The 68122-nt window shown below is 39.4% G+C and overlaps 2 protein-coding genes across 4 annotated transcripts; both read right to left on the bottom strand.

Moving 5' to 3' along the window:
• Nucleotides 1-12205: 12205 nt before the first annotated feature.
• Nucleotides 12206-25887, bottom strand: LOC131225125 (ATP-citrate synthase beta chain protein 1-like). 3 transcript variants are annotated; one of them, XM_058220562.1, is made up of 17 exons: nt 25853-25887; nt 22085-22209; nt 21836-21938; nt 20534-20599; nt 20314-20437; nt 19974-20108; nt 16995-17055; nt 16818-16894; nt 15929-16084; nt 15633-15761; nt 15341-15473; nt 15112-15239; nt 14805-14910; nt 14268-14344; nt 14062-14132; nt 13585-13869; nt 12206-12497 (listed from the first exon to the last, which is right to left on the bottom strand). In XM_058220562.1, the coding sequence occupies exons 2-17, from the start codon at nt 22182-22184 to the stop codon at nt 12422-12424; spliced, it is 1827 nt and encodes a 608-aa protein (XP_058076545.1). In that variant the 5' UTR covers nt 22185-22209; nt 25853-25887; the 3' UTR covers nt 12206-12421. The 3 variants fall into 3 exon arrangements, with proteins under 3 accessions (XP_058076545.1, XP_058076546.1, XP_058076547.1); XM_058220563.1 differs by lacking the exon at nt 13585-13869; XM_058220564.1 differs by lacking the exons at nt 12206-12497; nt 14268-14344 and having other exon boundaries at nt 13615-13869.
• A 16306-nt stretch (nt 25888-42193) lies between these two features.
• On the bottom strand, nt 42194-52632 carry LOC131226266 (pentatricopeptide repeat-containing protein GUN1, chloroplastic). The gene is made up of 4 exons (XM_058222052.1): nt 50642-52632; nt 47689-47905; nt 42837-43021; nt 42194-42702 (listed from the first exon to the last, which is right to left on the bottom strand). Exons 1-4 carry the CDS (start codon nt 52543-52545, stop codon nt 42441-42443), a joined length of 2568 nt encoding a protein of 855 aa, XP_058078035.1. The 5' UTR covers nt 52546-52632; the 3' UTR covers nt 42194-42440.
• Nucleotides 52633-68122: the final 15490 nt, after the last annotated feature.

Here is a 68122-nt window from a genome sequence, read left to right on the forward strand (position 1 = left end):
ACTTAGAAGTAAATACTGACAACGGTCTGTGATGGTGAAATGGCCGTGGTCTTGATAGTTTCCTAAACAGTTGTAAGACACTTGTAAAAAATACTAGATGGTTGTTATGAAAAGTTGGTAGAAAGGTCAATAATTTGGGAATTCATTGGCGGGGTTGTGTATATTTCTATTAACTTATCGATGTGTTGCAGCGATGCACTAGACAATAGTGGAAATTAAGCTAAGAAGCTAAATTAAACACTCTAAGCCTGTTGTAGCATAGTGCTGGATAGAGGTGGATGGATCTAGCATTAAACTAATGAGAATAGATGTCCGGAGGACTAAAGAGATAGGGATGGAGAGCTGAAAAGTTTGTTTGTGATTGTATTGGCATGAGGCCTTGAGCTATTCTTCATATGTTGCTTTTATAGTTTTAGAAAGATGCTAATCATGCATAAGATCCTATAATTTGCGTGATAGTCTTCTGATTAGGTAGCGACCACATCTTATTTGATCATGGAGTCCCAGTAGTACCTGATTAGGTAGTGACTGTATCTTATTTGATTATGGAGTCCCATTAGTATTACACCACCCTAAGCAATAATGTTTCTATATTCGGATGGCTTCTTATTATTTGTTTCGGTTTTCCATGGCTTTAAGAAAGTTCTTTAGATATTTCTTTCTAAATTAGAATCTTGAAATAGCCATGCCGTGTAATCATGGTTATGCAAGAGTTTGATAACGACATATTGGCAACACTTCCTTTATACGTTAGGGGTCAAACGTGACTTGCGTCTATTGATCATGTATCATGTGAGACATGACTACTTTTTGGGTTTTTGCTATACGTACATTTCTGAGCGCCTCTCCTTTTAGTAAGATATATGTCATCAATAGATAAGTATCTTTGATCTTTTTTTACTGTATGTTTCTCTCTTACTTTCTTGCAAGTGTGTTGACAGGTGACAACTCCCCGATCATTAATCTAGGTTATGTCAGGTTAGGTGTAAATAAATCCTAATAATAAAAAAAAAGAATTCAAAAGAGAAGACCTATTTTGACTGTCCATCCCTCTCATATTGAATATGCTACTTGAATCTAACCTATGATGTGGACCATGCATCATGTGAAGACCTATTTTGATTGTCCATCCCTCTCAAGTCACTTTGATTAGATAATCCTGATCTTTTAATAGAATTGAGAAATGAATAGTCCATGTTCTAACCGACCACGACATAGTAGAAAACGCGGCCTTCTGATAATTGGCACTCAGCGCTCCTGCACCTACTTGGTCTAAACGTTGGAGCAACCTCCTGGTACCATAAGGGCTTAAGGACTTTCACCCAGGGATATCTATAACACCCTATGTAGAACAAGATTTTGGGTATCCAATCCTATCAACCACGATACGCCTGTGGAGGTTACGGCCCTGATGTCGCTAGGGCGTATAATAATCATGTCACACAATGCGAAATGCATGAATTACACTATCCAGTCATGCAGCCATCCTACGCGTATTGTGCGCTCATGTAGGGCAACACCGCCTAACTGAGAGCCCATAAACAATCTGCCCAAAGACATGCTATGATCAGTAACTTCTCATATCAAGCATACATATAATGCGTATGATTATGAATCATGGAATTACACTAAGCATGTTCTAAGGTGATGAACTATCCTCACAACGAAGATGGACCTAAACGGCCTACACATTACACGTATGGGCCTAATAAATAAGCCCTAGGGAGAGTTACAATGCGGACATTTAACCATCATTGCTCCTATAATGTGAATGTCAAACCATCATTGCTACCAAGGCACAGTCTGCCATAGACATCATTACACAAACCATGGTAGAATCACACATTGCAATGGGTCTTATGTACATCCCACTGGGCCTCAACCCATGGGCTTAAATATATCAAATGGGCCGCATCACATGGGCCTCATATATGTCAAGGTGGGCCTCAACGGACGGGCCACAAATACATCAATATGGGCCTCATCACATGGGCCTTATATATATATCAAGGTGGGCCTCAACAACGGGCCTTATATATCATATCTGGCATTATCAAATGGGCCGAATTAATGGGCCTTAATTACATTGCAATGGGTTATAACCCATGTAGAGATCATTCTTGAGCATTTCACAAGGAATGAATCGTATCGAAAGATCATCTGGACCGCACTCCAGATAATAGTGGTGACAATGGTTTCCACCGTTAAAATCCTCAAGGCCCACCATAACGTTTAATTTTTTTTTTCATCCAACAGTTGATAAGGTCACATAGACCTAATAAGAATAAATAAATAAATTTTATGTTTAATCAAAACCTCTGGGCCAGAGGAGTTTCAATGGTAGACGTTCAACCTACCACTATTATCAACGGCCCACCAGATAAATAGATCTATCTCCTTTTGGCCTCAAGCCATAAGGCAAGTTTGTCAAATGGTGGATGGTTTGGATGCAACACATGCATCATGGTGCGTCCCATATAGATGGACAACATAGATATAACACATACATCAGTGTGGGACATATATCAGTGGGTTCCACGTGGGGCCCACCATAATGTTTATTTTCCATCCAATCAATTGAGAAGGTCACACTGACCCGGATTGAAAAGGAAAAACAAATTTCATAATGATCCAAAACTTCTGTCAACCTAAAAAGGGTTTTAATGGCAGACGTTCAATCACACTGTTCCCTGTGACGTGGGCCACCTGAGTCCACATACGGCTAATTTTTGGGGTGGCCCACTGCCCCAAAGGGGGCCTACCAAATCCATGGTGTTGATGTGCATCACACTTCACGTGGGGCCTATGGTTGGGACCATGTCCTGGCCCTCCAGGGCCTATGCAGCGTCCTGCTGCTGCAGCAGCGTCAGTTGCTTTGTATATATATATTTTTTCTTTGAAAACAGTTTTCTCGCGGTTTTTCGCAAGTGGGGCCCGCATCCGAAGAATTCGACCCATTCATTGGATTCTGTGGCTCAAGACAGCCTGAATGAGCCCAACATTTGATGTGTTTTGGCGAATAGAAGAATCAAGGTGGGTCCTAACTGATTTAAACGGTAGAAATCACAGTTTTCTATAGTATGGCCCACTTGATTATCGAATTGGCTTCATTTTTCGGCTTAACGCCTAAAATGAGCTGGGGAATGGAATGGACGGTGTGGATTAAACCCATACATCAAGGTGGGGCCTGCATGAGTGGCCCACCCAAAAGTTTGGAATCAAGCTAATATTTTTGTTTCCAGTTCATGTCGAGCGTTGGTTTGGGTCACAACACATATATAAGGTGGGCTTTGCTCAGGTGGGCCACCAAATGCACGGATGGTGTGGATAAGACATACATCAAGTGGGATACATCCAGGTGGGCCACATGGCCACATCATCACATAAGAAAAAAATAAAAAAGAGAGGGAGAGAGAGAGAGAGAGAGGCATGCGTGTGATGGAGGGACCCTGCCACTATGGGCCCTCCCTTCCATACATCACAACATAAATCAAGTGGGTCCCATTACATGTGGGCCCACCGATCAAAAATCAACGACGGAGATTACCTCTCCACCAACATGAAAGGTCTAGATGACCTCTTTAAATCTAGAAAGTAAACATCATGATGGAGTCCATGGAGAATGACCCCATCATAGAATAACCATGAGAATCATAATGGGTCATTGGCCACATCTAGGGTCCAAAGTGAGATCCATACTATCAATCGGTAGGCCTCACTTGGCCCATCATCAAAACATGAAAATCTAGGCGTATGAAGCACCCACTGTTCGATCTTCTTGCTTCATTGGCTTCCTTTGCTCCTAAGCTTTGATTCCAACAGAAGATGATGAAGAATGAATGGTTGAGATGAGAGATGAGAGGGTTAGGAGGTGGGCCAAACACAAAATTCTCTCATGGAGATTTGGGAGAGCTTGGACGTGTGGTATTTTGGTGTTTTGGGTTGCTTGGAAAAGAAGGGAGAAATAAGAGAGAGATGACATGGGATGGAGTGATGGATGGGAGAGGGATGGGTGTGTAAGAACTTCGTTGACTTTTGAGGAAATTTGTGTAAGAAGGGAATGAGTTGTATAAGGGTTTGTTAACTTGTGGGGTTGCTTGGGGATGGGTGTAAGGTGATGTGTACTTGACCCTTGATGGGATTGATTGATTGATTGAGATGACATGTTGTGGAGATTCTCTTGGGTTTTGCAACGCTCGGCGTTTTCCTTGAACTGAACGCGGGCCCACATCTCTTGGCTTGGGTATCGCCTCGGCGCGCAAGACGCGGCATCGAAACCATGGCGATGACGCGGTCGCTAGGGTACAAGTCTCGGGTTGACGACGTGTAACTCATGGTCGTGCGCAAACGCCGATTAAAGATCGCGGGTTGCCAAAATTCGATAGGGAGAATCGCGAGAATTTACGGAATGGTACGAACTATGATACGAGTCTTACAATATATATATATATATATATATATATATATATATATATATATATATATATATATATATATATATATATATATATATATATATAGGGAAAAGGTACTATGCGCTCGACCTCACGATAAGCTCCCATGAGGTCGAGCTGTGTGGGTGCGTGTCGACCATCAACACCGTGCATTTGATGGGTCCCCTTTAAATTATGGGATATCCCAAAAATCAGCCGTATACGGAACTCAGGTGGGCCATACCATCTAAAATCATGTGAAGACATACCAAAAACATATAAAAGCACTTGGTGGGGCCCACCTGAGTTTTGAATGCTGCTGAAACTTGGTCTGAACCCTCATCCAAGTGGGACACACATAATGGATGGGCTGGATTTGCAAACCACATCTCGGTGGGCCCAAAAAATGATTATGAATGTTTTAATGGTGCACGGCCCCTCCCCACTTCTGTATGTGGTGTGGCCCACACAAGTCACGGATTGACTTGATTTTTGAGACCTAGGCCCATGATGGAATGGTGCAATCTGATTGATGGGGTAGATGTTCGAAACGCATCATGGTGGGGCCCACACAGCTCGACCTCATGGGACGTTCCCATCAGCTCGAGCACATAGTACCTTTTCCCACACACACACACACACACACACACACACACACACACACATATATATATATATATATATATATATATATATTAATCAGATGTACAACTGGCAAAAAGAAAAGTAAATATGTAGAAGTGATTACTGATAGCTGTCTATGATAGTGAAATGGTTGTGGTCTTGACAGTCTCCTAAGCAATTGTAAGACACTTGTAAAAAATACTAGACGGTTGTGATGAAAAGTTGGTAGAAAGGTCAATAATTTGGGAATTCACTGGCAGGGTTGTGCATATTTCTATTAACTTATCGACGTGTTGCAGCGATGCACTAGACAATAGTGGAAATTCAGCTAAGAAGCTAAATTAAACACTCTAAGCCTGTTGTAGCATAGTGTTGGATAGATTTGGATGGATCTAGCATTAAACTAATGAGAATAGATGTCCGGGGAGGACGAAAGAGATAGGGACATATAGCTGAAAGGTTTGTTTGTGATTGTATTGGCGTGAGGCCTTGAGCTATTCTTCATATGTTGCTTTTATAGTTTTAGAAAGATGCTAACGATGCATAAGATCCTATAATTTGTGTGAGAGTCTTCTGACTAGGTAGCATCTTATTTGATTATGGAGTCCCATTAGTATTACACCACCCTAAGCAATAATGTTTCTATATTCGGATGGCTTCTTATTATTTGTTTCGGCTTTCCATGGCTTTAAGAAAGTTCTTTCTCAAATCACATTGATTAGATAATCCTGATCTTTTATTAGGATTGAGAAATGAATAGTCCATGTTCAATGTACAAAAGACCCAAGCATTAATGTAGAAGCCATGTTTGATTCACCATTCCTTTCAAATCACTCCAATCAATTCAATAGCATCTGGTTTATGTTGTCACGGGTGATCCAAGGTGGTTTTAACTGAAAAATGATTAATCTAGAATATATAGTTTTTCCTTTTTCTTTTGTTTTTTAAGCTTTCCGGATCATAAGAAATTAATCAATGATCCAATGCAAAGACATTAAAGTGAAGTTTTGTTTTAATAATCTCAAATGGATAAAAAAGAGATAAGCCAAATTCATGTAAGATTGGTAACTACATGGACACAATTTCAAAGGAGAAATTTGCTAATTTCACACACTATCAAAGGCATACACATCCACATGTAATACATTTGTGTGAGATTTGAGCTTCCCATCAGGTGGGCCACCCACATTGTTTAGATCTTCTACCTAAAAAATCATGCCACTTCCAACCACAAGCTTGACACATCAAATCAAAATAAATGAACCGTTACAACAAGTACTTTTGACAATTAAATTACTTTATATATTGTGGTCCACCTGGCATTATCTTATTCTTTTTATATGCAGAGCAAACCTCCCAATTATACTACACCAACAAAAGTTAAAAGAGCGTGTATCTATCAATTAAGTGGGTCTAAATATCAGTATCATGATAGAGATGGACTGTACAAGTACATGAAACAAAATGAAAGACGTATACCAAAAATCATAAATATCAGGAAAAAGGACAGAGATTTAATTGTCCCAAATGTACAAAATGATTTTTTAGCCCTTCAAATTGAGAATAATGACCCTCAATTTTTATTTTTTTTTCTATTTCCTTTAAAATTGATATTTGCAACCACCTTTTTTAATAGGCACACCCATCTTTTCTATTCATATGATAAAACTATTTTATTACTATATGTAGAGAGAGTGGGTTCCCTACAAACGTTATTGTAGAAAAAGCATTTTCTGCAGCTATTATATTCTTGCGTGTAATTTGTAGAAAAAGCATTTTCTGCAGCTATTATATTCTTGCGTGTAAAAAGTTATGATAGTGCTTTCAATTTATTCAGTTGTCTGTGAATATTATTCAACTGTTTATGTGGGGTCCACGGCATTGTGTGCACGTGCATCAAGTGGGGCTCACTATGATAATGACACGTCCCAAAAATGAGATCTATACAATTATTGGGTTGGACACCCAAAAACTAGTAGCCCATGCACCGGAAGCCCACCTCAATGAGAAATGTAGCCACAGATTATTTGGCAGTTTTAGTTGAATATGAATGGTTGATGTATTGTCTTTCCTGGTCAACTATTAGTTGGCCACTCATTGAAGGGTTGAGATTGATGCAGTTTTTTTTTTCTTTTTTTTCTTTTTTCAATTTTTATAAAAATCAGTTAAAAAAGGACGCATGTTATTGCACATATAATATAGAGCAAGCTTAAGATCTTTAAAGATATTTAGGATGCATGTTGCAATACACGTCACCTGAAGACAAATCATGGCCACGCAGTGAAAGATGGCACCTTGTTGAGAGAAAAGTAGTGCTAAAGAGTGGTTACAAGGACAGTTGTCCCAGAAGAGTTTTAAAAGTCGAGGTTGTGTTGAAGCAGCTGTTGTAATTGATTGAATGTGAGAAGAAACATCTAGATAACTATCTTAAAGAAATTTATAAATAACAAAAGAGTCAATAAAGTGAACTGTTTTGTGTTAATATAATTAAACAAATTAAATCTATCAATTATACTTATGTTCTTTAGCATAATCCATCTTTTACATTCCTTAATATAACCAATCGCTTCATCTTACAGTGAGAGTAGTAGTAATACAGTAGCTATAATGCTTAGCGGTAATTCAGCATACGCTCATACATTAGAAGATTTTCATTATATTATAAGCAATTCTTTTGTCAAAAAGGTGTTATGCAGTCACTTTCCGTGGTCGGCTATAAGTGTTTTTTTTTTTTTTTGTTTACTTCTTTATCTAAAAATCCTTTCATATGGAAGGCAATGTATAATATATTTTCGGAAGATGAATCTTACTCTCCGATAATTACATAATTATTTTAAAAAACATATTAAGATGATTTATTAGGCAGCCAATTTTTTCAGATTATAGTCATATACTTCGTCTATCTTGTCACTTGGGATGAAGGTTTTTCAGTTGGAATTGAGTTTCACAGTCAATTCTAACACACTGGCATATATTCAGCATAAATCACACACCATTGAGTTTGAAGCCGAGAGGCAACAAATAAATTTTCCATTTAGGGGCTTTGGATATCGGTGGTGGTGGGACACATAACATCACTGGTTTGGATTGATGAACCATGGGCACCACCAATATAAACTTTAAATTCTGAACCATATGAAAAGGACAATGCTGGTGTACTTGGCGCAGTGACTTTCATGAGTTCCACACTGTCCATCAGGTAACTTGCCTAATTTCCAGCTTTGAGCCCAAAAATCATGACCTTTTAGAACTAGGTGGGCCACACTTTTGGAAAAAGTTGGGATGAGACGTCATTCAATCCATTCATCTGATTGTCCTCCTCAAGTACCCACAAATCATGGTATTCAAAAAAATTCATGTTCATCACAGCAGGCGAATTTAGATATTTTTAAGTATAATTTATGGGATGGCCCACCTGAGTGTTGAATCAACGTGATTTTTGGAATCAACCGTAAAGAAGGGATGATGCATCTGATGGATGGAGTAGATTTTATGCACGTTAAGTCATTTAAGCGTTTGTCATATTAAAATACCCCTTACAAAATGGTTTGATTTCGAGGAGTGGGGCCCAACCGGGTGTGTGCATGTCATCCAACCCGTCCAAAATTGAAGCGGACTGGCCTGTGACCCTAAACACCATTGATATCCTTGGCGACCGGACTCTGTGGGCCCCACCATGATGTATGTGTTTATCCACACCGTCCATCCGTTTTAACAGCTCATGTTAGGGCACGAGCCCAAAATTGAAGCATATCCAATTGTCAAGTGGACCACAGAACAAGAAACAGTGGTCCAATGTTGAAACCTTATTAGGCCCACCATGATATTTATTTGCCATCTAATCCGTTCAAAATATCACACAAATCTGAACGAAGGAAAAATACAAATATCAGCTCAATACAAAACGTCTGTTACCCGCAGGAAGTTTTCAAGATAGGCATTCAACCCACTCTTTCCTATGCTGTGGTCCACTTGAGTTTTGAATATGCTTCAATTTTGGAATCATGCCTTAACACAACCTGGAAAAATAGATGAACGGCATAGATGAAATACATACATCACAGTGGGCCCCACAGAGTCGGGTCACCAGTGATGTCGATATTGTTGGGTCACCACCCAATCTGCTTCCGTCCAAAACCGTCGCTTTACGATGAAAATGGGAGGCCAGATAAATTAGGTAGACCAACCATTGTGTGGGCGACACGTAGATTGGAGGTGTTTGGGCGGTTGTTCGTTGTTACATGGTGTGGCCCACCTGATGATTTTACCTCGACAAGCCTAAAAGGGCAACTTAGTCATTTCCACGTAATGGATAAGAGATGGGCCCACAAAAATAAAAGTTAGAAGAACCCTTTTTGTAAATAAATCATTTTCTTTTAAAATCGAACTTCCATTCTTTGCAGCTAGTCTGGATGGGAAACGTCAATCAATGTCGCTTCGAACTATTTCACGTGAAATGCAATTTCATGAAAAGCTTTGATCACGTGGACCTTCACATGATGTGGGCCCACTCTTGTAATTTTAGGAGAATTTTGTTAGCAGTGCTCCCAACATTTGCTGCTTGCCCTTTGTGTGCATACACATAGCAATCTTGACCGTACATCTTTTAGTGCTCTATGTTAATGGATAATAATAATAAAAAAATCCCATTGATCAGAGATGCTTGCTGCCTAAAACATGGACCATCGTTTGGAACCATCATCTGTATTGACATCAAAGATCTCGATGATCATTGAGATTTTTCGACATGGGCCACCCATGATGAGATATACCCATTGAAACCAACCAATGAATTAAAATGTCGACAATGCTTTTAATAATTATTAGGTTTTGTTTGATCGCAGCGAAACAAAAGAATAGGAATTTGTAACAATTATCCAATTGCTATATCCAATAACATTATTGAAACATAGATTTTCATGGATTCCATTTTTTGGAGTTTTATATATATATATATATATAAAAGAAAATGACATTTTCCTCAATTGGGAGAGAATGGAATCGTAGCAGGAGAGTTGGGGAAATTATTCTAGGATTGTGTTATATATATATATATGAAAACACATCTTTGAAAAATGTTTTCAACTGATCCCAATTGAGGAAAATGTCATTTTCTTTTATATATATCCTAGAATAATTTCCCCAACTCTCCTGCTACGATTCCATTCTCTCTTATGCTCTCTTGGAAATTATCTTTCAAAGAAAACGTCACTCTCCCCTTTTATTTCCAAGAACCCAAGTAGGCTCTACACCAATTACTAAATGGGTCTGGCTCCATGGCTCAGTAGTAGGCAAACTCTGTTTCAACACTGAGATCATGGCATCAAGTGCCCATGTGGTGTGGGTTGGTGTGTTAAAAAAAAAAAAAATTACTAGATTTAAAATTCAACCTTCCACTCTGCTTGTGAGCTCAAGCTCCACAGGAACGGCCTAATTAATGGAAGATGAGTTCTGGAAAGTAAAGATTCCTTTCCATGGAACCTAGGTAGAGAGTTCAATGCATCCAAACGACCATTAGAAGACCTTATTCCGCAGACAAATCACACTCACACAAGTACAGACATAGGATGCCGCACTAGCGCATTGGTCCCAAGCTCATACCCCTATGTTAGATTATGTGCAGCACATCAAACCAATATGGACATAGGGCATATTCACATGTATGGATGTGACACAATGAGATGTTCTTGATAATTGTCGATTAAAGGACAATGTAGACTATTGTGCACGGGTAGATCCCATGACATGGTCGTGTATTTGATGAACTCTTGATTAATCATGATGTGTGAATTGAGTCACACATGTTGCTGATACCTTTTACTTACAAAGCGATTGATTTATTCCATACTGTTATTGGGTGTGTATGCTGGTCCTTCAGGTGACTCATATATTCTTATTACTCTACGCTACGTGGCAAGATTGGGATAAGGTGGCACTACTTTAATTTGTGTATAGCCTCAAAGTCATATATATAGATTCGACTACGTTGGAAGCATGTTGGGAAAGTAAACAGGTCAAGATCAGGTCACAAAGATGGGTTAGAGGATAATTGAGAATAATCACTTAGTGATGATAATGAGCAGGAGAATTGTCAAGGTGCCAGATCACACGGACTATTGAATTTTGTTGTGAATAGTTTTGAAAAAGTATTTACTTATTTTATATATATATATATCAATTATTTCAATGGGATTTGATTGAGCGAGTGTAAGAGTAAAACCCATTCGATCTGAAAACTTGATAAGTATATATCACAATTGGAGCATTGGGACCTGTATGAATGTCTACATGACATCGAAACTGCCCGATTGAATGTGTCAAATTAACAGTTTAGGGGAAGCGGTTGGATACTGGGACAAGTTGTCTTTGGCTACTACTTGATTTGGTACAATATTATCTCCTAGAGAGGATTACAATCTCAGAGGTCTCACACTAAACCAATCTAATTTGGAGGGTGTAGATTGCATTTTCATTTAGAAGAGAGCATGATAATTCAATACAGCTCATTGCCATGGGCATAAAAGAAACAAGAGGTGTTTTGATGCCTATAAATATTGGTGTTAGGGCTATGCATTTGTTCATGGGCTTTCCTTCACCTCCATGCAAAAGAACACGCACGAGCACGCACACACAAGAGTAAGAAGTGGTCACCTACAAACAGTTATAGGCTGGCTTAACCTGAGGTTCTCTTTTTACAAGCACTTTTCCTGTTTTAAGTATCCAATTTCAAGGGCAAAATGGAAACAAAAATCCAATTAGGCATAAAAGTTGGTAGGCAATCAGTTCTCTTTCTTGAATTGTTTCTACTGTTCAATTTCCAAGATGGAAAAATAGTTACATGCAAATCAAGGAGGATGAGTCTAGACTTAAGATGTCACTTCCATAGGGTATTTTACGATTTAAAGCGGCTCTGATGAACACCAATCTTACAAAATTATGCTTCCAGAATGATTCGGCAAGACAATCATCTATGACAGTGAAAAATCAAAGAAGAATTCATGAAGAGAGAGAATTTATCTACGGGTGCATTTGGTTGCACTATTTCATGATTAACGAATCTAATTTGGTGCAACCAAAGGCACCCTAAAAGATCAGATATTTTATTTAACCCCCCCTCTAAAAAGGAACCTTTGTAAAGGCCAAATGAATTGAATTTCAAGCGCATGGAAATTACTCATTTCATTTCTAACAACACAGCTAAATTAAATGAGCAGCCTGTGATTAGCAGTACAAATGCCAGTTCAAAGCTCCAATAATGATTGGAGAAAATTGCCAGGAGAGAAAAATAAAAAAAATAAAAAGTGGCGGGGGTAGGGGGGAGGGGGGAGGAGAGAGCAGCTTTAGGACCTTGCATACGGAACAGATCACTTGGTATAAAGAACATCCTCCCATGGGTGGCGGTACAGTGGCTGCTTTAATCTCTTCTGGTCAAATGTGTGCCTGCAAATTCAAGAAAAATATCAACTAAATTTAGAAAACTATTATTTGCATAGTATAAGTTAAAAGAGACCAAATTTCCTGTCAGTAGACAGTTCATAATCTTTGCTATCAGTAAACTTGATGAAAGGGTTTCCAAAAGGACCAAATCCATGTTCAGCTCTTGATTTTCACTGCAGATATTAAGGGTGGCAATTGTCGGACCTGGAAATGTCTCAGGCCGCAATTTTGATCTGATTGGGCCAGGTTGAGTCTATTCAAAATTTGGCTTTTGCTCAGCCTAGCCCTTGTCCTTAATTTATTTTTATTTTTTTTTGAGAGAGAGAGAACAAAAGAAAAGGGCAAGAACAACAATGGCCTTGCCCGGGTCCATTGCCAACCCTAAAGGATATCATGCTAGAGGAATTACAAGATCCTGGCTTATAGGGCTCCATACGCTTTGCTGACATGAAGGACCCCATGTGGGGCCCATGGTTTGGTGATTTAGACAAATGGGCTAACAGCATGGGAGATGCACTCAAATCTCCAGGATTCGAAGATCTCAACCTTTTGATCCTGTCCATTTTCCATTGAAGGTGGAAGTTGCTGCATTTTCTCCTTAACCATATATCTGCAGGCCATTAATTGATGATGCATTAAAAGCATCCAATCTGGCATCTCCCACCCATTGGTTGGGCCCATCAGATTGATGAAATGGATCACAGAACCATGTCCCAAGCATGTATTGAATCCTGTGGGCCAGCAAGCTATACATTTGTGGATGCAGAGGACCCCATAATTCCTCTAAACAAATGCATGGAACAATTAACACAGGAAATGCAAGTAACCCACAATCATATGCAGAATCAAGCCTATGCCTAAAGGTCAGGGAGGATCAAGTTGTTGGATGATCATTCATACAACTACCCGCTGAAATTGGTGTAACCATCTCCACCATCCTTTCAGTGCACATGCCCATCAGTCCAGGCCATTCCCTCCATTTGTGCGTAGGGATGTTCTATTGACCAAGTTTCAGCATGTCATTTGTAGATGGGATCATCCTCACATTTAAGAGCCAAATTGGATATTTCTGACATGGAATCCAACTCACCCAATCAGACCAATCGAACGTGCCAGAACAAAGAGCCCATTCAAATATCCAATCTCAACGATCTCATCAATCTCTTGCTTGTTGAACATTCCACTGCCAGCTAGAAGATCCAAGAAAAGTGACCCAATCGCGCCATCAACATTGAGGACGAGGTTATTCGCTTTTGACAGAGTGTAGGACTCAACTTGAACTGCATATTCCATGTATTTCACAGATGGGAAATGCGTGTGTGCGTACTTTTGCAGTAGCTCTACTCTCTGATCTCTGTTGTCCCCTCTCTTGATCCTAAGCCACAAGCAGAGAACATTTCCCAATTTTAAAAGACCGAAAAAAGAGACTCATATACCCTGAAAAAGCTGATTAGACTATTGTTTTTATGGAGATGGTATTTACATGGCATTGATAAACTTGTTTCAGTTAAGAGATTTTCTACGTTAGTGTTATAACAGATTTTATATTATAAAGATGTGCTGATACCTGTGTCCAATTCCAGGTACACGGATGCCCTTCTTTTTCATCCCCTCCACGAACTCGTAAGCACTCAGACCCTGAGAAAAACAGCATGGAGATCATGTTTTGTTGTGTTCACACTCTAACAGTAACCAGAGCAGAAAGCATCCTCTATTTTCCCTGGGAAGAGCAGTCATGAAAAAGTACCCATGCTGCTAATTATCCCAACTCACCCTGTCGTATGCATCCTTAAAGTATCGAGCAGCATCATCAATGGCCCCACCAAATCGTGGACCAATTGTAAGCAACCCTGTTTCAGAAATGGATTCAATTTCCAAATCTCATTGCAAGATCTACTCTCATAAGCTTCTTAAAATACTACAGGAAATGTCAAAAACATTACAGTCCCCGCTCCAAATTCAGGGCCGGCTGGGGCTGGAATACTGGGCCTGGGCCTAAAATTCAAGCCTGGCCCATCCTGGCCCGTTTAGGCTTTCAAAAACATGTTTATCATGCATAATGGGGCACACATAATGAGCAGCCCAGATCTTGCACAGAAGTGGGTGGCTGGGCTTCGGTTTAGACCATGCATAATCATCAGGGACTGGACTCATTTTGGCTTAACAAGAGCCTGGGCCAGGCTCAGGCCTAGGATTTATTATCCAGACCAGCCTTGGACAGACCTCGGTCTGTTGATTGCCCTAATTACAACATGAAGGGAGAACAGGAAATACAAAACATGGGAATGTCGTTGGGCAGTTGTAATTTACCTGAAACAAGGCTTGAAACAAGATCCTTGCCAGCCCTTGCTGTGACTATAGTGTTGTGAGCACCAGAGACACAGGGACCATGGTCGGCACATAACATAATGCAAATCTGATGAAAGCCACATATTTTGGTGAGCTACGGTGTAGAGAAGAAATCCATGTTTTCCAAAAGTGACAAAGTACTTTGGATATGGTTGACTTATTTTAAATGTTTTAGCAAATAATAAAGGTTTTACCAAAGTAAGATATAAATCCGCTCAAAGAAATAGAGGTGTGCTCTATAAAAAAAACCCCTTAATGATAAACCCACCTCAATGAACTGTGTACAGTAACGAGGAAGACTGCGCTTGAACCAAAGAAGGGAGATAACATCGCCCACACCATATCCCTGCTCAACAATGGTAGACATTGGGACTCCAGCATAACATGGTTCTTCACCTGCAAATCGAACACAGAGAACGAGATTCAGTTGTGTTCTTGCTCATGCTCACAAAGGCTTGGAAAATAAAGTGAAAGGTAGAGGGTGGCCTGATTCAAACCTCTGTCATCAGAGATGGTGGAGATAATATGAGTTGGAGCCCGAACTTTCCCACTTTTAATTGCAGAGTTCAGATCCTCAGGGATGGGAGGAGGCTTAACTTCGGGCACTGATGAAATCTTCCCTTCTTCAACCTAAGAGACATGAGAGCATGTGATAAAAGAGAATGTTATATAAAGAGAAAGTTTCCATGCAAGCATGATTCCATATGTGTTTATGGGGTATGCTTTCCTAATCACAAAAATGTGTCATAAATATGTAGCAGAAATGATTATCATATGGAATAAACTTACAAGTTTCTCAAATGTCTCTTTGATAGCACCCTCTAGTGCTTCATAGGAAGTGGGAACAACTGCTCCTGCTTCCTTCAATGCCTGATTTTTTGCTTGTGCAGACTCCAACTCACCACCACTTTTGGCACCCTAGTTTTGGAAAGATTGTGCAAAATTAGTTAAGTCATCATCATGATCATCATTATCATCAAAGCATTATCCCAACTAATTGGGGTTGGGCGCACGAATCCCGTTGCACCATTCCACTCTATCAAGGCAAAATAAAAATAAAAAAATGCCAGATGTAAATAGCTTACCGCATGGCCAAATTGCACCTCTGACTTGAACAGTCGTGCACAAGTTCCACTAACCCAGGCAACCACTGGTTTCTGGACACGTCCCTGTTTTAGGGCTTCAACTAGAGAGTACTCATCTCGCCCGCCAAGTTCCCCTAGCACAACCATCATTTTGACCTGAGTTGGATATGGCATCTTGTAAGAGAGGAAAAGTTCCTTGGAATAGGTGGGGACAAACACAATCTTATGAACTTGGATCAAATAATTCATGGTTTAAAGAGTTTAGAGCAGAACTTGATTGCAAAGTTTAAAGGTTAGGAAGTGTATCCTTTAGATGGTCTAGGAACAAAGACTGGCCTAAAATTTGGCAGTAGGCTGACAGATTAAGCTTTACAGTTGTAGTATCCATGGTATCTAATTTTTTAGGGTGAAAATGTTAAGAAAAATATCATAGTTTGGACACAGTGAAAGCTCATTCCTTTATCAGGCCATTGCTCTGAGATGACACTTCCAAGTTTGTCCAGTCTGACACAGCATGAGCAACAGAATTAGGACAAAATTCAGAGGTTTTAAACTGACGATGACATTAACAACCTTCTCTTTGAACGTTCATGCTCAGCTTGCAAGGTTCAAGTCTCAGCTTCAGCCTTCAGAACAAGGTTGGACAGTTGGAGCAAGGGATAAGTTTGCTGGATCATGATCATGTTATTGAGGTTGATGCATGCTTTTACCAGTAAAAATGCAGCATTCAAAGAGTTTATGCTTAAATTGGGTAGATTTTTTCTAACTAGGTCAAACACCAGGATTAAATTTCTGCAAATCCATAGGGAAAATGTAAATACAATCTTCTTCTTTAAAAAAGAAATTAAAAACAAGGCATGCTAGAGCAATTATGTGAACAAATAATTACCTGTGGGATGTGGTTAAACCGCAGGACATGATCAGAAAGAGTTGACCCTGGAAATACATCTCCTCCAATCGCTATGCCTGAAATGTTTCGAAAAGCATTTGTACAGGCCCCAAATCCATCTAATACAGTTGCTACCAACATAAGACAGTAAGATCATTGGCATAAACATGTAGATACCTTCATAAATTCCGTCCGTTACACGTGCAATTGTGTTGTAAAGTTCATTTGACATGCCCCCCTGAAATAATAATAAATAAATAAAATCTGATTGTCTTTTTTTCTGACAATTAACAGAAATATTCTATAATATATCAACCAAGAGGAAAAGAGATACATCAAGAAAGAGGCAACAAAACACCAATACAAAGTGAATCCCTCCACACAACATGGAAGAATGTTAGTGATCATTAACCTTTCCTTGAAGTATGAGAATATGAGGCATCCATCTTCAAAACCAAGACTGTAATCACATCCACCAAAAGAGATAGCCTACATGGCTCACACTCTTGTGATGTTGCCTACTTGGTTGAGCTTTGAGTCACCCTCCACAATCAAGGGTGTTGAAAGAAGGACAATAAATATTGAATGCTCTCTAAGGCCAGATGTTTCCAGCTCATTCCATGCCACATATGCATGGTGGTCCCAGAAAGACCAATCTTGTCCTTGCCATCATCTCATACAACTTCGCCAATGCCGGCCAACCCAATGCACAGTGGAACTATGCACCAGAAGGAATTATTTTTCAACTTTCAACTAAAGTCAGAAATCTGGGGGAGCCAGAGGCATCTTGCTGTGCTAAATGAGGCAGTACTACGGGTTAGGATATGTTGCCACTGATGGAGGATATTCAGTTTCGAGATACTCCCCAATAAAGGTGTTTGCATCTCTGTGAAGTGGTTACTGCAGGTCTCAAGCAACAAGTGGCCACATCTCAACTCCTACAACTTAGTTCAATGACTATATCACCTCATCATGCCACTGCTTAAGGAATATCTCATGTTACAAGGATATGAGGCTGATGGAGTAAAAACACACCTAGACAAGTTTGACACACACAAGCTGCCTTACTTTGAAGTGAACAAGTGTGCGTAAACACTTCATATAAAACATTTTTATTACAGTTCCCATTATTTGTTAGTTTGTCCCAAAACTAACAACTTAGCTGCATAGAGCAGGAGTGGGAATCAGCAGGTTTGGCAACTGGCTGGGTTGGTTGCAGTCAGCCCAAGCCTAACCCATTTATTGATTGGGCCAAAAAGTCGCCCAAGCTGGCCCATAAACATCATAGATGGTCTGTTCTTGCGTTCAATTTAGTTCAATTACTATGTAATTTAGTAATGAAGAGCTGTAAGCTTCAATATTATTAATCAATGCTCTGAAAACCGTACTACATACAATCTTAACGGGTCTGAGATTTAAGTGGTAAATAATAAAAGAGAGATTGTAAGATTTTTATGGTTCTAATAAAATATAGAAAAATATAAAATGATATTTTTTTATTTTTTTTTAAAAAGGATATGATAAAATCTTCTAGGTTCTATTGTTCCATCACACAACATCAAAATAATACTACAGCAAATTCTTTGTACTCAAAATAATACTACAACACATTCTTTGTTGTTGTTTAGAAACAAAAAATAAGAAGAGGAAGATAGAAAATCATTTTTTGGACCTTCAAGTTCCAAAGCTAAAAGCCCCAAACAAATGAATGGAAGCACTCAAATCTAACAATCTATGTTATATTGTCAATAAATATCAAATTTATCAACATCTTTGCCTCCAACATAACTATCTTCATTCCATGCACTGTATATTTTGAAAAGACACAAACTCAAAATCCCTCTAATGCTTGATATAAGTGCAGTTGATGTCATTTAGGCTTCAGAGGCCCAAATAACTTTGAAAGATAAAGGAAGGAAAATATAGTAATTTCTTAGGGCATGGTTACACCTACAACCATGATCCTTGTTTTTTATTCAGTCATAATAAGATTCAATTACAAATTTTGGAAAATTGAAATCAAACATAGTGTTCAACTCATAAATCATAATCTTTTAATAACAATTGTTATTATCCTTGTTATTGTTGTTGTTGCTGCTATTTTCATCATAATCATAGTGAAATTTGATGGAAGTTCCACTCATTGAACCTTTTCCATTTTTTTGAGGGTTTATATATATATATATATAGATAGATAGTACCTATACTTGACAAGTTCTCATTGCATGACTTGAATTGGGAGTGAAGGGGTATTGCCCTACCTATCGCAGCTTGACCATCAAAATGAAGAGAAACAGTGATTACATGTTTACTCCACAGCCTAGTAGCAATGCACCAGCTGATTCCAGGTGGGTGGCTGCTTGTCAAACGTATGCCAAGCAACCATGAGAATTCCTGTTTCAAATCTTGATGATTTGCAAAACAGGATTCTTAAAGCCAACCCAAATAGCAGAGACCAGGCTATGATGACGACAGCAACAATCTCAGATCTTGGTTTCTACACTTTTCCTTTTCAACAATAAATTCTCCCGGCTGATAAAAATATTAATGGCACATAAATATTACTATTGGCCAACCCCAATTATTGGTATAAGGCTTAGGTGATGATGATGAAATAGGACTATTGGCCACAGTGTCTTGATGTTCCCCTTCTTTTTGTGAGTTGTATCTAAAATATCTTAAAATTAAACTGAAGCAAAATGCTCATAACAAGTCCAAGTAGCCCAACTCAGCACTGTTCTTAACAATTTCTGAGTGACATTTGGATTTAAAAACCCAAATTAGACATCAAGTGACTCTTTAAAAAAAGACCTTTCAAAGAATCTCACAAACATGTCAAGCTTACATAAAACGATGCTTTTCATACAAGTTCAGTATTATAGAAAGAGATCAGAATTAAATCATGTCCAAATTTGAGGAATTTAATATAATTTCGCATATGAACTTTGAAAACATTCTTAGCATGTGCAATTTGCTTTGGAACATAGAAATGCAATTTCCCGGACAACATAACAACAAACAAATTATAAATTCGCATAACACAGTTCAATCTGAAAATCTCCTTAAAAACAAAAACAGTAGAATCACACTGAACATAGACTGTCTGATGACATGAATGCAGATATAATCAAACAAAGGCTTAGAGCAAGAACGTACAGATTTGGACACAAATCCAACAGATCCAGGCCTGTAGAGCTTGCATTGAATTATATTGTCAATTGTCCCTGCTGTGTCACCAATTTTGAATGCTCCAGCTTGAACGCCTCCGACAGTAGCAGGGCCAATAACAACCTGCAATTACCATCATTTAAAAAAAATATTTATTAAGATCTGATATGAGGTGAAATTTGCCAATTCCAACAAACTTTGGTGAAGAACCAACTGCAAAATACCATGTCAACTGGAAATATTATTCAAATTTTCAAAGAATTTATTATGTAACATTGCTTTTGATTTAACCTTAAAAAGTGTCCAGAATTTTACATGATTTTACCACCTTATTATTAGCCCGTGCAAATGCAATCAACTGCTTGGTATCTGCTTCTGGAACACCTTCAGCTATTATAGCTACAACTCTAATGGTTGGCTGCTTCAAAGCAGCCATGGAGGACGCAGCCGCACTGCAGATGTATCAAGTGGAATTACTATGCAGACTAAATTAGAGATTTTATTTTATTTTATATTACAGGACATTAGCATGTCAATTCCTAACCAACCTTCTAAATGATGCAAAATTGATAAAGACATCAGCAATTGGATGTGCACCACAAGCTGCTTCAACGCTACAAGAAAAAATTCAAAGCTGAGATTAGAAAACTTGTAGTTCCTAAGATGTGATGAAAACATACAAATAATTAAAAAATGCATACTCGACCCAACAATTAATTGAAGACCATAGCAAACTGACTTGAGATCCATGATCTCACCTTGTCATGCACATATCCACTTAGCTAAATTTAAAGTATCATAGAACATTTCATATATTTGGCTTATTATATGGATAACTCAATATATGTATTTTATCTTGGTATTATTCAAGAAAACATTATACTGTAGATCCAGCACTAATTATAATTATTTGATATCTTACATCTTACACCACTTTACTGGGCTAAACATGTGTCAGCACGCCTCGACACTGGGTGAAGTAGCGACAGGGCACCACTCTACAGATGAGCAAGCTGCAGGGTGCAGCAAAAAGATGACTAGGTCTTTTGTCTTGTATAGACTGCTAGAGCTATTCAAATTGAATCATTTAGGAGTAGACAAATCAGAGACACATGGGGTGGAAGTAGGGACAACAAATGCACTTGTCAGGGGGTAAGTTGCACAGTGCAGCAAAGAGATGGCTACTTGTTTTGCATTGAATATGCTACTAGAGCTATTCAAATTGAATTACACTTCTCTTGAATGAAGAAAACGTATATAGATATTGACTCTCATGGGTAGGAAGACTTCAGTTATCCTTACACAAGGATGAGAAATCCAATTTATTTGCAAGAGACACCCAAAGACCATCACATTTTCCTCACTGGTAAGCTGTCACTCACTGACAGTGGCTTGTGTGTCATACAGTGGTTAATGCCAAAGTGCACTCCAATACATTAGAGAAAGTTGTACAACTGCTATTAATACTTAATCAGTGAACTCTCATAAAGAAAACTACCATATCCTACTAGAAAGTTTTAATTGACACACTATAAAAAATTAAAAAAAATAAAAAATAAAAGAGTTAGCATCTGATTGTTTCGTAGTGATAATTGTTTAAAGATAATAACAATCGTCTTCAGCTTAATTTTCTTAAGGCAAAATTGAGTTGACCAAGATCTATTGGATCACACCAAGCTGATCAAGTTACGAAGAGAGCCAAATGAATCAACGGACTTGGTTACGTCTGAAAACTCAGCATGTGTCATATACTCATAGGTCATAGCTTTGGGAAGTCAAACTACGCAAGTCAAGATCTTTGACATAATCATGAAAACAAACAAACAAAAAAAAGAAAAAAAGAACAGCACCTTGAATGAACTGGTATGGCAATTTCCTCCTGACCAAAAAATAGTTTCTGAAATCCCTCAGCACCGGGGTTAATTATTCCAGCAACAGAAGGCGTTTCCCTCCCTGATAACAAAAAATTGGAAATGATTACCAAGGTACCAGCTAATTTGATATTACAGAAACAGCCATCCAGAATGACTCCAAAGTCATATGAATGCATGCATCAAGATTTAATGCAGTTAATGAACAACAAGAGAAGCTATACACACCACAAAGGAAATCAAAGTCAAGCATGCGTTGGATGGGAAGTTGCTTGTAGTTGTAGAATAATGCTTGTGTATTCCGTGAGAATAGTTGACCAGTAGCCATGATGAACAGAGGCACTCAAAGCAACCTGCAAATAGAACCAGGAGTTTTAAATTTTGATTAACAAGAGTGAAAAACTTAGAAACAAAGGTAGACTCAGGTTGAGTTCTGACAACGAGGACATGTACACAAGTAGTACCAATGTTTTAAATAGCTACACTACTAGCTTACACTACATAGCGTGGCTTAGCCTTAATGCTATGTGGCTAATGAAAATAGCTTAAGTCATGTGTAGCCTACGCTACATGATAATTTGTGTACGCTACGTGCTACATAGACTACGCTATAGGCGACATAGCCCACATTACGAATTATTTTTCATTACAACATGAAAGTCAATGTTTTCAATGATCGGTTACAAATTCCTATTTTCAATAAAAATTACTTAATCTTTTCAATGTTTTTAGTAAAATAATGTGTAACAATAGTAAATCAATTTCATTGCTCTTTCTTTACGTTTATATTTAATCATTGCCCTTTCCTATTACTTTAGGCCGCGTTTGGGTGCACCAAATATGATGAAATTTTGTTAATTTCATTATTAATCAGTCTAATTTGGTGCAGAATATCATGAATTGGTGCAACCACATGCAACCTTGATTAAAAATCTAGAAGTAACTGGTAGCTTACATCTCACGCTTCAAAGAGGTGAACGCTACGCTACACTCTATTATCTATTTAAAACACTGGCTTACGCCACACACTTCAAAGAGGTGAACATTATGCTACACTGTTCACTATTTAAAACACTGAGTGGTAAGATCACATATAGGATGTCTCAGCAAGAAGTCAGCTCCTATATCTTTTGTATGTAACAAACACTGGAAAGAAATAAAATGGCACCATTAGCTTTATTGTCAATTTTATTCCGTAGCAAATAACCTGTTTGTTGGACACTTAAAAAAGTTATTTTCCATATTTTGACATGAAAACTCTCGGCTCGTCTACTGGCCCAACAAAATTAGCTTATGCAGCACAGAGATTTGACATTTTCCTGTTGACCCAACATTACACAGATTTTGTACTGTTGAACAGATAGCAGAATGTAACTCAATTCTAATAAGAGAAAAGAGTACTATTGCTTTCTGAAACCCTATAAACTAAAAAGCATATGAATTGAGTTAATAGAGACAAATCACACAATCTCTAAAGTTGTTGCCACATTCAACATTCTCATGATCTGCTCAATATCAGAGAAAAGCTGAGAACTAATAAATGAGTGAAAAGCTGCATTTTGCTAAATATGTTATAGTTGTTAATGCATAAAACAAGGTAAAAGCTGGGAGGAGGAAGATAATGCAAAAAATGAACACATAGAGAGTGGGTACATTAAGAATCCACAGCCAGCTTATCTATAAAGAATCAGTGAAGTGGACCAAAGAGATCAAACCTGCAGGGAAATTTTTTTTAATTCTAACACAGTTTTTGCAATTTCAGTTTCAAATTGCAAATGAATAGAATGCCAATGCAGGCAAGACTGACACCCAATAACCACCCTTTACATGGAGTGTTAGATGTCCAGCGAATGAAATATTTCAAAATGACACCCTTCAAAATGGAGAGAGGAAAAAGTATGTACAGCACTAATAATATCCAATCACCCTTGTAAAATCCATCAGAAAAAAATGCCTAATTCCTGTAAGTTTGCTCCAGATTCTTAAAGAGTGACAGTTTCCAACAGTATATAAAAAGGCAGATCTTAACAGCGTATTCTAGTAAAGCTAACAGATGAAGCTAAATTCCGGATCGACTACATTTAATTACAATGTTTTTTGATAAATAATCAATAATAGAAAGGTATTCTACAGAACACAGAAGAAAAAATAAAATAAAATAATAATAACACACACACACACACAAAAAGCAAAACATTCCAAGAATGCATAAGTAGATCTTCAATATGTGTGGGTTCGTGTCCTTACCTCAGTGGTAGACTCTGACGAGTTTCAGCACGAGGTCTTGGGTTCGGTACCCATAAGTGGTGAAATCCCACTATGGCGTGTGTGGGTGTGTGTGTCAAGTGCATGTTTTAAAAAAAAAAAAAAAAGATCTTCAATGTGACAGAAAAAAGGGAACTTTCTAACATGACAAAAATCTGTATGCGACTATAATTTTGGGTAAAAGAACTGATTTCAGTTAGTACAAAAACTCGATTGTAGTTTACTTATAAAAGGCTAGAATTTGCCTTGTTATTTTCCCCCAGCATCCCTCTTTTATTTCTTCATCTCCCTTCATTCTCTGCCATTTTATACCATACATCTTAACCCCTCTTCATTCTCTGCCATTTTATACCATATATCTTAACCTCTCTTCATTCTCCACCATTTTCCATGCTTCTTCACCTGTCTTCATTCTTCATACCATACCTCCTTCATTCTCCCTAGTGGCCATCTCTAACGTTGCTTTCTGTGATCTTGTCCATCTTTCCAGATGCTCAAAAGTAAGCTGATCTTGGCTTCCCTCTCTTCATTAGAGACTGCTGTGATCTTGGCTCTCTCCACCAAGATCACGAAATTACAGTCACGTACAAAAATCTGTACGTGACTGGAACAAAATTATAGTCACAGAAAGTAGCACAGGAGACGACTACTGTGGAGAATGAAGTAGGTGTGATACAAAGACTGAAGAGCGATGAAGAAGTGTGGTACCAAATGGTAGAGAACGAAGAGAATAAAGAACCATGGTACGAAATGGTGGAGAACGAAGAGAGATGAAGAAGTATGGTACAATCGAGTTTCCATACTAACTGAAATCCATAACGGATCTTTTTTCCTGAAAATTTTTAGCAGAATGCCACCGTCTGTAGTGGGTCACACGATCACCTAACCTGTGGCCCCACACATGCCAATTGGATCATCAGTAAGCTAGTCATGTACAGATGCATCCGGACCCTATTAACTTCTCAAACCCCAAATTATAGTCACATACAGATGCATCAGTAACCTATAACTTCTCTGTTTAGAGATCTCCTTCATTGCCAAAAATTAAACCTTTATTAGATAATTTTAAGAAAAATTTTCAAGAACAAAATTCAATAACCTGTGGCCCCACATGTGCCAATTGGATCATCAGTAAGCTAGTCATGTACAGATGCATCCGGACCCTATTAACTTCTCAAAACCCCAAATTATAGTCACATACAGATGCATCAGGAACCTATAACTTCTCTGTTTAGAGATCTCCTTCATTGCCAAAAATTAAACCTTCATTAGATAATTTTAAGAAAATTTTTCAAGAACAAAATTCAATAAAACCTGATATACTACGCCACAAACACTGCTTTCTTCACCAAATCACACCATTTCCAAAATAAAAGGGGCAGGAACAGAGAAATCATTACCAAATCCGATCGAAACCACACAATTTTAGCAAACACAACCAAAAGAATCAGACAACCACAATCTCAAACAGACCGAATTCCAGATCTAACACTAGAAACACTAAAAAATCACACAAAGGCCACCACGAGATCAAAAAATTCCACACATTTCATACTCTAAAACAAAGAATCCAAATCATGACCTAGCTAGAATCACTCCGTTCGAACATTAAATCACTTAAATTCGAGAATAAAGCACAAAGCTCACACCGGAATCAACCACAGACGGTCAGAAATCCGGAAATCCATGGCCAGACGGACAAACAACGAAGAATCGAGAATAACAAACTACCTGAAATCAAATCAAAGAGCTTCGCCTCGGAGAGAGAGAGAGAGAGAGAGAGAGAGAGAGAGAGATGCAAAAATCTCGGAAAGATGGAGGCTTTTATAGAAGCAGATAGAGATAGAGAATTAAAACATTCCAGCTACCAGAGAGAGAGAGAGAGAGAGAGAGAGAGAGGGTGAGCTGATCACGTGGTGGCGCACGTTAGTTAGTTCACGACTGTTGGTTCTTCTTCTTACAGGGAATAGGGGAAAAATGAAACCGGTGTTGTTGGAAGAGTAGATAGATCCGAAGGACACATTTCAAACCTGCGGTATTTCTTAAAATAGCCGTCCTTTCTAGTAATATTACCAAAAAGACGATTTTTGCTTTCAGTAAATTTTATCAAAATACTACCTAATTATTCGACTAACTCATTAAAAAAAATTTAAATTAAAAAAAACAGGTGCGGATGTCTTTAATGGTAGTGGGATGAAGTTGGTTGTGTTTTGTAAATGACAAAACTACCCTCTTAGAGGGAATTCCCATTTCAATAAAGAAGTGTTTACAAGTCAAATGTTAGAATTGTTAAAAAAATATGATTTTGGGATTATGTATTAGGGATTGTGGGTTCCACGATTTAGTTTAATTTATACCAAGTGTTTCAAAGGGAAACGGATTGTGTGCTGAGTAAAATCTGTGGGGCCCACCATGATTTATGATGTATTTTATCCACTCACGTTCATAAATTTCAATAGATAATTTTAGGGCTAAAGCTATAAAAAATGAAGCACATTCAAAGCTCAAGTGGAACACACCACATGAAATAGTGAATTGAATGTTTAGTATTGAAAAATTGTTGGGGGTATCTCTTTGTCCATTTATAAGTGATCTTATGAATAGGCTGAATGACAAATAAACATCATTGTAGGCCCTAGGGAGGTTTCAACGGTGGAAATCATTATTGCCACACGTCCTGCGATTTGGTTTACTTCAGTTTTTGATATGTTTTAATTTTGGGCTCAATCCTTACAATGAGCCTAAAAAATGTATGGACAACGTGATAAACCACATACATTCACGATGTGCCAAACAAAGTTCACTCGTTCTGATAAAAAGGTATTGAGTTACTAAGTACACAATCGGATTCCATTTCATAGGCGCTACCTAAATAATTTAGACTAATTGAGATAAATACTCTAATGTATGGTAAGGATGGGAGACTTAGAAGATTAAGATGGAGAAAAGGGCACTATACACATGATTTGGGTAGGAATTTAGTTGTATGTGGCCTATTTAATGCTAAATGCAGAGGCGCATAAGTTATCCAAGATAATCTTTCTTTCTTCCTTCTTCCATAACCTAAGCTCTTTTTAATTTGTTTAGACATGTCACATGGGTACTCTCCATGTTGAAACTCAAGGAGTCTACCACTGAGCCATGAGTAAAGAACCTCAAACCCATGACTCCCTCCATACATTCCAAGGCTCTAACCATTTTGCTATTTAAGTTCTTTATTTATTTTATTTTATTTCCTATAGATGTTCTTTGATATGAAACAATGTCATTAGTTTTAATAAACAAATATCCATTAACCAGATGTTGAGACCGTTAGATTAATATCATTTCAAGGGCTATAATGGGTTCAACTATTTCTATGGTTTGGATTTGAATACAGTCACAGAGTGGGATGGCTCTCACTTATGGATTCATATGTTTAGGGGTCATTTTACAGAGTTCCTTGGACATGGTTCTCTACAAATATCCAAATTTCGATGCTATTACCCCTGGATGGTTTGAATTATATAAGAATAATTATCAATTGTAGTTTAAATGGTTTTTCAGGAAACCCACAAGCTCGATCGATATTTAAAATGGACTGTGATTATGGATCTCGATCTATTAGTCTGTATGGCATTCAACATAGGATTACTCCTGTCCTAACTGAAATGGGGATGTAGAATTCTAGCTATAACTAATCAAACCTGAGTGGAAACACCCCAACATAAAAGGACCAAATGAAACTGAATAACCATGTATAAGTTACGATTGGGAAGTGGCATACCTTGAAGGAAGGACCCAATTCTACTTCGAGAGATATCACTGTTGGAGAAATTATGTTGTAAAGATGTCATTGACTATTGTTTCACTCATTCATTTTAGACTGGCAAGTCCTTGATGGGATGGATGGTCCTCAGAGAAAAGAATCATTTTCCTAAGTTATAATGACTCTAGGATTTTCATCATTCATGGTGTGTTCCATTCACTATAAGTTTGTTGTTTTCTTCTCCCCTTATGTAAGCTCCTTTTGTGAACTATAATGAGGAATTGTAAATGACCGTGAGTACAAAGATTGAATAACTTGAATAAGTTGAATAAAAGATGCACTTGAGACGCCATCGCTGTATGCTTGATGCCGCAATCTTCCTCACCTTACGCCCTTTAGAGAAGCACCGATAAGAAAATATTTATGTCGTATGCAGGCTTGGGGACCTAGGCCTATTTATATATTTTATAAGATTAAGGAATTTCGAACCCATCGAAACTCCTGTCCTCAAGCAAGTTCTTCATGAATTTATCAATCCTAGTTCAACTAGAACACTGCGTGTGACACAGTTGTAGAGCACCACCCTTACACGATTTTGGATAGATTACATCTTGAGTGGGGTCCATTGGTGTGTCCGATCGTATCATCTAATCTTTAGGGCAATTCAAACACTTGATCAATAAGGCCCACCTTGTAGAAATCTTAGGCCTCTTATTTAAAGTGCTTTTAGCTCCAGTAATCAAGGTAGTCCTTTGATTTCAAAGCTCCTCCTCTCCACTCATAGTTCACAAACTCATCAATATAATCATTTCTTAAGTTATAACCACTCTAGGCTTTTCATCATTTTTAGTGTGTTCCATTCACTATAAGCATGCTCTCTTCTTCTCCTCTTATCTAAGCTCCTCTCGTGAGCTATAATGTAGAATTGTAAAGGACCATGCTATGCATCGAGTATAGAGATTGAATAATTTGAATAACTTGAATAAATAACGTACTTGGGATGCTATCGCAGTAGGACCTTACACTCTTTAGAGAAGCACGGATGGAGAAATAGCTTCTGTCGTATGTAGATTTGGGGACTTAAAATTGTTTATATAGTTCAGACGGTCGAGGAGTTTGGAACCCATTAAAACTCCTATCTTTAGTCTAGAACATTGTGCATATGACACAGTTGTAGTGCACCACCCTTTACACGATTTTGGATTGATCACAACTTGAGTGGGGTCCAGCCCGATCGTGTCATCTAACCTCTAGGGTAATCCAAACTGTTGATCAATAAGGCCCACCCTATATAATTCTTACACCTCTTATGTAAAGTGCTTTTAGATCCTGTCTATCAAGGTAGGCCTTTGATTTCGGAGCTCCTCTCCACTAATAGCTCACAAACTCATCAATATAACCATGCACGAGACCACCTACTTACCGAAGAAGAGGTCAATGGGCCTATTTACTCCTTACAGTGGAGTTGGGAAGTGCAAAAATGGAGAAGTCCTCTACTGAATTAAATGGAGTGGGAACGATAGATTTGCTAATAAATTGAATTAGCAGGAGAGAGGATGGCCCACCTTCAGACAAAGGTTACATCATTTAACTTAAATTGTCTAAATCATCATTGCCACTTTAGATGTCACAATCCAAAATTTACAAAGAACTAATGGCTCTTAGCTACCGGTTTACTAAAGATCAATTATCATTGTAAGTTGAAAATATTCAATGGACTTCAATAAATAAACATTGATCAAGAACGGTTAGTGTTGTTTAGTCATCTAGTTTTGGATTTATACCCACTAGATAGGTCTGATAGTGAATGGCCCACACCACAGAAACAATGGTGATAGAACGCTCACCATTAAAAACTTCCTACGATCAAATGTAACGTTTATTTGCCATAGTTCACACATACCTGGATGAAAGGAAAACAGATGTATCAGCTGATCCAAAACTTTTGTAGCCCTCAAGAATGGCCGATCAATCACCACTTTCTTTTCTTGTGGTCTACCAGTGATTTGGATCTGCTTCATCTTTTTTAAGCTCATGCCCAAATGAGCTGAAAAAATGGATGGACGGTGTGGATAAAACGCACACATCATGGTGGGGCCCACATCGCTTTTCCAGTACTGACGTCCGCCCCTGGTTGTCCAATCTGTGGCCATCAACCGTACGCTGTAAACCTGAAAGGGTGAAATGGTTAACATCCAAAGGGGAAAATCTATCAATCGGGTTGTACCGTGGCCCACTCATCGTAGAGCCCACACATTTTTACAGGTTTTCCCTGACAAGTGAGGCCCATGGTTGAGTAATCCAGACCACTGGTCTGTTGTGTCCAACCATAGATAGAACCATGTGTGAAAATCTCCTCAATATTCAATACGATAATCTTAACCTTTGATTTCTAGGCTATAGATATTAAGAAGAGGAACACATCAACCACCCACATTCAACTGATAAGATCTCAATATTCGTCTCTTGGGGCCTCCTAATTTGGGATGTTTTTGGGACATGATCCATCAACAGTGGAACTCAACAGACCAACGGTATGGATGATCTAACAATGAGCCCACTGGCCAAAACTCAAAACTCGAGTGTACTCTGCCAAGATGCGTGCAACTCGCCTAAAAAAAGCACAACCCCCCTCGGTTCAAAATTGGATTCAGATAGAGTTGAATTATTTTTGGAGCTCAAAAAAATTCTTGCCCACGCTCAGCTTGACTCGAATCAAACTTCAATTCAAATTGAATTAGCTCGGTAACTTAGTTATTTTGATCTTGATGATACTCGTTAAGTGTTTGATGATATGACTCAATGAAGTGTGTTTTTAGGTGCATACAGTTTCTACGGGATCAGCTGGTAGCAAGAAATATATGGATATAAAGCAAATCATTAAGAAAAAAAAAACTTTACATTATAAGATTGATCTCCTCGTATCTTGATTTTAATGCCGATGAAATACCTATAAAGTATTGTTATTGTTTTACATTATGTGAGAAATTGAAGATAAGCTGTATATTTGAGTAAATGTCATCAAGGCTCAAACTCAGCTTGAATTGGCTTGAGTTGCCGACTGAACCAAGTTGAACTGGCTAGTAGCCAGGCTTGAGGACCGAGATGAGCCAAGTTCGAGCTGGGATTAATTATTGGCCGAGCCGAGCTAAGCTGTGCCAAGCTCGACTCGGTTCAACCTATGTACAACTCTAGCTTGGATGAAACGATTTTAGTACATCATTGCAAAGTACGGCTTCGGCCTTTGTTGAACAATGCGGCTAGGCTTGGTTGGCCCGGCCATAACCCGGCTGGTAGACACCCCCTATGAGTGTTGTAAACATGGGTACATGTCACAATCATCAAGGGACCTACTGTTTAACTTGTAGCCGTCACTTATAGCTGGTCCAAAAATTCAATGGGGAAGTTGGATTAGAGCTTTGGGTGGTAGTTGCCATCAACTTCCACATTGATGACTTGGTCTTATGGATCTACATCCCTGTTTTCACACATGATGGGTTAATCTAAGCCATCTGATTTTTCTGGTCGAATTTTTCTGACCATTTTCCCTTCACCATCCATTTTGTGGTGGACGGCTAGGATCATTGGCTAAGTGTCTTGTGGTCGATTTGGCAGTTTATATGCCATGGCTAAGAAGCAAGTGATCGGATGACAGCCAAAGTCCGATCGACCTGGTGGCCCACCGTATCAAATGGTCCGTAATTTCGAGCCTCTACTCTAGTGGCTAATTCGTAATTTTGACGTAAGTAAGTGGCATTTTAAAAGTTGTATTAGATAAAAAAGACAGACATCTTCCGCGCATGCTGTCCTTCTCGTCGTACCCACTTTTTCAGAATCAAACGGTCCAACCAGAAAAAAAGGAAGAGTCCGTACAACTTAAAGCAGTGGGACCCACTGTGATATAGGTTTGAAATCCACTCCGTTCTTAAATTAAGACAGATCATGTTATAATGCCAGCCCAAAAATCAGGCAGATCTAAAACTCAAGTGGGCCACACCACAGGAAACAATGGGGATGGAAAGCTCCTCATTGAAACTTTACTGGGCCCACCGTGATTTTTATATGCCATCCAACCTGTTCATTAGCTGAGTCAAACCAGGATGAAGGAAAAATTACAAATCTCAGCCGGACACAAAACTTCAGTGGGCCCCAAGAAGGTTTCAATGGTTGTCGTCCCCTCTCCACAGTTTCCTGTGGTGTGGACCACTTAGGCTTTGGATCCGCTCATTTTTGAGCTGGAACCGTAAAATGGGCGATGTAACTAATGACGAATAGAATGATGATAGTAGATATTATGGTGGAAAACGGATTGGCTACTTCCCCGGCGGTGGCTTGGTGGTCAGTGCTCCGTGAAGCCCACCATGATGTATGTGTTTCATCCATTCCGTTCATTCATTTTTAATCATTTTAGGGCTTAATCCCAAAAATGAGAGGGATATAAATCCCAGGTGGACCACACCACAGGAAAATAATAGTGATTGTAAATCCACCATTAAAATCCTCCTAAGGCCCACTGTACTGTTTATTTGACATCCAATCTGTTGATTCGATGAAGGGGAAAAAAAATTATCAGCTTGATCCAAAACTTTTATGGCTACCAAAAAGATTTTAATGGTTGGCATTCATTTAACCCCGTTTCCTGTAATGTGGTCCACTTTAGATTGGTATACCTCATTTTTGGTCTCATATCATAAAATGATCTAGAAAAATAGATGGACGGCATGGATGAAAAACATACATCATGGTGGGCCCACATAGCACCAACCACCAGCCATTGGCTGGTGGCAGGGGGAGTAGCCAATCCGTTTCCATTATGGTGGGCCCATAGAACCTTTTGCTGCATGGTCTCCCACAATTGAGTTGCTGGCAATTCAGTTGTCCACGAGTTGCTGCAATATCAGTGATTCAAATGGCTTCAGGCCAGGGCTGTTTATTCGATTTAAGTATGGTTAAATCAATGATAAAAGTATAATAATAATTTATGCTGAGTGTTTGGAAAGATGGGAAATTGCACCTAGACAATTAATTCAAACTTACCCTGGTTTTATTACCAAAACTTTGTGGACCATGCTATGATGCATGCATTCTATCCATCTTGTCCATTCATTTTCTCATATAATTTTGGGACACGGACAAAAAATGAGACAAATCCAAAGCTCAAATGGACCACACCATCGAAAATAGTGAGCTCAACTGTGGTGTCATTATTCTCACTGCTTTGTATGGTGTGATCCACTTAAGCTTTTGATATGCGTCATTCATTTTCTCATGTAGTTTTAGGACACAAACAAAAAAGAGACAAATCCAAATCTCAAATGGACCACACCATAAAAAAATAGTGAGTTCAATTGTAGTGTCATTATTCCCACTACTTTGTATGGTGTGATCCAATAGAGCTTTTGAGCTGCCTCATACATTTTCTCATATAATTATAGGGCATGAATAAAAAGTGAGACAAATTCAAAGCCCAAATAGACCACGAAATTAGTAAGTTCAATTGTGGTGTCATTGTTCCCACTACTTTGTATGGTGTGATTCACTTAAGCTTTCAATCTGCCTCATTTTTAAGCTCATGCCCTAAAATGATTTATAGATGGCATGGACAAAACTCATACATCATGGTGGGGTTGCCAAACTCTACCTCGTTTTTTTAGTCTGGGCGGGCCTACCAGAAGCCATAGATGCCAACATCTTACCTTGACAATTTTTGAAATTTGCTATGATAATCAATAAATGCTTAATCCTATTAACTTACAAGTAAATACACCATATCAAATTATTGGAATCTAGTCGACACGTGACTAAAATTGGACCATAAATGAAAGGGTTACACTTAATTTGACCTTTTAAGAGTGGTGAATCATGTGCGACCCCCTTTTATCCAATGTTAACTGTAAGATGATCATATTAATGAGAATTATACTGAGTGTGGACCATCCTTCAGTGATACGAACTGTTCTTATGATGGGTGTCGCCTTTTATATCATATGTTTTCAAATTAGAAATCCACCCATCAAATATTTAGCCCTTTTTAGGTTGATTGTGGACCATTGATGTATTTTCGTAGTCATCAATTTTTTGGTCACTTAACCAAGAGCTAAGATTTCCAATCCAAAAAGAGTTTCAATGGTTAGGCTTGTTGGATTATTTGGTTGAATTAAATAAATTATTAACATTAAAAATAAAAAATAAAATAAAACAAATGAGATAGAAGATTTATAAAATTGAGTCAAGACATGGCATGAGTTATATAGCTTGAAATTGCATTTGTTCTTTTTGGACAGCGTCCTAAGTACAACAGGTTTCAAGAGTAATCAACCTCCAAAATACAATGACTATGATCCAATTCCAAAGAAGCATTCGCTAACGCAAGATTAAATCGAGTATAGTTTAACCCGAAGTGTTGAGTTAACTCAGCAATGAACTTAACAACCAAAGCTTCTTAAAAACAAAAAGAACATAGGTTTTCATAGGAAAGTATAAATAATTTCCGATAATTTGTTAAATAAAATGAAAGCTCTTTATATAAACTTTGAAACGGTACCTTAAGCACCCTTTTAAAAAGGTTTAGTTTATTGGGTTTAAACCTAACTGATGTGACTAACCAACCAGACATTCTTATCTGTTTCAAAATGAAAGATGAAAAGCCATAAGTGTAAGTACACTCTCGCACATGCCTAAGAAATCAGGCTCATCCACTCATTAGGTTGGCCAAACCTTCATCAAGAATCAGACCTGTTGATGAGTGGACCGGCATTATTTTTGGGCCAGGTGAGCTTTATGGTAGGGCCCACCATTTTCATGGTTCAGATGGCCCAAAGCGCTATAAATTGTCAGTTAAAAAGGCAGATGCATGATAAGATAGCATAAAGCGGGCAGGCTGTAGGTGATTAGTCACCGTTAAAGGCTTAAAGCATCAAACAAATGATAATTTGCAGGTACATTCAGTGGGCCAGTAATCCTTTTTATCAGAAATAATCTAGTGGAACTGATGTGTGGGGCCCACCCATAACGTTACTTGGGTGGGCCCCACTGCTAGTTGCTTTCGTATACGTAACGCCCACGTAATCATCTAAAAACAATAATAATAATAATAATGCTTTCAAAGCCGGCAACCATGGGAATTGGATGACGGCCTATGGAAGGCTTGAACTGGTCTATTTCCTATTTACATGCGTTTGGGAGCCTACACATCCAGACACATTCACACGTGTCAATTGTAACACGTGTGTGAGATCTAAAGCTTCCATTATGTGAGATACACTGCTTAGATTATCGAGCCTAAAAATCAGGCTGCTTCGTAACTCAGGTGGGACACATCTTATCAAAACAAATGAATTGGAAAAAGAAACATTTCCAACCGTCAATTTACTTTGTACATTGTAGCCCACTTGAGGATAGAAACAGTGCTTTTATTTGGGAAAGCTCAGATCTCACAGAATTGTTTCATATTTGCACGTGTGCCAGCGTATGGATGTGTACGGTTCCACGCGTGTGGAATTAGCGAACTATTGCTTAAAATGGCATTTTTGCAATTCCATACAAAAAGAAGGGCATTTGTCGGAAAGACAGGGATCTCTCATTTCTGGTGTAACTACCCTCCTGCGGGCTCGTACCTAACTCCGTTCGCGCCGTCTCTCTCTCTCTCTCTCTCATCCATCCAACCACGTTAGCCTATTTTTGACGATTTTACCCCTCGAGTTGGGAGAAGGAGAATCTTGCTCTTTCGGACCTCAGGCCGCGACCAAGGGAAACGGACCCTGCCATCAGCCAATGGCTGGTGGTCGGTGCTCTGTGGGCCCCACTATGGTGTATGTGTTTCATCCATGCCGTCCATCTATTTTTCTAGATCATTTTATATAAAAGACCAAAAATGAGGTATATCCAAATCTCAAGTGGACCACATTACATGAAATAGTGTTGAATGAACGTTGACCATTAAAACTTTTTGGGGGCCATACGAGTTTTGGATCAAGCTGAGTTGTTTTTACCCTTCATCCGGGTCTTTATGACCTAATCAACAGATTGGATGTCAAATAAACAGTACAGTGGTCTTGGGGAGGATTTTAATGGTGGATATCCTATCACTATTGTTTTCCTGTGGTGTGGTCGACTTTAGATATATTTTCCTCTCATTTTTAGGATCAATCCATAAAATGATCTTTAAAAATGGATGAACGGAACGGATGAAATACAAGAATCATGGTAGGGCCCACAGAGCACCGACCACCAGCTATCCGGCTGGTGGCAGGAGAGTTGCCAATCCATTTTCACGACGAAGATCCCACTCGTTGACGTTAACATCTTGGGAGCCTTTCCATTGTGCGATGCTGCATATGCATGAACACGGAAATTCTACACGTGGCACACGTGTATCATAATCAACCGTCCAAATACTGGGTCCTGTTGTAGATGGGGCGACAGGCAAATTTTGCACTGAACGTAAGATCGTAACTGGATGATTGGTGGAGGAAAATTCTATGGTCCAGAATCAACGAACAAATGTCCATTAATCTGAGGTTAGGATTGCATAATAAAATCTTACTTTTAGATCCATAGCCCATCTAGGCAGGCCCCATTATTTAAACAGTTCTTTAAAAAATTAAAAAATGAAAAGAAAATGAAAATGTAGGTCACACATACAATGTATGTACGTTTGCATTTTTACCGGGCATCATGCTACGGCAGAAAGCCGTGTATAGGGTTATAACACTACAGAAGCGCTGACACCGAATTTAAAATTATATTTTTTTAACATTTTGGGAAGCTCTTTTCATTAAGTTCATGCGCTGCGAAAGGGCCCTTTCCGTGAGCTCATTTTAAGACATGTGACAAAAAATGAGGCGGATCAAACACGCAAGTGGGCCAAGAACATGTGATTGAACGCCACAGTGGAAATATTCATGGGGCCACTGAAGTTTTGAATCAGAGGAATATTTGTATTATCAGTTCATTCCAGTAGGAATTACGTTATGAACGGTGTGGATGGCATTTAAACATCAGCCATAGAAAGGTTTCAACTGTATAGATTTCACTACCAACCTTTTCCTCTAGTTTGGCTCACTTCAGTGGTGGATCCTGTTCACTTTTGGTATAAGTCCTAACATTATCTTACAAAATGGACAAATAGGGTAGATTTCTCACAAACATTACAATGGGCCCCACCTGGCTCCCTCGTGTAGTAATTTTATGGGAAAGGCTTTCGCAGGAAATCTGCATCCAAACTTTTGGGTACAATTTAGCCTTCTTCAAAATGAAAATACCCACTGTCGATCTGATATGTTCACTTTGATTTGATAGTTGTCAACCCAAAGTAGGGTCATTTAAAACAAAATGGAGTTGCCCGTGGCCCATGACTACATTAACAATATTGTGAATTAATTCTAAATTATTTCCTCCAGTGTAGTCCATTCATAATGAGTTTTGCCATCAAATTTAAGCAGATGACATGAAATTAAAACTCATGTCATGCAAAAAAACTTGGATATGTTACAAGATGATCCTGTTACAACACGATCCTGTGGGCCCCACACAAGATGTGAGGTTCAGTAGGTGGGTTACTTGCGCGGAAAGGCCATTGAGCCTTTTCTCTTTCTTTCTTCTACATTTTTATTTTTTATTTTTCCACGGGAGGGAATATTTTTGGCCATTAGGATTGTTGTTACCTCTGTGGCACCCATTCTGGAGTGCATCCTATGTCATTTCCTCCATTATAGCGAGCTTCTAATTTTTTTTAAAGATTTCCAACCACTCTCCGATATAAGCTCTACTGGGCAAATGTAGGTTTATATTAGGATAATAGTAGCTTTTATATATTATTATTTTCTTAGGTATCAATTATGAGAGTTGTGAAATGAAAAGGGGTGTGAATGTTCCTTTTATAATTATTATTTTTTCTATGGCTGTAAATGGTGAGAGTTTATGGAAGTGATGAAATTTGTAATGAATGAATATTGTAATGAATGAATTTTGAAATGGAAGCGTGTTGTAATAAATGAATGTTGCATGGATGAATGATATAGTAGAAGAATGTTGAAATAGATGACTGATCATAACTATCATAATAAGGGAGTTATGACCGTTATTGTTAGATCGACGATCTACAATACGTATCGACGATGCACAGTCATTGATGAACTTTGGGCCCACTTTTGGATAATTAAATGGTATCCAAATAAGATTATCATAAAGTTATTTAAAAGTTCATCAATTTATCTTTCCAATGAGTACAAGATCACCTAAATCGAACATATAATAACAGAGTTATAACTGTATTCATCAAATTGGCAATCCACAATGTATATCAATTATCCATAGTGAGCATTGGCGATTCACAATTAATATTGGCAATTCTCACTGAATATCGACAATTCACAATGATCTAAAGCGAATATTAACGATCCATAATTAATATCGGCAATCCTCACTAAATATCAACAATTTACAGTGATTATTACTGATCTATAGCGAATATTATGGATCCACCATACAACATTCTCCAATCTCAACATTCATCACATTCATCTATTACAACATTTTTATATTACAAAATTAATCTATTTCATGAACTTCCATTATTTATACCAAAAAATAATAATAATAATAATAATAAAGAGAACCACCACACTCCCCTCCCTTTCACAAACTCCCACAATTGATATTCATAACAATAAATAATATGTAAAAAGCTACTATTATTCTAATATAACTTTACATTTGGCCGTCATAACTTTTACGTCGGTGAGTATGGCGAGAAATCTTTTTTTAAAAAGGAACTTAGAATCTCGTCAGAATGTAGGGAATAATGCCGTAAGCTTGAAAGAGTGGGTGACATAAAAGTAGCAATGGTCTTAACGGTTAAAATAGTGCCCTCCCGTGAAAAAATAAAGAAGAAAGAGAAAGAAAGTAATAAATGGCCTTCCCGTGAAAGAGACCTACCTATTAAGCCCATACTACATCTTATATGCAGCCTACTGGATCGCTTTGTAATATATCTAAGCCATCCACATAAAAAGGATTTTAATTTCATATAATCTGTCCAAGTTTAGGGCAAAACTCATTACGGAAGAACTACACTAGATAAAATAGTTCAAAATTAACTCATAAAGTTAATGTAATCGTAAGCCACATACAACTCCATTTTTTAAAATGACTCTACCATGAGTCTATTGTTATTCGATTAAAATGAATGGATCAAATCGACTGAAGGGTGGCCTCAATCATTGATTTAATGGGGACCGCAACCCATTCTCAACCCTCAGCGAATCTGGAACATCCGAATCTGTACATAGTAGTGATTCTTTAAAATACTTGGCAATCAGAGCTGGGACCCACAAGATGAAGGGTGCAAAATGTAACAGAATCTTTCCCTCTAATAAACTATGTATACACATAGTTGATCGACCATTTGATGGGACGGTCACGATCTTCCAAGTGATTCTCAAGGGAAGCATGAGAGTATATTTGCAGGATCTTAGTTCTAGATGGCCCTTAAACGGATGAAAAGGACCGTTCATCCGGAGTTGCACAATGAATTATACATTCCAAAAATTGCAACCATCAAATTCATTCGGTGGACTTTGTCATTGAATGTGGACCGTTGGCTATCACATGGTACTGTTTTGACAGCTGTCTTGGTCTTTCCTTACGTGACTTGTAGTTAGCTGGGGAGGATATATGGTGGGCCCCATTAACCAGGTCAATCCAGGGCACACGTGTATTTTGGATCAGACCATTGGCTGTCCATCTATTTCCACGGTCTGATGAGTGGACCAGCCTCCTTATTTTCACCCCATGTGATCTTCACGATCCGGCCCACCTTTTTCACCGTTCAGATGTTACACACAAGCAATACATTGGCTGAGAGACGGGGCTGTATGTGAAAAGTTCTCGTGTACACCCACCTGTCAGTCTATCCTGCACATGACACACGTGTACAAAATCCGGACCGGTCACCTACTAGTGGACATGGCATGCGTCAGAAATCACACCACTCAAATGATCGTAGCCATCAGTTGCAGGATTTTAAAGACTCGAGAAATGATCACCTACACGCAGCGGTACCACAAGTTGCGGTACACTACCATCATTCCCACCAAGATACTGCTTGTGTAGGTTATCAATACCATGAAAATGGTAGGCCCCACCATGAAGATGACCCTTGTGGAGAACGAAGCTCATCCACTAACTAGGTGGGCAACATCTGTGTGCAGAGCTATCCCGTCCGTTGATCATTGATTTCAATGGCATGGCCCAACTGATGATCGAACCGATCTGTTCTTTCTGATAGGCGATTTTTACGTCGGGGCCTACGATTTTCCTGGCACTGATGCCCTGTACAGATGCATGTTGGCCGGAAAAGATTGTACGGTGCTGCAAGTTGTGGTACACGTGCACCGCTGCCACTCGTGTCAATGACATATCTCGCTAGTGGACGGTGTTGTGGACCCACCATGATGTATGTGTTTTATCTATGCCGTCCATCCATTTTGCGCTCGTTTTAGGCCATGAGCTGAAAAATAAGGCAGACCAAAAGTGTGTATTCTCTAAATACAGGGTGCCAAACGAACGATTTGACTTCATTTACCCACAAATCCCTTCAAATACACCCAACTACAAACTGCCAAACGGCCCCAAATATTGAAAATCACATTTAATGTCCTCTAGAATCTCAAAGGTTGAGATTCTCCAAAATCTGGTCTCATGGGCAAAAATGTCCTTAGCTACTCCTGGCTTCATCTAAATATAGCAATGGAATGAGTTTCATTGATGGAGAGCAGATGGGAGCGTTATTTAGCTGTATAAAAGTTGTAGACTTCCATTACTGAGGTGCAGGGAGGGGACGCCGACCTCAGAAACTTTCACATTGTGTCTGGGACGTGTTGTGTTTTCATATGCCATCCAATCTATTTAAATAGGTGCCCCACTACTAAGATGAAAGTACACTGCAAATATCGGGCCCTTTTATAACTAAGGTGGTGGTCCACACCACATGAACTAAGCTATTTTTGGGGGTGATTTTATATTATTCTCCGCGGCGTGGCCCACCTAAGTTTTGAATCCACCTCATTTTTGGCACTGAAACAAGGTACAGTCCACTCACTGGGTGGGGCCCAATACATTGACCAGATAACCAATGCCTCTTCATCTACGCATGACTTACATTAATAATGAAGTAGATGGGAGCGTTATTTAGCTTTACAGGCTGTTTCTAGTCACACACTCGCCTCACATAGATAGCACACGTGCCAAACCCAGCACGTGTGAGACAACTAGGTGGGCCCCACCGTGCAGTTGACCCCGTTCAAGAATCTGGCACCTATGATTTTCAAAAGAGATGTTTCAAGACCCCTTTCATTTTGGCTTACCTATTCATAATATCACCGCAGCATTTTCAAATTAACTAATCACTAGAACACCCTCAAATCTCTCTTCTTCTTTTTTTTTCTTTTTTACATTTTGAAAGATGGAACATCTTCAAATTAACTTAAATAATTACTGGAACGTGCAGTGGATTAAGTGGGGCCCAGCCTCACCCAAGACGGTGCGGGCCATTACTGGAGGGCCACGTTGATGTATGTATTCTATATCCGTGCCGTACATCCATTTCATTTTACCGATGAGCCCAAAAATGAAGCAGATCCGATTCTCAGTTGGACCATACTACAGGAAACGGTGGGTGATTATGCCCCATGTAAATTGTTTTTGTTTTTTTTGTTCCTTCATCCGGGTTTATGGGAATCAACAGGTTGGATGGCAAATAAACATTAAATAAACATTACTGTGGGCAATAGGAAGTTTTTAATGGTAGGGAATTCAATCACCACTGTTTCCTATAGTATGATCCGCCTGAGATTTGCATCTTCTTTATTTTTGGGTTCATGCCCTAGACTGACCTGGAAAAGCAGATGGATAGCCTAGATATAGAATACATACATCAACGTAGGCCCCATGGTAAGGGCCGCACCTAATCCGCTCCGGCAGTTAGGGAGGGAACTGTATCATAACTACCGCACTTACACGCAGAACAGGTGGTAGCTGGCATGCATGCCTAAGGTGGGACATGTGCCAAATCAGAGCCATTCATCAGGAGGAGATCAAGGCAGACACACCTTAACTTGAAAATCTGGTAGCCAACTCAAAAAAGACAGGCGTATTAGAAAATTTTACAGTAGAAGGAAATGAAAAACATCCATCGGATGCCAAAGTATGTGTGTGGCCCATACTATGAATGGAATGACTCCAATTCAGCAGCATAGCATATATTCACTATAAGATTTGCTGTAAAATAGCTGACAACATGCAAACAAATGCAATTACAGAGAGAATTCGAAGCCCAGAATGATAATTTACTGACCATGTGATGTTCTGCTCAGAAATTAAAGCCGGGAGAAATTCGTATGCTACAAAAGGGAATTTTCCCTTTGTTACAAGGAGAACTAGGATCTTAGAACATGTCAATACCCTTTTTCTCGCGAACCCAAGAAACAAAAACAAAAAAGAAAGAAAAAAAGAAAAGAGAACAAACGAAAACAATGTGAAAAACATGCAGAAAAGCAATACACTAGACATCTACAATGGAAGTATTTGCAAGTCAGGTATTTTATCCAACCGGTTTTCAGTATTTGCTCTGTCGTCATGAAGAATGAGGACCTTCAGTGTACCAGATTCCCTCAACCAGGCAGCGACCACAGGGCCTGTCGATGTAAACCGCCCCACATTGAACTTGGCAACATGGAAAGGGGCGCCCATTCCGTCAAGAAGTGCTTCGATTGCACGCCGAAGGGTGCTATCGCCAACAACCTTGCTGTGTTTTCCCCACCCTGTCAAAATGCTGTACAGAAACAGTAGATTGAAACTCAAAAGGTGGATGAATACCTAGAGAAATAGCCAGTGAGATGATATGTTGATTTTAATGGCATTGGTTTTTTAGAAATTTCTACTGAATCATTGTAAAGGAGTTTCTACCTTATTAACTTCGGCAACTCATGGCCTTCGAAAACAACGGAGCGTATATTAAGCAGCCACGCATGAACCATTGCTTGAGCAGCACCGGAAGACATAAGATGCAAATCCAAGCAAGAATCACACCATGCATTCTCCCAGACATGCCTACGTTTCCCTTCGAGCACAACCAACTGTGCCCCTTGTCTCTGAAAAAAAGGAAAGAGGCAATGACTTTTACAAGCACTACAAGATTTAGAGGCTATATATAACACACAAGATATATCTTTTTTTGATAGGAAAGCTGGTTCGAACCCAATACCTCAATCAGAGCTGTCAATGCTCCGGGCCTGGGGTTGACTAACTTGGCTTTGGCCCAGATTTTGAACTGGTCGAGCTAGGCTAGCAACATTCAAAATTTTGATTTTATTAGGCTTAAACCTGGCCATTGACAATCCTAACCTCGATGTTGAAATGCGGGCTATCCACCATTGAGCTTTGAGTACAAACCCATGTTACATACAAGATATGACAGATAAAAGCTCATTGCATTCACACACACAGGTTCAGTTCGAAATAGATGAAAGCACGAGCTACCAGTAATCCATGTGATTGTGTGGCTTTACTCAAGATCAAAGGCGTGAATTTGCCAACATATATTTGCTTAGCGACAAAGCCTCTCGTAGATATAAGAGAGTATTATAGTCAATTTTTCGTGTTCTTTCAAGGTATTTAAGTTTTAGCAGGGTGATGGTATCAGATCTGAACTTGCAATTGAGGTTTTATTCAGTTGAGATTTGAGATTAGAGCAGAAAACATAGCTTTAACCACTTCTTTCAGATTTTGATACTTGCACAGTTTATCTGATCTTTTAAATCCCTCCAAATCAATCATAACTGTCCACAGTGCAACAGAACAATAGGTGGTAGAAGGGCATAACGAACCAAAGAAAGAGGATAGATATGTGTAGTCTCCTCATCACAAGAAATCCACCTAAAATAATCTCGCTGTTAGGACTCTAGGGTAGTCACACTTCTAGGGTCAATTCCCATCATAGGAATCACATAAAAAATCCATTTTCTCTCATTCAAATATCTCGTCTCATATCTCACTGCTCCATATTCATGGCTGTATAGCCTCATATACACAACAAATCCTAACTAGGGTTATTTCCTATTGGTCCCTTCTTAAGAATAAATGCCAATTTTATTAGACGAGGAAGAGGATGGGATTTCCTCAAAGCAAAATTACAAGCGAGACCGAAAAGACTCAAAAGATGATTGGGAAGCAATGCCCATGATACGGCAACCAATTATGCCCTCTTGAAGACCTCATCAGGTCACCGATGACAATTGTGAAAACATGTCTGGCTTCACTCGGCCCGGATTGACAATAAGCTAGAAAGACTCAATAATCTCCACAATGCTCTCCCTTTGTAAAAGCTGGAGATCGTGAAGGACCTCAGGGATTGCGCTCATAGGGGCTTTTTCGGGCTTTCTTGTACATTTGTGACTTGGGGTGTTATATATTTAACTTGGAGTCGTCATTAGCCAGTTAATTAGATTTCCGCAGTCAGCTAGACCCTACAGAATCTATAAACCAGAGAATCTGAGGATTCCCTTGTCTAAATGACTTTTGAACTGCGACTTGGGATTCTAGGTAAGGGACCATAATAACAAAGAATGAAGGTGATAGGTATCTTCAACACCGGCACAAACGTGCGATTTCTACTTCACAAAACTCGGCTAAATATAAGGGATTTGGTTAGTTCTTGCATCCAAATAACGTAATGGAATGGATGGCATGTGATGCGATGGTGCAATGTCCAACTCAAGAGTGGGAGTGAAGGATTGGCAAAGGTAACCTAGCAGGACCTGTTTACCTGAAAAGATGGTTGAGAAAGGAAAAAGTCTTTGGTTAATCCAAGTTTTTGATGTGACAAGAATTGAAGAATCAACGGGTCACAAAGCATACACTCGAGCCGACTAGACTAGCAGGGTGGTTGAGAGGTGATATGCTTATATAAATGTGCAGTGCAAGGATGATGCGAATGAGGAGTGAAATGTCCACTTTAGGAGTGAGAGTGAGAACTTGACAAAGGCAATCTGGCAAAACATGTTTACCTGATGAGGGACAAAAAATACAAGTCAATCCAGGCTTTTGATGGGCGGGATCCGGAATACCAACAAGGGGCAAAGCATACACTCGGGTGGACCAAGAAAGCAAGGGGGTTAAGAAGGGAAATGATGATGCGTAATGCTGATGTGAAGATGAATAAAGCTTATCTGAGCTAGGTAAATAGGTAAACGGATTATCACAAAAATTAATTGGAGTGGACTGGATCAACCTTTCAGTGGCTCAGGTGACTGAGATTTAAGCTTGGCTAAACTGACCTAAGGCTAGAAGGACTTCCTTTCCTTTTACTCTCCCTCTCTCCTGGTTGATGGATGGGTTGGACCCACTCTCCCTCTCTCCTCTTCCTCAAGATGAAGGAGTTTTGAATTTTTGATGATGATGTGCAAGTGAAGAGAATGGGGTATTTATAGGCATGGAGGGTGGCATTTTAGTGATTTTTGAAAAGTTTAGGGGCTAAATAGGGTTGGAAGAGTTGTAATTGGCTGTTGAAATGGATGTGCCACTTGATATCTTATGATTGGTCAGATGGGTGGTAAAGGATGTGATTTTGGGGAAAACTAGGGGCAAAAGGGTCATTTTAGCCCGAGTGAGACTCTCGAGGCAGGACTCTCGTTCTCTCTCCTCTACCTAACCCCGGATCAAATCTTGCGAGATTCCACGTGACAAGCGGCGCATGATGCACCGCCCACCACATGGATAGGGCCCAGATTTCACCAGGAGCTCTAGTGAGACCCAGGTACCCCCTGGGCTTCTTCCCGTTACTTTATTAGGGTCCTGAGGCTAACTGGGCATGGGCATGGGCATGAATTGGGCTTGGGTTGGGCTCTAGTTTAGGCTTTGGTGGCATACAGATCAATTATTTTACCTTGGCCAGGGTGTCTACACCCTCTTAGACCATCTTCATCCCCATGCCATGCTAAGGAACCCTATTGAACTTGGCGTCTCCCAACTACATTGGAACAAATTAAAAAACCGCTCCCAGACCACTCTAGCAAAGATACAATGCATAAATAGATGGTCAACTGATTCTGCATCTTGGCACACAAAATGCAAACGAATGATCATTTCTCTCTTCCCAAAATATGGAAGCTAGAATCTTGGCAGAATTTTATATGGACCGTTGACTAAACTGACAAAGCCTGAAATGCCTAAAACTCTTCACCCCTCCTTTAGGATCAAGGCAAAATCAACCGGACCAAGAACATTACCATTCCCCAATGACCACACTGCTGCTCTAACTTCCTACTCCTGCCCCAAAATTAAATTAACTACTTTTTTGAATGATTTTTTGGGCGTCAAGGCTATTATTAAATCAGCTACTCCTTAAGGAAATAGAAACCGAATAGAGAGCTCAAGTCATAGCAATCACCTATTTATACAAACTGAATACACAGCTGTATGGGCCGTTATAGTTGTACAGTTGTATAAAAACCAATTTGTATACACATCTCGTGTATAATTCCTAGAAATAGTGTTTAATTGGACTTGTGAGCTCCACGATCCAATCAGTCCATTCTTTTGGGCATCTGATTGGGGATCTGTGGTCTCCACAGTCCAATCAGACTGTTGATTTAGTCCAGATCTGGTTTGATGATCAGATCATCCTGCATCACAATGTGTTATGGAGTAGGAATATAATGGACTGTTTGTTACATCATCCAAGAAGATGATCGTTAACAAAAATAAAAATAAAAAATCATCCAAGATCTGCCAAGATGGTTTGGACATTAAATCAAGACACTCACATCAACAGAATCTATTTAGTTGTACCAGCATATCATTTTAAGCCAAAGTGATTCACACTAGATGAAAATGATGAGAAAGTTCACTATATACTAAGTGGTGGTGATCTGACTGACTCTCCCCCAAATGTTTTAGTGAAGACAATCACCTCAAGGAGTAGAGAGCCTTATCCCAGTTGGGGTTTGATTGGATTAAGGTTTGGATGGGTTAGGGTTTGATAGGATTGAGGATTTTGAGGAAAACAAAAGGAAAATAAAGAAATATGAAGAGATTGAGGGAAGGAGAGAGAGAGAGAGAGAATAAGATATATATATATATATATATATATATATATATATATATATATATATATATATATATATATATATATATATATATATATATATATAAGTGGAATCACTCCATGGCTTTACACCAACTCCAATCATAAGAGGTTTTTGCTGCTCAAAAGTAAAAAAGAGAAATATCATTCAATGCATAATAATCTTCTAGGGTTTAAAGGGGTGTTTTTACAAAAAAAAAAAAAAATCTTATTATTCTAAAATATCCAAAATACCCCCTAAATCAACTAAAAAAAAAACCACAAAATAAATAAATCAACTAAGGAAATAACTAAACTAATGGCCCATCTGTACAAATTGACCATGGTTTTAAGACTTGGACAAGTCCCTGGGACTGTCTGAGTCGACCCGGACTCAGTCGGACTTGTCCGGTCCAACATCGTGAATCACCCACAATTGGCTAAGTTCTAGGATTCACCCCTGACTGAGCAAAGTTGCGTGATCCACCACCAACTCAAGCGAGTTGCAATTCGACTTGAGACTGGACAAGTGATCCAAGTTCCTGAGCCTTTTAACCATGAAACCAATCTAAGAATGCCAGAGAGATCCTCAGGTCAAGTATCATATGATTCCTTGACCAACAATATCATTTACAAATGTGAAACTAATGATTAAATATTAATAGGACTGAAAAGTTATACTGAAACATAGTTTACCTGACCGAAGTGCCATAGCATGTCAGTCAGAGCATTATAGAAGGCAGATGCTGTCGAAGAATCCATGCGCTTCACTTCATCAAAAAGGGATTGTGCTTGAACCCATACTTTCTCTCTGCAGCCCATTAGAAGTCCATGAGCAACACCATATACTTGATTATCAAACAACCGAAGCTCCTCCAATAACATAGAAGCATCTTCAAATGAATTGCAACGGCTGTAACAAGAGTTTCAAGCACAAAATTAATAGATATAAGAGCACAATTTGAGGTGTTTTACTGAAAAAACTGACTGCAATAACACAAAGATCCAGAATAAAATACTATGAGAAAATGGAAAAAGAACCGAAGATGTGTGAAGCAGGCAGCAACTACAAACAAGTGCTTTTGAGGAAAATCGAAGAATCATATACAGCGGGCCTACTTGGTCAGGAGAACCACTTCCATCTGAAGATGGGAATCTACAGGTACTTCACGAAAACGGTGATAAAATTACTTTTGTGGACATGAATTAATGACAGAAATACTCTCATGCTATGGATACAGTGGAATCAAACAATAGAAGAAAGCAAATGAAATGCAACTTGATCCATCCTGAAAGGTAGTAAAACATATAAATCTAAAAGCTCAGCCATTATAACACAGAGTTTTGTGTGCGTGTGTGACCGGCATAACTTGGAAGTTCTTCAAGCCATGAGTTTACAGAAAATGCTTGTTGCCTGAATATCTGAAGGATGCACCTTTTAATGATTGAAGTTCCAAAAAAAATTCCTAGATAGGTAAAAGATGGGATTGAACCAATGTGAACAAAATCCATTTGATAAAGAAACAACTGATGGAAACCCTATGAATAACAAATAAGTGATTCTTCACTCACGCCATCAGAATTACAAAACCTTAAAAAAAAAAAAAAAATAAATAAATAAATAAATTCGAATACATAAGCTTAATACATGAGGAAAAGATGTGGCCAAAGTTAGACATTGGCTGCCAGCCTGACGCAAACCACTTCCTTTATCCAGGCTTGGGATTGGCAATGGGGGTGTAAAATTCCCTCTGGTAGAGTTTTGTGCTCTCATTGCCCAAAAGAATGTTGGTAGAGAAAGAGATGTAAGAAAAGATTCCATGACCTATGATTTAACTGGGGATATGGTCCTTAAATAGAGAGGAATCGCAGAACAGGATTCAAGTAGCCAACCCCAATTAGTTGGGATCAGGCTTGGATGACAACAATGACGATGATGAAGCTTAATACATAGACACAGCCACACCAACTAGAGAAATGATATGGCTAAAATAACTACCTAGCGGTTCATTAGTCTTGCTTGTGGATGTCATTTTTCTTTTTCTATTTTTTCTTTTGAGAGTTCGCTTGCGAATGCCACTCAAATTGGGAGAGTTCTGTAACCAATTAAGGTGATTCCTGAACAGATAATTCAAAGTATTTCCAGCACTTGTCAAAGATACAGCTGGAAACACAAGGATACTGATAAGGAACTATTATCATTGACCTTAGGGCTGCACAACTGTGCCTTTTCAACCATTTCCTAAATGTTGCTGGCTCATCCTCTGTACATGTAGCATCTATATGCATCAAATCATCAATACAGGCATGCCCAAATTGTCGGCTTTGTGGACAGAGCATAGTCCAAACAACACACTGGTCGAATGATCTTAACCATCTGATACTGACAGTGGAATTTGGACAATGGAATGGAAACTTTCTTTTGAACTGTCCATCTAAACGCCGCCAATTGGGTGGTTATTATTTCCCAATCAGTTGATTTTCTACATATGCTCCATCCTAAAGGGACCATAGTTTGGATGGTCTGTATTGATATACATTTGCCACATTACATTGATGAGCTACCAACAGTTAATAAGTGGTGGAAAACTGCACATATTAGTCTAGTCCCTGGCCTTAACATTGATTCTATGAACCCAAGAAGGAAAAACTGTTGAAATTGAAAATGCAATGTTAACTGCATGATCCTCTACCCAACTACTGTTAGAAATGTCAAGATGGATATGTACTTGGTAAACTTTATGTGAACCAGTTGGGTCCAGCTCAGCTTTTTATATTTACTTGTGCTCTGGATAAACAAATCATGATGCTAGAGGTGAAACAAGCCAAGTCAACTAGCAGTCCAGTGGACAACCCACAGCTTCTGTATCAGAGTTGTCAGACTAGGAAGTGGTTAATGCGAACTACAACTACATAGTGAACCAATGACACTATGTACAGATAGGGAGATGAGATAGTGGAGCCAGAAGAACCAGAATATGGTAGAGCCATCTCTCTACAATACATGGGGCGATGTGCAAATCAGGTCCACCATATGCAAGGTCCTAGCACGGATGGTCCATGTCTCAAAAATCACAACTATTAGACAAAATCCTATCCATCTGATCTGGGGAAATTAAAATGACAATGGAAAATAAAAACAGTTAACAGTCAAATATGCAGTGGGTAAACTGTAGAAAAAGTAACGGAAAGGATTGTCTAATGGTTCTATTTTTAAAACATAAGCTATCCATCTTGTGCTAGTATATGCATGGCCCCAATTGATACATAACCCTGAGATGGCTCTACCATCCTTTGGTTCTTCCGGGTCTACCTTATCATCTCTTGTGCAAACATTGCATTCACAATGCTTTTTTTCCATATTCAACATGCACATTTTCGCGGGAAGAGGAAAAAAAAAAGTGCATTATAACCAGAGATGGAGATAACCAGCAGAGCAAAGAAAAATTCCTTGGATAGATATAGTTTTGCTTTAATAGACGCATTGCCATGCTGTTAAAAACAACAATAATGTGTATATGTGGATTTATGAACATGTGTCTAACATACCATATAATCATCATACAAGCACTCACACTCCAATATTCTTAATGTGAGAACAGACGTTGTATGCAATCATATGTGCAAAGGAATACAGAAAAGTTTATACCTGCAAGCATTCAAAATGGCAGAGAAGGTAACTACATTAGGTTTTATTTTCAACTCGTGCATCTTATGAAACACTCCCAAAATGCACAAGATCTCCTGAGACTTGCTCATATCTTCCATCACTGGCCGCTCCTCATCAGCTAGCTGCCCAAAAATCCTCATAACCTGATTATCCCCATCACCCCCCACCTCAATCTTCCCAACATCACCATTTGGAGATTTGTGAACCTCAGTAGTCTCACTCACAGCTTCTTGTATTTGGGCAGCCTTTGACCGACCAAACGCATCAATGATCGAATTGTAAGTAACAACATTCGGCCGGATCCCTTCCCTTGTCATCTCATCAAGCAACGATACAGCTGACTCCACCAGCCCGTTCTTACACAATGCGTCAATCAATGCACTGTACAAAACGACATCTGCCTTCAATCCTGCCTGCTTAAACTCCCTAAATATCTCCAACGCCTCTCTGTACATCCCCCCTTTCGAATATGTATCAATTAACGTCGAATAAGTCAACACATTCGGTGAAACACATTCTGCCTTCATCTCTCCAAACAGGTACTTAACTGCATCGTACTTCCCTTGCTTCCCATACCCGCCCAAAAGAGCATTATAGGTAACAACATCCTTCTTAATACCTGACCGCTCCATCTCCTCACAGACGCTCAAAGCTTCTTCGAACCGCCCGAGCTTCGCATAAATTGAAAGCAGCGTATTGTATGAAACTCTATCCAATCCAATCCCCACAAACTTCATTTCCTTGAACAAATTCAGCGCCTCATCCAACCGTCCTGCCTTCGCATATCCATCGATCATTGTACTGTAAGTTACCACATTCGGCATCACATTCTTATCCGACATCTCCGCCATTACCTCGCTCGCCAAATCCATCTGCCCACCTTTAGAGACAGCATCCAAGAGCGTGTTATAGGTGAAGATATCACGATCTATCCCCCGATAAACCATCTCATTGAACATGTCCTTTGCTTCCTCCCAAAATCCACCACGGCTACACACGGCGAGAAGTGAATTGAATGTAATCCGATCCGGGTGGACCCCGTTCCGGGCCATCTCATCAAAAATGCCCAGCACCCTATTGAAATCCACACCCCCTTTCCCACACGCATCGATCACGGCATTGTATGTGACCAAATTCGGCTTCAAGCACGAATCTTTCATTGACCCAAAAACCCTAATGGCCTCCTCAGAGAACCCATTCCGCCCATAGGCACTAATCAAAGCAGAGAAGGCGTAAACAGTATTTCCATACCCTCCGGTGATTGAAGCATCAAAGACCTGCTTGGCGAGGTCAACACGGCCCATCCGCCCCAGAATGCTAATCATAGCACTGACCAGCTTGCCCTGCTCGGTGCGGCGCCGCTCGCGGCGGACAGCGAACTCGAAGCAGCGGACGGCCTTGGAGCACTCCCCAAGGTTGCCGAGCTCACGAAGCAGGAAGGCGTAGTCGTCAGGGCCTGCGAGCTTGGACTGGAAGGCGGCGAGGACGTCATCGACAGTACCATCATCGGCCCCAAATCGGGTGGCCTGGAGGAGGGCTTCCTCAGCGGCGGAGCTGTGGCGAGACCCGGCGAGAGTGGATTTCAGGCGTGAGGAGTGGGTTTTGGAGACGAAGCGGGTGGAGCGGCGGCCGCGGAAATCAGGACTAAGTTGGGATTTGGGAGAAAGGGAGGGGCAAATTGGGGAAAGGGAGAGAGGAGGGTTTTGGGGGGGTTTAGGGGCATTTCGGGAAGAGGGGCGAAGGGAGAAGGATTGGGAGGGCCAAGGGTAGTTTTGAGGGTGGTTTTGGAGATGGTTTTGAGGGTGGTTTTGTGGGTAATGGTGGTTTTGGTGATAGGGTTTGGAGGGAGTGAGAGAGCAGTGTGGGGGTGTTGGAGAGGCCATTGGATTTTGGCGGAGATTCTCACGGATGAATGGCGTTTTATAGATGCCTGTTTTTCAGACATTGATATTTATTTTTTATTTTTCATTTTTTTATTTATGATATTGTTACGGATAATCTATCTACTTTTTTGTATTTTTCAAATATACTATGTTTTCTCCTAATTACTAAAGTCAAGCTTCTCAGGCTGTGTTAAGACCCAAGTGACCTCGTGCAACTAGCGTCGGACGTGGTTTGGCTGATTTTTCAAACACCAGCCAGGTAGCTAGTGTCAAAGCTCTGTAATCCACCATGATGTGTGTGTTTTATTCACTTCGTTCACCCATTTTTTCAGATCATTTTATGCATAGCCAAAAAATGAAGCAGATCCAAGTCTCAAGTGGACCACACTATAGGAAAAAAGAAATGGAAAGACTGGTTTCCACTGTCTAAATCTTCGTAGGGCCCACAACGGTATTTACTTGCCATTTAAATTTAACTTGTTCATAAGGTAACATAGGACAGAGGGGAAATACAAATATCAGCTTAATCCAAAAATTCCATTAATCTCAGGAAGCTTTCTTATAAGTGCTCAATCACCATTATTTCTGGTGTGGTTCACTTGAGTCTCGATCTAGTTTTTTCCCTTGTGCCTTAAAATAAGCTGAAAAAATAGATGAATGGTGTGGATAATGTACATCATGGTGGGCCACAGAGCTTTAACGCCAGCTAGTTGGCTAGTGTACGGGTCACCAGCCCATTGCGTCCGCTCTGGAATCGGGTCGGCTACTCCCCTGCTTCTCCGTGGGCCCACAATGATGTATATTTTTCATCCATGCCGTCCATATATTTTTCTATATCATTTATAGTATGAGACCAAAAAAGAGCTATATCCCAGTCTCAAGTGGACCACATTACAGGAAACAGTGTTGAATGAATATTGACCATTAAAAACTTTCTGGGGGTCATAAAAGTTTTGGATCAAGCTGATCTTTGATTTTTCCCCTCATCTGGGTCTTTAAGACCTAATCAACAGATTGGATGTTGAATAAACAGTATAATGGGCCTTAGGAGGATTTTAATGAAGGATATCCAACCATTATTGTTTTCCTGTCGTGAGGATCACCTGGGACCTTTATCTCTCTAATATTTTGTATCAAGCATTAAAATGATCTTTAAAAATGGATGAACAGAATGGATGAAGTACTTACATCATGAAGGGGGCCCACAGATCACCGAACATCAGCCAGGGGCTGGTGGCAGGGGGAGTAGCCAATCCGTTCCCGTCCGCTCTAGTCCACGACCGTTGTGGCATCCAATCCCATCAACTGTTTCAACCGTCCGTCACCATCAGGTGAATAAAAATTCATGCCCATTCAATCGTTAGTCGGCCACCACATAAAAAACACAACATGCACCATCCAAAAACCTTCAAATTCATGGATGGCCCACTTAATGATCTGATCAGCACGATTGTTGGTTATGATGGTGATTACGGTGGGGTGAACCTGTTAGACGGTCTGGATGGCATGCACACACCACACCAGGTGGGCCCCACAGTGCTCAGAAATTTATCACTAGGAACACAGACAAGGGCATTTCCGTCACACTACAGAAGATATTTGGGGGCCGTTACAAAGTCAAGGAATTTCTGATAAAATCGAATAAAATCGAAAGAAATAGAAATTTCAACAAATACTCTGTTTTTGAGAGCTTTCCCGGGAGGAAGTGAATGGATATTCATATACGTTTATGAGGACAGTTCATGAGGTGGGGCCCACCATTCGCCGAGTGAGAAACAGGGACTCGTATTGCGAAGCGCAGCACGAGGATCGAAGTGTCGGTAACTTGTGCTACTAGAAAAGCTTATGTGGGCCCCACCATGATGTATGTATTTTATCCACGCCGTCCATCCATTTTCTCAACTCATTTCAAGAATGAGACTGAAAATTAGCGGATCCAATCTCAGGTGGACCATATCAGGAAACAATGCTAATTAAATATCCACCGTTAAAAACTTCCTACAGCACACTGTACTGATTATTTGTCATCCAACCTATTGGATTAGGTCACCCAACTTTTATAGCCTCAGGGAGTTTTCAACGGTAGGCATCCAGTCACCGCTTGTTCTTATGGTGTGGTCCATTTGAGTTGTGGATCTAAGTCATTTTTGAGTTTAAGCCCTAAAATGAGCTGGAAAAATGGATGAACAGCATGGATAAAACACATACATCATGTGGGGTCCACAGAAATTTTCTGGTCCCATACATACTATGCTGTGGTAAGAATACGCAGGATTTTGGTACGCTGGGGCATGGTTTAGTGGTCCACATTGTCGATCTACTGGGCCCAGTATGAATGGAGTCTGATTGAATTGGTAGCCATCAAATGGACGGCTGTGATATCCCACATGATGGCCCACCTGATGAACAAAATAGATATGGATGGTTACAAGCTGTTGACCATTCCCTACAACGAAAACGGATTGGGTACTGCAGTTGCTCGGTGCCTATTATCCTACTGAGTAAACTAGTTCAGGCCCACCTTTAACGTATGTCGTTAATCCATTCCGTCCATCCGTTTTTCCAGGTCATTTTAGGGGTTGAGACCTAAATCAAAGTATATAAAAAGCTCAAGTGGATCATACCGCAGTAAACAGTGGGAATAATGATTTCCACCGTTGAAACCTTCCCAGGGACCACAGTGATGTTTACTTGTCATCCAAACCGTTCATAAGATCACACAGATATAATCATATAGATGAATGGAAAACAAAATATCAGGTTAATCCAAAACTTCCATGGGCCCCAAGAATTTGTTAATAGTAGACGTTCAATTCAAACTGTTTCCTGTGGTGTGGCCAACTCGAGCTCTGTATATATTCATTTTTTGGCTCAAAGCTATAAAATTATCTGATAAAATAGATGAACGGAGTGGATAAAATATATAAATCACAGTAGACCCCATGGAGTTTACTTAGTACGCAATCTGCTCTCCCTGGAAAACTCTCATCGAGAAGTGATGCACGCCTTTCAGTTCGTACAAGTAGGACCCGAGGTTCAGTGATTGAGACCGTTGATATCATGGTCCCCACAGTGGATGTCCCATGCACCAGAAAATCTCCCATAAGGAAAATATCCTAACCTTCAAATAGGTGAGCCTCAATATATCAACGGTTTGGATCACTGAATCATGGGCTAGAGTTGCGTGGCTGGAGCATTGTATAATACAACTCCTTTTGCAAAGGGCTGTTCATTTGCAGACTGAAAAGGAGGGTAAATCCAAGATTTTCACAGGTGGGCCCCTGATGTTCATCCAATGGCAGTTCGCAGGCACCTCGAAAAATCTTCAAGACTATAAAATCTTGTACCTTCAATTATTGATTCACGAAAGGAACGGTCTATATTCCAATGAAATGATCAAAGCCTTTAAATACTCCAAGATATTTTTTCCTCCACCATCCACGTAGATGACTATCATATGAACGGTCTGGATCATTGAAAATGAGTAAAATCCAACGTCCATAGTCGCGATGTATCCTGCAACTATAAGTCGGGACGCATTGTACCAAAACTCTCAACGGTTCAGATAATCGAATCCAATGGCTGTTATCCCTGCATATCATGTACATGGATGCATGAGAGCGCTTTTTGCAAACCTCATTAAAGAGAAAAGCTGGGCTTTGACACTTATACGGTACATACGCGCCTGATATTTAATGGGTGGAAATACTTGGGTACCTCGCGATAGGTACCTAGCGTGATCAGTTTCACTAAAGTGGGAGAAATGAATTATGATGAAGTAAATCCATACCGTTCATAACGTACATCAAACTATTTTAGTCTTGTATTTCAAAATTCAAGATGGTTAAACAATAAAGTGGACCATCCAGAATAATAAACATAAACCCTCTAATTTCATGAGGTATTGCCCACCTGAGTTTTAGAATACCGTTACTTTGGGTAATTATTTCATCCATATGATTCATATGAGACGAATGGATTGGATGCCATATAAACACTACGTTGGGTACTAAAGAAAAATAAGGGCCGATGTTCAATCCCAACTATTTCCTTTGGGTTGACTAAATAAGATTTAGATGACACAATCATTTCTTTCAACGGTTAAAATATATCATCTTACCTTATTGACGGTGTGGATCTCATGAAATATTCACTCATGTGGCTCTAGATTTGTAAAACTAACTCCGGTAGATACCTAACCGAATAAGCCCCTGAATCTCCGAAAAGCTGGCCCAATCGTATCAAGTGAAAAGGTAGAAGTGCAAAGAGCCTTTTTTAAATATAATTAACATGGCGAAAAGGATAGCTGATTTCGTCCTGCGCCAACTACTGAGACGCGGATTTCCTGCGAAAGACTTTCGAAGCTTACGCTGTGGGATGCTAGCTGGGGCCCGCCGTGATGTTTGTGAGAAATCTAACCCTTCATTCGTTTTGCAAGATCATTTTAAGGACTGTTTGATTTTCTATGGTAAACATAATTGTACTGTAAATACTGTAATGTTTATTTCTATTGCTAATTAGAGCATTGTTTACGAGGATTGATTTAACTGTTACTTTTTTCAAGGTTAAAATCGACTGATGCTGCTAAATATTTATGGGACCGTAATGTTGTATTTGGATTATCCACACCTTCTATCCGTTGTGCCAACTGAATTTAGGCCACGAGCTAAAAAATTAGCCAGATTTAAATTTCAAGTGGATCACACTACAAGAAAAAGATTATCAAACACCCATCATTAAAAACTTCTTAGGGCTACTATTTACTTTGGCGTGGGCCACTTCAATGTTGGATCTACCTCATTTTTCGGCTCATGACTCAAAATCTCATGATAAAGTAAATGTACGATGCGGACATGTCATGTACATAATGGTGGAGCCCATAAATTTTAGTTAATTCTTTTAAACTGTTTTCTTTCACTATGTGTTTCCAAGCAGAACTAAATTGTAAGAAAATGATAGTTGCAGGGCATTTACGGTGAGTTGGAAAAACCAAACAAGCCTTTAATACATTTGATCAAAAAAAAAGTGAATCCAAAACTCAAGTGAGCTGCACGACAGAAACCGTGGGCGTAACTTTCTGCGCAAGATTTTCGCAGGAAACCCTCGTCCGGCGAGGCGGGAGTGGATTAGGTGAGCACATCCACCGAGGTGGGTGGAACCCTGATGTGTGTTGCTTATATCGATACCGTTCAATCATTTTGAAAGCTCATTTTAGTGCATGATCCAAGAAATGAATCAGATTCAAAATTTATGTGTACCATACCATAGGAAACCGTAGTGACTGAATTGCCATAATTAAAAACTTCTTAAGGACCCGGCATGTTTATTTTCCATCCAACCCGTTGGTAATATCACAAAGACCTAGATGAAGAGACTGCACATATCAGCTTGATCCAAAACTTTCGTACGCCACCAGAAGTTTTTAATGGTCGATTATTACTGTTTATTGTATTATGGTCCACCTGAATTTGGATTTGCTACAATTTTTTTTTGATACCCTAAAAGGAGTCTTCAATAAGGATGGACGGGGTGGATGTAGTCATGTACATCACAGTGGGCCCCACGGCCAGGGGTTCCACCCACCTCTCACCTAATCCGTTCCCCGTCCAGGCAGGGCTCTCTAGGGGCCCACCTTGATGTACGGGTTCTATCCACGTTGACCATATATTTTTACCTATTATTTTAGGGCACGAAGAAAAAAAGAGGCGGATGAAAGGTTCACCACAAAGTGAGGATTGAACGCCATCATTAGAAACTTTTTTGAGCCACATAGGTTCCGGATGAAGCTGTTTTGTATGTACGGAACGTCCACCATTGAAGTTGTTTCACTTACTGTGGTGTGGTCCGCTTGAAATGATACGAAAGATGAATGAATGGCAATTATAAAATTCACGTGTCAAAAGGCGGGAGAAAAGGAGATAAAAGTTGATAGTGGATTAGGTGTTTATCAGATGTCTGCAATTTGACTGGAAGAGTGATCAATAGATGTTATTGACAGACAACTCAATCCCATTGAGTAGTAAAAGTATGACAATCTCATTGACAGGCCACTGGATCATTTCAAGAAAATTTTGATTTTTTCTATTGGAAATTATACAGATTGATATAATTTTTGTATAATGTGGAAACTAAAAATTACAAATAAATCTGAAATATGGACAGGCTGAAGCATGTCTGAAGCGCTGTCCTTAAAGCGTTATTTGCCTCTACTCAAGTGAATTGAGTATGTTGATAGGTTACAGGCAAATCGCTTCTAGGATATGACGAGACTGGTGTGGGTCTGCGTTCAACAAACATGAAGGCTCACCTATTGGAACTCTATTACACTCAGTCTGGCAAAAATACAATAAAAGAAAAATCTCAGAAGAAAAAAAAAAGAAGAAAATTATGATTTAGACCACTGTACTGGTGAAGTCTTCAGCCACTGATTCAGTTGAACCATTCTAGACTACACCGTTGGTCTATTCTTCTTGCAAAGATTTAACCGTTGTTATATTGCTAGAATTACTGGAGTATAGAGAGATGAGTAGTGAGTTGTCTGAATTAGTATGGTAGTACTGGATTGGGTTGTGAGATGGTTTGAATTTTATTATCTGTGTATGAGATTAAACCATTCTTAACCATGAACTTCAAGGTACTATACCCTGCATGGGCTAGTCTATCATGCCACAGTCCCGCGGATTCAACCATATATAGAGAAGTGCTACTTTCATTCAAAGAAAACTTAATCATTCCGTTACAAGTATATCCCTTTCCGACAAAATTCTCATTTTTAAACAGAATCAGTTTACCTGACTCGTACACCACCCTTATGCCTGGTTTTCCCAGAAGATCCCCAGAAACTAAGTTTCGCCCCATGTCTGGGACGTGCAATACATTAGTCAGAATCACTTTCTTTCCAGAAGTGAATATCAGTTCGACAGTTCCTTTGCCGACGACCTTCGATCAGACTTCATTACTCATTTGGACTTCTTGACCATCGGTCAATTCCTCATAGGTTTCGAAGACTGATTTGTCGTAGCACACATGTACTGTAACAGCAGTATCATACCACCAACCTGGAACTTTGCCTTGGATGGTATTCACTTCAGTGATCATAGTCACGATATCGCTTTCTTCTACTGCACTTGCCTCTTTTTTAGACTTGCGATATCGGCATACTTGAGCATAGTACCCAGTTTTCCCACAAACATGGCATGGACCTTTAAACTTTTTGTTCTTCTTTTAGGTGTTTTTCTTGAATTTTCTTTTATTGGGTTTTAGGGAGTCGTCCTTCTCGGGGTTCTTGTTATTAGTGTTCTCTATTGCATATACCTTGGACGAGGCATTTCCGTTATCATTCTTTCTGTCGCGGTTACAGGATTCTTCTTCAATTCTAAGGTGTTTCTAGATTTGTTCCAGTGTGTAGTCCTCAGTTTTATGCAACAACTTCTTTCTATAGTCTCTCCACATCGGAGGCAATTTAGCGATTATAGCCCCGACTTGGAATGATTCAGGAAGATCAATTTTTATCGCTTTGATTTTGTTTACTATTAGTTGCAGTTCTTGGATTTGGGGCAGCAGCGGTTTATTATCTACCATGCTGAAGTAAAAATACATGGCGATGAGAAACTTGTTGGTACCTTCTTCTTCAGCCTTATATTTGAACTCCAAAGCGGCCCAGATCTCCTTTGCTGATGATGTCTATTGGTACAGATCGTACAGACGGTCGGAGAGCGCATTCAGAATGTGTCCTCGACACAAGAGTTCGTCTTCGGCACGTTTGGTGCGGGCGCCACCTGTTCAGGTGTATCTGTGTCAGATGCTTTAGGTAGGCTTGAAGATTTGGATCTAATATGTAATACATCTTCAGCGCCGTCAGGAGAAATTTCAGCTTATCTTGCCATCTTGTAAAATTGGTTCCATCGAACCGATCAAGACGTATCAAGTCCTGATTCATCAACTTGATGGATGAAGCACTGTCGGCTTTCATTAAATAACGCTTTAAGATTGTTTGAAATTATACAAATTGATATAATTTTTGTATAATGTGGAAACCAAAAATTGTAAATAAATCTAAAATATGGACAGGCTGAAGCACGTCTGAAACGTTATCCTTAAAGCATTATTTACCCCTACTCAAGTGAATTGAGTATGCTGATAGGTTACAGGCAAATCGCTTTTAGGATATGACGAGCCTGATGTGGGTCTGTGTTCGGCAAACACGAAGGCCCACCTATTGGAACTCTATTACACTCAGTCTGACAGAAATACAATAAAAGAAAAAATTCCAAAAGAAAGAAAAAGAAGAAAATTATGATTTAGACCACTGCACTGGTCAAGTCTTCAGCCACTGGTTCAGTTGAACCATTCTAGACCACACCGTTGGTCTATTCTTCTTGCAAAGATTTAACCTTTGCTATATTGCTGGAATTACTAGAGTATAGAGAGAGGAGTAGTGGGCTGTCTCAATTCGTATGGTAATGCTGGATTGGGTTGTGAGATGGTTTGGAAACCCATCCAGACCCTCCTTTTATAGGCTATGGTGGCTGGGAGTTATGGTCCAGAGAAATAAATCCCATGACTATTTTCTGGCTGTTGGAGAAAACTAGACGTTTTATGGCCCTTTTCTAACTGTTGTGCATGGGTCATTAATCTGTTAGTCGCGGTGCAACTAAGTGGCTAAGGCAGATGGCTGGGTGAAGGAGAGACTAGAGGACTGAATGAGAGTCCTCCAGAATATATAGAGGGCTGAAAAAAGAGTTGTTGCAGAAAATATGTAACAGCTGTGTCGTAAGTGCAGGGTCCAGCTGAAACTGCTGCATGGCTAGCCCAACAGGTAGAAAATGGCTAGCTGTTGTCTCACAACAGTCAGCATGCAGCAGATTAATGGCCCATGCACAGCAGTTAGAAAATGACCATAAAACGGTTAGTTTTCTCCAACAGCCAAAAAACGGTCATGGGATTTATTTCCCTAGACCATAACTCCCAGCCACCATAGCCTATAAAAGGAGGGCCTGGATGGGTTTCTAAACTATCTCACAACCCAATCCGACACTATCATACGAATTAAGACAGCTCACTACTCCTCTCTCTATACTCCAGTAATTCTAGCAAGATAACATTGGTTAAACTTTTGCAAGAAGAACAGACCAACGGTGTGGTCTAGAACGGTTCAACTGAACCAGTGGCTGAAGACTTGACTAGTGCAGTCGTCTAAATCATAATTTTCTTCTTTTTCTTTCTTTTGGGATTTTTCTTTTATTGTATTTCTGTCAGACTAAGTGTAATAGAGTTCCAATAGGTGGGCCTTCGTGTCTTTCTCTACGCTCGCAAGACAATTTTTTGGGCATTTTCTATCCCATTGAAAGTGGCTTCGATCCCATTAACATGTCTTGATGATTGTTGATTCCGTTAAATGTCCTATCGACATAATTGCACAATTTTACGAAAGTACGTATTATGTTTCTTAATTCAATTGTAACACTATATAAGCGGATGTAATTAGGATTAGAGTAGGATAAGACATTCCAAGGTGTTTTAGAGCAAAGCTATGGTTTTATAAAGAGATTTTGAAGTTTTTCGGATTGATAAGTCCATCCATCTCTTGTAAATTCATTTTCACAGTGGATTAAATGTTGCATTGTGTCGTGGTTTTTTCCCATACGAGTTTTTCCTCGTAAAAATTGCATGTTCTTTGTGTGCTTTATCCATGTTCGATTTTCTCTTGTCTGATTCGAATCCAAGTTTGCTTCTGCGATTTCCCAATAAATGACATCAGAGATAATGTTGCATTTCGAGTTTGAATATGAAACATATTGTTGAAGGGATCAAACATGAAATATGAAACAGAGAAATTCACTGGTAGAAATAACTTTAAATTGTGAAAGGTGAAGATGAGAGGCATTTTAGTTTAACAATAATTGCAATACGCTCTCCTTGATAAGTCAGAGCATCTAATATTTTATGAGCGATGGAGTGGATGGACTTGATGAGAGGGGTACTACCTAGATCCAATCACGTCTAGCGGATAATGTTCTTTATAATGTCCTGGATCAAAAGACTATCGCAGGAGTATGGACAAAACTTGATACTTTGTACATGAAGAAATCCACGGACAATTATCTATATCTTAAGAAATGGTTCTACAATTTTAAGATGACGGAATAGTTTGATATCAATTAACACATTAATCCTTTTAGTGAATTGCTTTACAAGTTAACGAATGCGGATGTGAATAATGAAGAAGAAGGTCAAGCCTTAATCATGTTGAACTCTCTTTCCAACATCTTCCAAGAATCTCGTAGACACTATGTGCCACAATAGAGAGACTATAAACATCGAAATTGTCATTTCAGCTCTTCATGTGAAGCAATTGAGAAAAAGTAACAACAATGAGGGTTCTTCTATGGATGCGTTGGCCATTAGGGTAAGGAATTCTGATTGAGAAAATGATAACTCGCAATCAAGATTTAAATCAAAAGGGTAAAGGGAAGATGGAGTGTTAGAATTGTAGCATAATTAGGCATATAAATGAGTGTCGGAATCCTAAAGCTCATAAGGGAGAGAAATCATATAATACATTGAAAGAGGCCAACGTAGTGGAATCCAGTGAGGAAGTTGATGGCGGTGATGTTCTAACCGCATATAAATTTGAGTATTTCAGCGACGAGTGGATTTTGGATACGAAAGTCTCATACTATATGACTTTTCAGTGGGATTGGTTCACCAGTTATAGTGAGTGTGATGGTAGACAAGTGTTTATGGGCAATAACATTGCATGTAAGGTTATCGGTGTCGAATCGGTGTCAATCAAGATGTTTAATAAGGTGAAGCGTATCCTAATGGATGTGAGGCACGTTCATGACATAAGGAAGAATTTGATCTCTTAGGGCACTTGGGTGTGAATTCATCGGTTTAGATTGTGTTATAAAAGTTTTAGAGGGAGCACTCATAGTAATGAAAGCATAACAGAGTGATAACCTTACAAGTTGATCGAAAATACCATATCGGGTGGAGTTGAAATGTATATAGCGGAATCCATATTGGCACGTTTGTTGATTTCTACATTTAAAAGCGTTGATTCTCATATATGTGAGTATTATATATATGGTAAACAATCACAGTTATCTTTTAAGTTAGGAAAATATGTTAGTAAAGGGGTGCTTGATTATTTGTATTCGGATGTATGGGGTTGTCGCCCATTTTTCTGTTGGGGTCATCATTTTTTGTCTCATTTATAGATGGCTATTCTACAAAGTGTAGGTTTATTTTTTGAAAAATAAATCTGATGTGTTCGTCACATTGAAGGTGTGGGAGATAATGGTTGAGAAGTAGACACGACAGAAACTAAAAGTCTTAACGACAGACAATGGTGGTGAATTCACTTCAAAGGAATTCAACTAGTTTTGTAAAGATGATGAGATTATAAGACACAATATAATGAGGCACACACCTGAGTAGAATTGTGTGGTGGAACGAATGAATCGAGCTTTCTTGAAGAGAGCCCGTAGCATTTTGAGTAATGTCGTCTTGGACAAGGAATTATAGACTGAGGCCGTTAATAAATCTTTTTATCCTGTGAATCGGTCCCTGTCTACGGTGAAAAACTGTAAGATTTTTGAAAAGTGTCACGTGTTCATGATGTAGACTACTCATAGTTGCGTATTTTGGTTATTATGCTTATTCTCATGTACCGTCAGTTGAGAGAGATAAGCTAGAGCAAAGGGCGAAGAAGTGTACTTTTGTGTGCTATGGTGATGGTGGGAAGGGATACAAGCTATATGATTGGGTCACACGGAAGATTACGATTAGCAACGTTGTAAGGTTTAAGAAAATTCTTTGTATTGTAAGGATTAACACAGAAAAATTTTTTAAAAAAATTAGTGATGATTGACGTTGAAATTGAAAAGGTTGAAACACATATTGAAGATGAGTCACAGGCAGAGGTATAAGAGCAGGTGGAGCAACCACCTATTAGAAGAAATCTGCCGAGAGATTGCAGATTACTAGTGATATATATATATATATATATATATATGACTCGAATATTATATTTACTCTCATTACGATTGGGGGATCAATCTACGATCTAAGAAGCATTAGACAACACCAATGCTAAGAAGTGGATGGTGGCCATGTATGAAGAAATGGATTCTTTATACAAGAATGAGATATGTGAGCTGGTGGAGCTTCCAGTTGAGTATAAAAGCGATTGGATGTAAGTGGATTTATACGAATAATCAAGATAGGTACAATGCAAGATTGGTGGTGAATAGGTATGCTAAGAAAGAAGGCATCGACTTCAATGAGATATTCACATCGGCTGTCAAGCAGGTATCCATCAGATTTGTGTTGTCGTTAGTTGCCCAATACAACATGAAATTGAAGTAAATGGATGTGAATACTGATTTCCTACACGAAGATTTGAAAGAGCATATCTATATGAAATAACTAAAAGGGTTCAAAGTAAAGAGGTGGGGGTAAGAATAAAGTTTATACATTGAAGAGGTCGTTGTACAATCCAAAGCAGTTGCCTAGGCAGTGGTACAAAATGTTTGATATTTTCATGATGGGTTAGCGGTTTATCAGAAGTGAATATAATCATTATGACTACTTCAAGACTCTGAGTGATGGAAAGTTTATCTTATTGGTATTATATGTTAATGACATATCGTCATCCATAACATGTTTGGGATCAATATATTGAAGACTCAGCTATCAAGTACATTTGAAATGAAAGATCGAAGGGCTGCAAAGAAAATTCTCGGCATTGACATACACGGAGAAAAAGAGGGGTATGTTACAATTGTCTCAGGCTGAATATCTTGATTAAAAGGTATTAGTGAAGTTTGGGATGAATAATGTTAAACCAGTTAGCACACCCCATGCAGTTCACTTCAGGATTTGTTCAGAGTAATGTCCTATGATGGATGAAGAAAAGTAGCTTATGTCTTGTGTGTCATATTCGAGCGTAGTTGGCAATTTAATGTATGTCATGGCCTTTATGAGATCGGATATTTCACATGCAGCCAATGTTGTGAGTGGATATATGTCAAATCCTAGTAAACAACATTGGGAGGCAGTAAAATGACTACTTTGTTGTCTGCGAGGTACATCAAACTACGTTTTGACATTCAAAAAATCAAAAGGAAAACTAATAGGCTATGTGGATTCCGATTACATAATAAATGTGGATAACAGAAGATCGACTTTCAGTTATTTATATTAATGGGTGCAACGATCAGTTAGATGTCGAAGCTTTAGCCTATGGTTGATTTTTCCACAACCGAATCTGAATATATGGCGGCGATGGAAGCATTCAAAGAATATGTTTGGTTGAGAAGAATAATAAATCAGCTCGGGCTTCTATTGTAACGGCGAAAACACAATTAATTTGGTGAAGAACTCGGTTTTCCATTCTCATACTAAACATATTAACGTTCGTCATCATTTTATCTAACACGTCATTGAGGAAGACAGTGTGACTCTTGAGAAGGTCCACACGAGCGTTAATATAGCGGGCATGCCTACGAAGGTGGTTACTGTAGAGAAGCTCAATTTATATGTGACTTCTCTTGGCTTGGCGAAAGTTTAATAAAGACAGAATGTAAGACCCATATCCTAGCCTGTACTGTTCCGTCGACTCTCGCGATCATTCCCGTCAAATTCCGGCAACCTGCGACCTATGATCGACGTTTGCGTACGACCCTAAGTCGTATCCCGTAGATTTGAGTCGGCCTAATCCAGGACTTGTACCATTGCGACCATACCGTCGTCGCGATTCCAACGCCACGTCTTACATACCGATCTGATACCCTGGTAGGGAGATGTGGGCCGGCGTTTATTTCTAAGAAAAACGTCACGCGTTTGCAATCCCTAGAGAATCTTTATGAAATGTCCCATCAATCAATCAATCAATGTTTTCTTTCTCCTCAAGTCAAGTAACCCTAAAGTCAACTCTTTCTCACCCTCTCTCTTACACACCCATGCTAGTCAAGTACACCATCACCTCACATCCATCACTCCATCACCCATCACTCTCTCTCCTTACATCCCATTCTCTCTCTCTTTCTCTACACCATTTTCTAAGCAACAAAGGAGAGAGAGTGTGGACGTCCATGGTTTTTCAAGTGAGAGAAAAGTGAGTTGTGTGGCCCACTTCCTCTCCCAAAATCTTTCATCCTAGTCATTCATTTCTCATCCTCCACCATTAAAGTGAGACACAAGGAGATCAGCTTTCCAACGGATCAAGAAGATCAAACGGTGGGTGCTTCTATAGGATAGTTTTCTTATTTTTATAATGGGCCAAGTAAGGCCTACCGATCAATGGTATAAATCTCACTTTGGACCCTTGATGTGGCCGAAGGTTCACCTTGATGTACTTTGTGGCCCATCCATCGGGCCCACTTTGATGTATTTTGTGGCCCATCTATAAAGTTCACTTTGATGTACTTTATGGCCCATCCGCCAGGCCCACTTTGCTATATTTTGTGGCCCAATCGAGAGGCCCACTTTGATATACATGTGACTCATCATGATGCATCTTTGACCCATGAGCAGGCCCACCTGTTGCGTGTTCTGAGGCCCAGGTGTAGGGCCCACCTGTTATGTATTTAGAGTCCATGGGTTGAGGCCCATTGTGATGTATTTGGAGCCCATGGGTTGAGGCCCATTGTGATGTATTAGGGCCCATGGGTTGAGGCCCATTGTGACGTATTAGGGCTCATGGGTTGAGGCCCATTGTGATGTATTTGGAGCCCACGGGTTGAGGCCCATTGTAATGTATTAGGGCCGGTGGGTTGAGTCCCATTGTGATGTATTTCTGACCCATTTGGCAATGCCCATTGTGATGTGTTTCTGGCTCATATGTTGTGGCCCACATGGCTAGGCCCAATGTGGTGTACATATGGCTCAATGCGAGGAATGTGCACCCGATGTAATGTGTGATTTCACTATAATGCAGGTAATGATGTTTATGGCGGGCCGTGCCTTGGGAGCAATGTTGGTTTGACGTCCACATTGTAAGAATAATGTTGGTTAAATGTCCACATTATGACTCTCCTTAGGGCCCATTAATAGGCCCATACTTGTTGTGTGTAGGCCGTTTAGGCCTATCGTCATTGTGAGAGTGGTTCATCACCTCATAACATGCTTAGTGTAATTCCATGACTCATGCCATATGCATTATATGTATGTTTGATATGAGTAGTGACTGATCATTACATACGCCATTGGGCAGACCATTTACGGGACTGCTTATGAGACGGAGTGTCCACATTATAGCGCCATACGCGCAGGATTGCTGCATGACTGGATGGTGTGACTCATGCATCTCGCATATATGTGACTTGATCATTGTATGCTCTAGCGACATCAGGGCCGTGACCTCCACAGGCACATCGTGGATAACTAAATGGGATACCAAAAATACTTGGTTCTAGACTGTTGGCACTTAGATGTCCTTAGGTGAAAATCCCATAATCTTCGAGGCCAGGAGGTGCCCCAACGTCTAGACCGAGTGGAACATGAGCGCTAGAGTGCCGAATACCAGTAGGCCGCGTCTCCCACTGTATCGTGATCGGTTGGGAGGGGGTGT

The sequence above is a fragment of the Magnolia sinica genome, chromosome 14 (genome assembly GCF_029962835.1).
Source record: "Magnolia sinica isolate HGM2019 chromosome 14, MsV1, whole genome shotgun sequence".
NCBI lineage: Eukaryota > Viridiplantae > Streptophyta > Magnoliopsida > Magnoliales > Magnoliaceae > Magnolia > Magnolia sinica.

Coding starts and splice junctions, on each gene's coding strand:
- LOC131225125 (XM_058220562.1), bottom strand. CDS start 22,184: ATGGCTACTGGTCAACTATTCTCACGGAATACACAAGCATTATTCTAC. Junction 20,438..20,533: donor AATTTTGCATCATTTAGAAG/GTTGGTTAGGAA, acceptor ATACATCTGCAG/TGCGGCTGCGTCCTCCATGG. Junction 15,240..15,340: donor CACCATCTCTGATGACAGAG/GTTTGAATCAGG, acceptor TTCGATTTGCAG/GTGAAGAACCATGTTATGCT.
- LOC131226266 (XM_058222052.1), bottom strand. CDS start 52,545: ATGGCCTCTCCAACACCCCCACACTGCTCTCTCACTCCCTCCAAACCC. Junction 47,906..50,641: donor GCCATTTTGAATGCTTGCAG/GTATAAACTTTT, acceptor CTCTTGTTACAG/CCGTTGCAATTCATTTGAAG. Junction 42,703..42,836: donor GAGTTGCCGAAGTTAATAAG/GTAGAAACTCCT, acceptor GTTTCTGTACAG/CATTTTGACAGGGTGGGGAA.